A 60,498-nucleotide genomic window follows, 5' to 3' on the forward strand; every position below is an offset into this window, starting at 1 on the left:
TTCTAAGCTTGACTGACAGTTTCACCTTTTTTGAACAAAAACTTTAAAATATAACGAGCTTCGCATTTTCCTTTATCATTATCCATAGTCTAAAGCGTGTACCTTAAGGATTGTGTCAGATTGCGTAACCAAAATCGCTAAATTTTGGTCTATAAAACTATCCTGGATTATTTTGACATTTGACAGTAGAAGTGTTGTTTTATATTGATGAACATAACACAATATGTTGCGGCCATGTGCGATTATGACAAAAATATTAATAATAAAGTGGGATATTATAAAATAACTTAAAATACAATTAAATAATGAAAAAATAATGGTCCCTGTTAATTAGCGTGGCACAACGCTTAAAAACTACCCGTCGTGACCACCCACTAGGTTTCTTAAGGCTGATTTACACGATGTCAGTTGAGATTGCCAGTCACTGGATGCCAGTGACTAGCACCGTGTAAACACGTATGGCTTGTTTACACGGTGATATTCGCGGGCATCCAATGATTGGCAACCTTGACTTGCACGCCGACTGGCATCGTGTCAATCAGCCTTTAACGCCAGCCACTGGAGTAGCCAATGCGCCACTAGCACGCCAGCAGCCGGCACCTCCGGCAGAACAAATATTTTTGTTTTACTGGTACATCAGCTCCCCCCTCCACCACACTACCGTACTGGCGCAAGGTGGGTGGCGCTTTTTCTCAACAATTGTTCTGCCAGTTGCTGGCACAACAATAGTTCTGCCAGTGACCCTCGCAGTCAACTCACAGCTGGCATGCCAACAACTGGCAGCGTGTAAATCAATCTTTAAGCTGTTCAAGCCCAAACCTAACATTAATAAATTAACCATCATACCGTTGTATTCGCTTAGGCTAGGCTGAACGGGCGCCACGATGATACACAGGCCTTAGCATATCTCCAACGCTTCCAATCTCTTCAATTTTTTTCACGACATTGCGAATTGTTCACTTAGAATGACAATGAAATTGGCCATGAACTTCCAATAAACTTCGATACACTGTTCATATAGAATTTTAACTTAATCTTTACGCGTTGAGCGGTGGTTAAGCGATCCATTTCGTGAAAGTACTGTTGCAAACCAGCATTTGCCATTTTGAATACGCGTTATTATTGATAGCTGTCTGATTCACAATGCTGCCAACATATAAAACTCGAATTGGATTATACCGTAGGGGTAAATAAAACAAGAACACAAATGAAACTATTAGTAATTAAAAATACATGGCAATATTGTTATTGTAGGTTAATTAAGTGTATCGAACGAATTAAACCAATAAAATACGCTACAATTAAACATAATCGATTTCTTGCACTTAGCTATATATAAATAGTAAAGCAACTCATAGACCTCACAACATAGTAATACAAATGTTTTAGACAAAAATACTTGTTTATTGTAGAAGCGCCATTATTCGAATACATGCTTGGCTAATAGCCAAGCACATACGCACGGATCTGCCTGTCGGACATACGGTGGATTTGTTCGGGCTTCGCCACAGACCCAAAATGTCTGAGCTTAGACATTTGTCTGTCTGAACACGGACAAATTCTTATCTATTACGTGTTTTTAGGCAGTTCTGCATTTCAACTAAACAAGCCCTATCCCTACAGTACTAGAAGAATTACCAATAGCGATTAGCGTCAAAACAATAACCAATTACACGGTCTGCAATTATTTTTAACACACGAATTTAGTTTACAATATATGATGTCTCACTGTCTTTGATAAACGGCGCCAGTCGACCACACGCTGGAGTTCACCGATAACAGTGTGTAGCCCCTCTTGAGGTTAAATCCAAAATCCTTGAGGGGAAGTAAGCTCTCCGTCTGGCCACCAGAGGTAGCGCCCACGCTACCTATAACGAGCAAAGCATTGCAGTTCGACGCAGGCATACCAAAGGGCTGGGCCCTTAGGGAACCGAGAGTCAATAAATTTCCTTTAAGATCAGGGGGATGGCGTTGTACAAGAATGAAGCGAAACGAAATGCTAATGCACGCAATGCAATGCAATGCTTGTTTAGTTGAAATGCAGAATCACCTAAAAACACGTATATCTGATGTCCGATAAGAATTTGTCTGAGCTCAGACAGACATACGTATGTCCAAGCTCAGACATTTTTCGTGTGTGGCGGACCCGGATAGATCTGCCGAATGTCCGTCGGACAGTTCCGTGCGTATGTGGGCAGACCGATATTTAATAGAAATAGCGCGCTAACTTAAAAAATAAAATTTTAATCTATAAACAATAAATTAGACCTATTTTAACATATGTCTGTTTTTACCATACCATTTTAACATATGTGTGGAGTAATACCGATAATACTTTTTTTTCTGAATTGCAAGTCATTCAAAATAAAGCTGTAAAAATAATACATAATACACTTTTGTACACTAATCCTAAAAAAAATGAATATTATCCTTCAAATACCAACAATTAAATAATACTGTCATTTTCATACGACAAAATATTATAAAAATATTTTGCGAAAACACACTAGCCCACTAATCTCGTGCATCGGTGACTACGATAAAAACAAGATTAAGTTTAAATACAAGCACATAATGCCAAAGCACATATTACTTAAGATACTAAAGACAACATATCAATGGTTCCTGATATTCAATGAAATGTAATCAAATTATCACTTAATTTATTGGGCTTTTTAATTTCCAATATTTTTATCTTTATTTTGCTTCTATTATAAGAGATTTTTTAGTTTTTTTCTTTAAATTATAGCCACCCACGTTTTATTTTATATTCTTATTCTTATCAAATTGTAGCTAATAATAAATTGTAAACATAAAATGGTTTCAAACCAGTAACATAGATAGCATATATAATTGAAATATTATTGAAATAAACGTATTATCCTATTATATCCGCAGGAATTAAATGTTTGACTAGCCCTGTTATAAAGTATATACATATATAAATACCATTATTAGTTCTACAATATATATATCTATGGACATATGATGGAAATCAACAAGAATAAAAAAATCAGCTACTAACTAAAAAAGTTTCAATGTTTACACTTCGCTATATATATGAATATTCCACATAACTTTGTCAGTCTCACTGTGCCTTCCGGGGAGTGTGATTGTACGTATTCGTATTAAATAAACATACATTTATTATTATTTAAACATATGCTAATATAATCAAAGTTTAGAATTACAATTTAAAAAATAGCATTAAACAACTATCATTAGAATAACTGATATTTTTATCAAAATATTTTAATTTATTAACATTTAATTCAGGTTATTGATAACGATATTGCGATTATTTTATTTTTGTGGTCAAGTCAATATTGTTAGTATATAGTTAATTAACATATTTGTCCGCGGTTTTTCAACAGTAACCTTGATTTTTGAGGAAGAAAAAATAATAAATTGGAACTTATTATTACGGTACCGAATGGAGGGAGAAACACGAGTTTCCACTTTGCCACAGCTTCTTCAAATTTCGCGTTAGTTATTTATTAAAAATTGTTAGAAAACCAGTTTTTGTGCTGATATAAGATAAACACGACCAAATGACCGCAATAAGTGCATATATGTATAAAAATGCGAATAAATGTTTTGCTTTAATATATAATACATAAAATATCTGCATTGTTTAATAATCACACTTAGCACACTTCCTGAGCTATATCATTGTTTACCGATCACATACATATGTGCATACATAGCTTTAATCACACGACGGTACGCCGTTCCGGTTCGGCACATGTTTATTTCACGCTTCACACTCATTATTCATCTTATTATCTCCTCTTTTTCTGTCAGGGTGGCCAACATAAGCAATCAACGACTCGACCCCCCGATTTTCAACAACTATTTTTCTGTAGCAGTTCATCGAACGAAATGTTTCAAAGTGTATGTATTTGATTTGTGATCAAGGTCGATCGTTTAAATCATAACATGAACAACTTGCTTGTATTTTTTGTTGAGTTCATATTTCTTGCTACTTACTTGATAAATGCACGCCATTTTCTTCCACTGACATGATCTCACAAGAGTGCCATTTAATATATTTAGTGTAGTAACGGTCTTACATTTTTTCTGTTGGAGTTTTGTTCCATTTACAAATCATCTGAAATATCTTTATTAATTGTTCGTCTAGTATTTTACAGACAAATCAATTTCTCCTTTATCTAAAAAATAATTAGATTCTGGATCAGCTATAATTTTGGCAAAGTAGCGACAAAAATTGTAAAACAGTGAATCCGTTTCCGAAAATATATTTATTTTAAATTATTAACTTCCTTCCGTAAAATAATTTTAAAAATGGCCGTTTCGTGTTGTTTTCTTAGATTTGAAAGTGAACTAATTAGGGATGAATTCAAAACCTTCTAAAAACAGAAACGTGACGTGCTATGTTATTCGACTGTATTGTAAGTGGCAAAGTGGATTCCTGCTCTAATATTACACTTTTACGATAGCAGTTAAGCGTAGATAAACGAAATCCTAACATTGCAGTACAACAAATATTTCGTTCTAATTTCCCGCTTTTAACCGATAATCGACGCGAAACGAAAATTCTCGTTTTCGCATACGAAATATTATTATAATTATAAAAATTAAATTAACTTAATTCCAAAGTATTTAAAATAGTCAGATATGGATTTCTTTGGCACTTCATATAAAATAGAACCTCGATAGAATCTAGACTAACTAGGAACGAATGTAGTCCAGATAATTGGATAGATGAGAGGGAAAAATATATCTATCATGAATATTTTTTATTGTAGTTCTTCCTTGACAATATTCTACTTGTTTTCCTGGACTTATTCATCTAAAGATATGTCAGATACGTTATTAATTACTTCCTCATTCATATTTGGCTGACATTTTCTTTAATGTGTTAAATTTTTTTTTTTCGAATATAATTTTTTTGTCCTTAAAACCTATTAACACATTGTATAATAGTATTTTCCCCATAAATAAGACATTAAAGTAAATTCAATAGAAATACCACGTCTTTTTGACTCTCCTATAATTTAAAAAATAATTAATTCAATAAATATCTTATTTAAATTCTTTATTCAATCTGATCCGCCATCTTGTTTTAAAATAGTGACTATTCAAAATATTTAAAAATAATATACCTCCATTAATAAAAATGGAAGCAAAAATGCTATATAATATAAATTAAAACTGAATAAAAAATTTAATATAATGTTCAATTATTAGTATTGTTATATTAGTCATATATTGGATACAACTATTTTTGCGACCACTATAACCGTCACTTTAACCGTCTTTTAGTTTTACCCAAAGCTACCATTAAAAAAAAGCTTTGTAAATTTTTCGGTTAAATTCTTTATCCAGTCTGATCCGTCATTTTGTTTGTGAACACGATAGCTGTCGTAGTTTTAATCAGATTTTAGCAAAACTATTCTAAAAAAATATTTTCCCAGTCCGATTCGCAATTTTGTTTTAAAATGGCAGCTATTTAGAACATAAAAAATCATGAATCTTAGAGAGAAAACAAACTGAAGCAGTTTTTTTAACAATAACATAAAATAAAATATTTAACTATTAATGTTTTGGTCATATATTGGATAAAATCGTTTTATATTTTAACGTTACGTTTTTTTACGTTTAATCGTAAAACCGAAGTAACTCACTACATTCTTCGCCCCTGGCCAATCTTGGCCAATAAAAAATGTGCAAAACAGTATTCAAGTTCGAACAGGTCAGTTCAGTTTAAGAACCACATTACACGAACGAACCTTTCATCGCGAAGATGCCGCCCCCAAGCAAGTGCCGCCCGGTGCAGTTATGCATCTGCCATCATGATTCACAATGACGACTATTTAAAACGCTTAAAAATCATAGCTCTGGTAAAAAATCTTAGAGAAAAAAATTAAGAAGTCAAAAATGTTTGATGTTATATTTATTACTTTCAATAAATTAGATACATTTAAATGTTTAAAAAATAAAATATTTTACACGTGTTTATACACAGTAATCTATCTCATTCTTTTGGCCTTTGCTATGAGGATAATTTTAAATAAAGCCGATTTTCTTCTTAAATTTGTTTTTGTATTAAAAATTATTTCGTTGTCTACATAATCACCGCTAATTAATTGTCCGATTGTATTTTCAGATAATGGCTAAATTTAAATATAATAGGACGGCTGAAGGTGTTTGTTTGTGGTACGCTATAATTTGCGGTCTGCACTTTGCTGCGTCTGCATCCGTTCGCGAGGCAGGAAATTTTTCGCCTAAAAACCTATGGCAGGAAGCTGGTTTTACCTATGGTACCCTGGAACCAAAACCAAGATATCCGAGGCAAGAAGGCGAAAGTGACATTGTGTTCAGCGAGGAGAACGAACAAGTCTTCAGAGGAGATCCGTTCAACGATGCTCATTTCAGCGAGAAGGAATTGGATTGCTTCGCCGCGAGGAAGTTTCTCTACAACAACGAATGTCACGTTTTATCAAAAACAGGACCTTGCGCTTCCGACGAATGGTTGATATTGGAGAAGGAGAGTGTTTTGAGGCATTCGTATCTGAGAGCAGTCTGCAAGAAGAAACCCTGCACCGGAAAAGAAGAGGTTAGATCACATTGCTAAAAAACTGGTTTCGACCTTATACCGTTCTCGTCTTGCACATGCAGCTACATTGCAAATCCTGTTTTGGACCGTTAGATCATTCATAATATAACATATTCTGTAAGGCAATCATTCCAAATATTTTTTTAGAACTATGGTACGCGACCTAATACCGGTCTGGTCCTCGGGGGAAAATACCGGTCCTCAGAAATCATTAGAATAATTAAATCGTTAGCCACTAATTCGAACTCAACTTTTTTAGAGTGTGTGTAATATGAAAATTATATTACATTGTGGCAGCACATTGAATTTCGGCATATTTACTTAATTATGCATATGAGCATTTTTCGTGACATTGTGAATTGAGATTTATATCAAAAGAAACCTTTTAATAAATAATAGATACAGTTTTATTGTTTTGTAAAATATTTACATAAAATCCACAATTTGGTATAAAAATCAGTTTATTAAAATAATCTTTAATGTTAACAGTAATACAAAGAACTAAAGTAAAATTTATTAAACAAAAAACCCAATAATTTTTTAACAAACTTATAACTGCAACAAAAATAAAGTAAAGATTAAAAAGATTCTCATAAACGCAATATAAGTAAATAAAATTGTATTTCCTATAAAATATACTAATGTACATACTAGAGATTGAATAGTCTTTCATGGTCATAATAAGTATAAAATAAGAACTTGACTTATACAGAAAAAATAATATTCAATGGTACAATACGAGTACAATTCTAACGATCGTTTCGCGGAAATTGAGCAAATTATGAACCACAAAACACACACTAAAAAATAAGTGACAAATAATCACAAAGAGCAAAGATCGTTTCGACAACGAATAATAATTTGCAAAACCAAATCAGTCATCTGAAAGGAGATATGTGATGGAATTTCCAGCTATAATCGTTAACCCAGTAAACGTCCGTTAGCAAGTTGCTGTATTTTTGCGTCTGATTATACATAACAATCTTTGTGGTATTGATATTGATTTCATACATTGGTTATTTCAGGTTTGGTGGCCAAAAAGCAACAAGTGCGAACTGAAGTCCACTATTCAGAATGAAGAATGCCAGAAGAAAGGAATGAAGGTGCAGGTGGATGCGTATGGAGACGGAATTTGTGCTTGCACGGAAAACTTTGGAGAGGTTGTCGTAAGTATTTGCATTTTTTTATTTACTTTTCAAGTAATGGTATGTCAACGAATAAAAAAAAGATTAAACAGTTATGCAAACCTACTATTCGCACGCTAATAACATAAGTAAACTTGACGTGCCTATATTAATTTTGAACAATCATATTTATAAATGACACTAACATGACTTATAATTTAATATTCTGCATTAAAACTCAAAAAGTTACGTTAGATTTTAGTAAGAAGACGTTTTTATCCAGTAGTAGAAAATTAATCATTTCTATCGTTGAATAGTATTTATATGTTTCGCACAATTGTGGTAGAAAATATAATGCTACGTTATTATTTCATTGATGTATTTTTACGTATAGCTTTTCATGAATCAAAATGTCCGTAGATCAATATTGATATTCAGATATCACTCCAATTCTTTAAATTTATAGCATGTATTATCACTTACAGTCTTCAAGTTTTAGTTTCAAATTTCCCATTTGAACTTGAAATTAAAATAATTTGTACCATCTACATCAGATTTTTATGAATCAGTAACGCTTATAGATCGTATAGATTATACGGAATTTCTATAATCAAAGCAGGTATTGAAAAATCTAGATCAATTACCCCAAACATATATATATATATATATATAAGAGCTTTTTATAAGTTTTAGAAATTTGTCGTTTGTCCTCATCGAACAAAATTTCAGAAATAGCCTTTTTATTATTAGTGTCCTCTGATATTTTCAAAATTTTATATAAGAATATAAGGGTATCGTAGACGTCCTTTGTTTCTAACGCCAATTTTCACTTCTGCCATTACGCGTTTTGTATAAATAATATTTCCAAATGTATAATTTCTTAGGATCTTTTACACAGGCAATTTTTCACATCTAGTAAATTTTGTAGTGCTTGAAGGCTTTGGTCAGTATGTACTACGTTGTCTAATTATATTATTCGCAGTTTAATAAACTGATAATTTAATACATTGTATAAACAGTATTTAATATTTGTAATTTACAAAACAGCTTATTTTTATTTAAAATTTTAGGGGAAAAATAAGTGCTACGAATACTATCAACAAGGTCCATGCGCCACGAACCAAGTCGTCACTTTCGAACCTTCAACTGGAAACGCCATCTGTTCCATCGACAAATGCATGAACGAAAACCGGAGGCTGAAAACCAGAGATGTCCATCGGGTGGGTCACTACGGAGACACCAGCTTTGATGAAATGTCTGAACAAAGCAGACGTAAGCGTGCATCTCCTAAGGCAGCTCCCAAGGCACCTCTAAAGATAAAAGAATATGCCCCTTTCGACGGAGTAGGCAAATGCCTGAAACTAGGCTTGGCCGACCCTTGCATTAAGACGCACATTCAGTCTAGGTATGTGATAGACAAGCATATACACGTGCCCAGGTGCAGCATCCCAGATATCCAACTACACGTGGTAGACGCACCAGTCTTGTGCAGAACAAATGACAAGAATGAGTGCAGAGATAATATTAACATAAAGCAAGAGGATAGATCGGCATACTTAGGCGATCTGAAGAACCAGTTTAAGAAGAAGAATGGGTAATTGAATGAATACGAAAAGTTTCAATGTTGTATTACATATTATAATATAACACACGCATTTATTCCTTAATTATTATGTAATATGGTTTATTTAGAACATGTATGAATAATGTGCATTTATCTTTCTATTAAAAAAATGTAATTTATGCTATTATGTAATAATATATTTTTAAAACGATGTGTTAATTTATTAAATAAAATATTAAATTATAGAAAGACTTATAAATAAAAACTTCAAGGCAAGAATATGTTAACTGACATAGCTAAACGTAGTTGTGAAATATGAAATATAGATTTGCGAATTGTTCTGTAATTTACATAGAATATAATGAAATAAAATTACAACTGAATCATTATTTAATATATTACGGTCAGTTGTAATATTTTCTTGTATTAAAAGGGTCACATTTTTATTAGAAATAGCTAATGATACTTTTTTAGTACATTCATTACATACTCTCAAACATTTTAAGATATTCTCTTGGTAAAAAAAAATATTAGGAAAAATACAAATTACCTAATTTTTTTTTCACTTCTCCTAAAACATTTTTATTAAATAAAACACTTTTGATTAAATAAAGTAAAAACACGGACCAACTTACGGAACCAAATGCTAAAATTATTTTATGTGCAAGAACCATAATTATGTAGTTCAATGAAGTATATTATTATTATTAATTTGATTAAAATTTTAACCGCAAAATTGTTAATCTAAAAAATACTAGTAGAAATTTTGCTAGTTTATTTTAAAGACAAACATTATTTTAAAAATAATATAAGAATATAAAATTAGCTTCAAACATAAAATATAGTCTCATTTTATAAATTGTTGTAATGTGTTTTTTATGGAATAAATTCTCAGTGCACAGCTTGTGCAATACAGTTATAAAATATCAATCAAATATATTTTTAATAAGAAAAAATTGATCATAAGTTTTATTCAGTCACGAAGTGAGAATATTTTTCTTAAATTTAAAATAATGCCATCGTGTTATAATCTTTCGCTGTAACCTGGCAGGCGTAAGCCCAATGCGTTACAAGTTATAGCGGGGTAAATCAGTACCACTAGGTTAGTCAATCAGACAGTGAGAGGGGGCAAAATTTGGCCAGTCAGTGATCGTTTTTTTTTTAATATATTTTGACTTCATGAAAAGCAATATTATTTGGTCAGAAAAATGCATTCATTATATGAAATGCATTTTTCTGACCAAATTCAAAGGGGGACAAATGACGTCCCGTCATAAATCTGCTACAGCTGCTGTACATTTTTTTTTAAATGATCTTCCTATTTCATTCTTGTCAGGAAGGTCAATTTAAAAAAGGATGCTATATAGCAAAAATGTTTAGTTTGTACTTTGGGCTCACGTACTTAGCCTGAAGATATTGATGGATTTTGCAAATATATTCTCGAAAAGACAACCTAAAAAAACAGTGCGTTTGATATATCCTCTGAATTCTATTCCCATTTTTTCAAGAGAACGTGAACGAGTATTTTCGCTAATAAATATAATTACTACTCCAAGAAGAGTTTCATTGTAGACCAATACAGTTTCGGCACTTTTCTTCATCAAACTAATCGGACCACCTTTGCCACTTTTCTATCCTTCAAAATACGTTTAAATTGTAATTTCTCAGATTTCATTCGGTCATAGAACCAACACTAAAAAAAATCGAGACGATTTATCAAACAAGAATTGGACAAAACTTTGGAAATCACTATAGATTTTTAATCAAGTATATGATGTTATTACTATTTTATTTTACATTTAATCTTCAGTTATATGTTTAAATTTGTTCGTTTATAAAATTTGACATGTTTAAAGTAAAGAAAAAAATATGTTAAATTTTGTTTAATTTTTTATGCGCTTCGTGGTAGCTGCTTTAAATTTAATTTATATGATATTTGAGTATACTTTTCTTTAGTAAAAAGCTTGACAAGAAGCGAGTTCCGGCACCTTTTTGTTTAAAAAAAGCCTTGTTAAGTATATATGTTTTACATATGTTCTTAAAACGTCACTAATCGCGCTACTAACCGCATACAAAAATGACCCAGAAAATTCCAATCCGCTGTGTATGTATGTACATCTAAAAAGAAAAATTTGCATAAGCCAAAACCTATCCAGTTCATATGATTCAACTCAAAGAGAAGATCAATATTTTATGTACAGATATTGCACAATTTACGCTCGGGTTTTGTGACCGTAGCTCTTTTTTATGAACTCGTTGAACTCCTCTGATCGGGCACATGCGAGATGTTGGAGAAAGAAGAAAGTTGGAATATAACTTGCGCGCGATGCTAGCACACTTCAGTACCGGTCCGAGTTCGCCATGGCCAGCAAACTTCCTCTTTCCGCACTCGTCTGTCTCGCGTTCATAGTCTTCGGTATTGGATTTATTTAAGAAAACGCCACTATCTTGTTAACTGTCAAATCTTCAAAGAAGTTTCGAAGATAGCTTCGAAACTAAATCAAAAACCAGACTCTCGGATAAACTTTCACTGATTTCACGACGAACTAAACTTGTCGCGTGTCAACGCTTAGTTAACTGTTACACATGGAATTTTTTTTCTAAATGAGCTTGAGTGATCTTTTTATACCAATTCAGAGACGTTTCCATTAAAATCGTATCGTTTTTAGGCACACAATGCAGAAATCTGACGAAGAGGAGCGTCCGTAATCAAGTCAAGTGCTTGGAAGATGGCAGATTTTACAGGTTCACATTTGCATTAATTACTTATTAATATAGTACTGGTGTGACACTTTTTTATTTATTTAATCTAAATATGAAATTGTTTGGAAAGTATGGACCGTTTAGAATTTAATCAATTTGAGAGAACATTTGCATAAATGCTGTAATAAAGTTAACCACAGAACCATTATATTTATTGTATTGTGTAGGCAACGTTTTTTTAGATATACTACTACTGAACCTATCATTAACGTAAATAGCAGTTTTCCAGGCAAGAGTGAAGCGAATATTGTGTAAAAAAATTGCACAATCCTTAATTTTATCTCCCTTGAGAAACGCTGCTCTAGAATAATGGTTTTATTTTGATAGTGCCATTCAATATTAAACCCCTAGTTAATGTGAACCATATAGATTATTCTCTAAATTTAGAGAATAATCAATATGGCAGTTTTCAGTTCTTCAGTTTTTTTAGACGTATATCGTGCAAGAAATGCAAGAATATGGAAGAGTAACTAGAGGAAGATCTCTTCTCAGATTAACGAACAAAATAAATATGTCCATGGATCTACCATTAGGCTGAATGAATATGAGAAACAAGAAATCAATATGGCACAAATAACTTTTATAGTAATGTCTAGAGAGAAACTAAGACTTAAGAAGTTCAGTGCTGAAGAAGAATGATCGATTATAAAACAATTGGATCGCTACATGTACAAGGATAACTCTTTAGGTTTTTAGACGTATATATATATATCAATTAAAAAAAGCAAGAAAACGTAAGATTTATTAGAATAAAATCTTCACTTAGATCAAGGATCAGCATTTTTTTTGTAAAGGGTCAGATCGTAAATATTTTATATATTTATATCCAAAATTAAAATGAACTTCATTTCTTCCAAATTTTCAAACGCAGTGTAAGTTCCAGAAATGAGCAGTTTTTCCTAAGGACTAGAGAAAGACTAAGACTTGAGAAATTTAGTAATGAAGAAGGATGCTTAATTATAAAGGAATTGGATCTACAATGATACAAAGATATTTCTCTAGTTCTTCAGACGTTTATAGTAAAATAAGAGCGAGATCATGGAAGATAAGCAACATAAATATCTCTACTACAGCGCTCAGAGAATTAGAGAATCAAGAAATCTAAATATACTGTAATTTTGCCAATTCCACAATGAGGTAACACAGAGACAGAATATTTTATAAATGTTGGAATTTTCTCATAGAAATATCTATGAGCAATTAAAACTTTCAAAATCTTAAATATGTCGATAAAGAAATTTTTCTCAACTTGTTACTTATTGATCATCGCTTTTTTAAAAACTTAATTAACTAAACGCAAACGTAGAAGAATCTTTGGATTCCAGTTGTTGCTCAAATATAACTATTATTTTATTTATAAGTATGTGTACAAATACGTATATCCTAATTACGATTAAATTTAATTTTAACAGTCAGTCTTGATTTTCCAAACAACTTAGTAAATCATACCATAAACTTTACAACTAGGTGAAATCGATAAGTGATCTTGATTACGCGCAGTTTATTACAGTAATATTTGACCGAGTTTAACGACTCTGCCAAGACAGGGTTCGTCAATCGTTAAATTAATCTATATCTTTATTTTACCCGCAGAAACCCCAACAGACCGCAGCACAAAATCTGGACTAACAACGAGTGCTCGAAATACTATCTCTGCTTGGACGGAGAAGTGTTCGAGTTCAAGTGTTCCGTGGGATTGCTATTCGACGTCAACAGGCAGATATGCGATTTCAAAGTTAACGTGGAGAACTGTGACATCACTGCTGGTGAGAAAAAAGAGAAACATCTTTGAAGACAGTAGCGGATTCGACACGGTCTCACACTTTTCTAGTAAAATCTCAGAGTCGTTTGGAAACGTCAATCAAATCGCGACATGTCGCCAGATTTGACCAATGAAACGAAAAAGAAAGTGTGACAAAAACTTTACCTTTGTTGTGTAGCATTTTTACTGTCACGCATTAAAAATAACACTTTGTTGACAACATTAAAGGCAAAGAGGGGAGTGAGTGCGTATGTTAGATTGGCACGCCTGGTTCTTATAAAAAAATATGAAGTGAATTATTCATATTAATCTTTAAACAATTTCGAAAATCTGTTTTACGTATGACTTTTTAATATTTATAACCTATATATAATTCTTGATATTTGCTTTTAGTATTTTCCTGCTTTAAATGCAAAGCCCGTTAACTTTAGTCAGTGGAAAATAACATTATTTAACATTAACATTAACATTAACATTATTTAACATTATTTTAATATTCGCCTTGTGATTAGTTGTTCGCTAAGAGAGATGCAATGGTGCGTGTAAGGACACAGAGCAGTAATAGTTTTTGTTCTCAGAGTTCGATTGTTAGGATTATTATTTTATCGCCCCTTTAACTTCATTTTTAAAAACAAGAATAAAACTTGTTAATATTGATCTTCTAGAAAATAATATAGTGCTCCAGTATTAAAAGTATTGATGTTTCAGAACCAAAAATACCAAAACCATTACTATCAGATGCCAACTGTTATGATCCCTCGCATCTTGGATGTGGAGATGGAACGTGTTTTCCAAACGAATATTTCTGCGATGGCTCCATAGACTGTCCCGATTCATCAGATGAAGTAAGTGTTTTTTTACATATCTGTTAAAGCAAAATAATCACAAATTTATTATTAATAAGGGATGGTGCGATGCAAATCATGATCCTAACGCTGCCGAACCATGCAACCTGCAAACGTGCGTTTTACCAGATTGCTTCTGTTCAAAAGACAGTACTTTGATACCAGGTGGACTAGAACCTAATCAGGTATTATACATCATTTAATAAGCATTCAAGGTACAGCATTAAAATAATTTGTATTTAAAGGTTCCTCAAATGATAACGCTGACTTTCGACGATGCCATCAATTTTGAAAACTGGGACTTGTACACTAAAGAGTTGTTCACGAATGATAGGAAAAATCCTAATGGATGTCCTATCAAGGCTACGTTTTATGTTTCTCATCAGTATACCAATTATATGCAATTGCAAAAGATGTGGAATAGTGGACATGAGATAGCAGTTCATTCAATAACGTAAATATATTAAATTATATATTTATTTAATCAATAAGTGTACAAGTTTATATTTTTCTATTTTAGGCACAGGGGACCAGAAGAATGGTGGTCTAAGAACGCAACTATTGAAGATTGGTTCGACGAGATGGTAGGCATGGCTAACATCGTCAACAAATTTGGAAATGTACGCATGGAAGACTTACGGTGAGACTAATGTATGGCATTTTATCTTCACATTAATACAATAAGATGTAATAAAAAAATAGTGATTTGTTATATTTTTAGTGGAATGAGAGTGCCATTTTTGAGAGTCGGGTGGAACAGACAATTTTTGATGATGAAAGAGTTTGGATTCGTATACGATTCATCAATGACAGCTCCGTTTTCAAACCCACCTTTATGGCCCTATACTTTAGATCATAAAATGCCACACACGTGTACAGGTTATAAAAAATGAAATAAATATAAAATAAATGGTTACTATAACACATTTTTGTAGGTAATAACCAGAATTGTCCCTCAAGGAGCTATCCAGGCATTTGGGAGATGGTTATGAACCAATTAACAGTCAGCGAATACACGTGCGCTATGGTAGACTCTTGTCCTCCAAATCTTTCAGGCGAAGACGTATATAAAATGTTTATATCAAACTTCAAAAGACATTATTTGACTAATAGAGCTCCTTTAGGTCTCTATTTCCATACAACTTGGTTCAAAAGACCCGAATATTTAAGCGCGTTTAAGGTAAATTAAGATTAATTTAATACAAATCCTGTTCTTTTTGTTGTGGTGTGCCAATCAAAACGCATTTCAAGCCTTTAACATAACATAAATAACTATTATGGTGAGATAATTGGGGGGCGTTATAGTGGCAACGATTCTCTGAGTGGCGTTTGCACTACGGAGCAATCCCTTTAGAGACATTGTCTCTGTGGTGCTGCTCTAAGAACTGCAGTCCAAGTTTTGTGGACGTCCGACAGGGCAAGGGCGGAGCCGCGTGTTCTGAGTGCAGGTCTTCAATCCAACTACTATGTTCATCTTTTTAGTGGGATTTCGGAACATAATTTAGAGATTTGTAAGGCTCATCAGAATTTTCATTTGATAATACACTTAGTTATTATATAATCACACAGTTATTTAGCGAGCATTATTTCTAAACATGATATTTGCCATTATTCCATTTTCCCAATTAACACTAGAACCACCAAAAAATTGATGTACATACCCATTTCTACCAACTCTATAATAATATATTTATATTATAATATATAATAAAAAATAAATACAAAAATAAGTTTTAAAAAACCACAAAAATAATAACTTTTTTCTATTTTCAATAAATCTATCCCACATTGTTGACATCAAAGCAAATTTATCTGTTTGTAAGTCTTGACTTTTCTCTTTTTTTTTATCAAAATGAACTAATTGTATAATATCCGTAAACTAACTAATTTCTAATCATGGTTGTTGAAAAAAATTTGGAACCCATTTCTTACTCCATAAATATAAATGTTTCAAGTTGTTTTGCTTTGTATGCCTCACGTACTTACAGTATTTCCAAGAAAGATTTAAATTTTTTCCTTCCTAAGAGTCCATTTTTTCCCCAAAACTGGAAAAGTTATTGTTTGCTCTATAATACGATTGTCGATTATCGATAAAAATGCGCTATTTACTACACCTATTAAATTTATTTTTGCAAATCCTGTCGTACCCGGTGCGTCTTTGAAAATATTTTGAAGCGGTGATCTGTCAGGAGTAAAACCTTATAATTTTCTTAAAAAGTTCCATCTGCATAAGTTGCAGTTTGATGATATTAAATTTCATTATTACCTTCAGAATTAATGACAATCGCACTCATATTCTTTTACTGTTTAAATTCTAAGTACTTTCACTTTCTACGAATTTGTGCGGAGAACGGCTATCTTTTTGACCCACTACCGCAAAATATATTTATTTACATCGAGGTTACTCCGTTGATTTGAATGGCAGAAAACCATATATTACTTTAATTCGAAAAATTTAATAAATCTATTTATACAGAGAATACAATTATAAATATAAGATAAATGCAATAAAATGCGTTGTAGTGCTATGCTTATATTGCAAGTATGTATGTGAATTACTAACATGTACATATTTAGTGTTATTAGATAAAAAAAAAGCATGGTGTTAAATAAAAACGCAATAACTTCGACAAATATCAACCAATTTGAATGATTATTTTGCAATTAAACAAGTAAAGAATTATATTTTATGATTCTAATAAAATAATCACACATTTACAAGTATAAAAAATAAAATAAAAATATAAAATCATGTCGCTTCATAATCGTGTTTTCGCATTCACAATCGAGCGCATATAAGGTTGGATCGCCTTATCTCATTTTTTTGCTGCATACCATACACTGGCGTAAATTGCGCCCGGGCAATTTTTCTATAGAATTTTTTTTATTGGATGAAGCTGGTTGAATCGGTTCACCGTTTTTGCGATCCGTCCATTCTTTTTCGATATCATCTACAAATTTAAAATTTAGTGTTAAAATATATAATATGTATTATTGAATAATATAAAAGTATTTAGGAGTGTGTATCTCTATTGGAGGTGAGTGTGCGTTTTTGATTGTATTTGTTAGTGGTTGAGAGAAATCTGTTTGTTACATTGTGCAAATATCAAACAAAATGTCAAAGTTGCATGGTTGAGTATTGACCGTAAAGTGTTAAAAATTATTTAAATACATTTTTATTTTCTTGGTATGTGATTCACAGTTTTATCATAACTGATTTAATTATTGCGAAAAATTGATATATGGAATATATTTATAGAAAAAATTGTAAATACTGCCTTGAAACGAAATTATTTTTTACCGGAGTTTTGAGCCTCTGTAATTTTGGATTTTTTTTAAATTATTTTAGTTAATATAATATTAGCAACATTTTTGGCTAGAGCACTAAATGAATACGTTAAGGTAAATACGCAGTTTAACATACGATTTTGTCATATGAAGCTGAAATGCGGAAAAGCACAAATTTATGCACACGGTATTTAATGTGTTAAATAACTAAATAATTGTTTATTTTTTAAGTATTTTTTTTATCAATGATACGATCTTGAAAATAATGATAATACTAGAGAATTATTTTATGGATATGAATGATTAAATTTTGTAATGGTGGATAATTTAATTAAATAATTCCAGAAATTCGTTGATGAAATGCTCAAATTGCCAGACGTATACTTTGTGACGAACTATCAGGCTATTCAATGGATGCGTCATCCGAAGCCGAGCAACCAAATGAACCAATTTGAGCCATGGCAATGCTCTAAAAAGGCATTCGAACCATCGGAGATAGCTTGCAACCTCCCTAACACTTGCAAGCTTCACTCCCGAGTATTACAACAAGATAGATATTTGACGACTTGTAACGAATGTCCTCCACAATATCCGTGGATAAGAAACGAATTTGGACTCGACTGATGTATAAGAAAATGTACTATTATTAAGTCTGTATATACAATTGTAAATATGTGTCGATATAATTTTATAAAGTGATTAAGTGCAATATGTAATTTAGGATCAATAATAAAATCGTAATTATTTTAAATATTTATTTCTATAAAAATAAACAGAGAGTATAGATACACAAGTTGTGGAATTTGTGAATTGAAATGTTTTTTCACACGTTAATAAATATTTACACAAATTCAATGTGTGAAATTCGACATTTGACTGTAAATTGAGAGATTAATATTAACCAATTAACCTCATAAACAACAATCAGATACAAACCTCGTATGTTTACAATATAAAATTAAGATTTGAGTAAGTATGTAACAGTTATTACGTGTCTTGCGCAATAAATGGATTTTGTATAGCTTCCATCCCATCAACGGGACATATGAGAACTACCGACGTTCCTCTACATACTACCAAACCGAGCGGTCTGGTGTCTTCCACCAATTTATAGGGATCATCCGGATCTGTGAAATAAAAAATATGAATAAACATAAACTCCAATATTGTATACTGGACTTCAGAAATTAATATTACCTCTTAAAAATTCAGTTGTGCTGTCTAAAACCAAATTTAACAACGGATCGTATCCTTTAAGTACTCCCGCTGCCTCTCTGCCTCCAGCAAACTTTACCCTGATCCTTTTTTCTAAATATTTACTAAGGTCTAAGATCGACTCTTTCTTTCTCTTCTCCTTTCCATCTCCCTGGGGCTAAATCACAAAAAAGTATCAAATGATGTTTATATATTAAAATGAGCATTTTTTCATTACCTTTGAGCGTTCACCATCTTTAGCGCTCATACCGGCGACATAAACAGGTTATGTTTGAGAGACGCACTTCGACGTTTTGTTTTGGTCATAACAAGTAACTAGGTGGCCATACAATTAGCGTTAAAATAAAAATAAATATATTAAAAATGTAAAACTGTATTAACTGTCGAGAGACCAAAATATTTTTAATCGAGCGTAAAACGAGATGCCTATGCCTTTTTGTCATTGCTTATGCACGCACACAAATGCATTTCCTAATCAGATCCGATGACGTTAAACACACGCGGCTTCTTAAACGTTCGCAATAAAATAATATATTTTTTTACAATTCACAATACATTTTTTTACATAAATAAATAACATATTTATAAAAATTCAACCTAAATTACTTAAAATAAAGCTTACATCTATAAACATATAACACACGAAAATAATGAATTAAAACTATTCTAAATGCCTAAATGCAGGCATTTTATTACTTTCTGCATTTGAGATACAGCTCTGTGACAAACAAAACACGATATACGCGTAATTTTATTACCAGAACAAAAGCTACACGTACGTCTTCGTTCAATATTACGAGTACTACTGGACCAAGACGATGTAGGAAGATCTTCGGGGGCAAAAGTCTTTAATTATTGTACTTTTGCGGTTTATGCAAATAAACATTCTCCTGTCGTTCAATTGTAGTTTTTTTCTTAAATCTACCAATAGAAGGTGTATGAAATATTTTCGACGATATCGATCGATGATTTGCCACTCAGAATATTTATGGATCCATATCTTATAGGCATTGAAAGCCATAATATCAATGAGCTTCATAAATATTCTGAATGACCACCGCTTTATCGCCCGTATGCAAAAATATTCTCGAGTCATTTTGTCTCCTAGATCAACTCCGTCTTTTGTTCTGTTATAAAAATTGATTACCAGTGGTCGTTTATTTTTGCTACCTACACTATATGTGTTAAAAACTTTTGTACCAAGCAATAGAACCGTGTGAAATTTTTTTGAAACAAAACGCCAAGTACATTTAATCAACAAAACCAAACATACTACTATAGTGTAGTAGCTGAAAGAACTGTATAGTAACTATACAGTTCTTTCAACTTATCCCTTAAGAACTCTTTCATTATATCGGGTTTGTTGGCCCTCAAAGTACCGGTAAGAAATAAATCGTTTTGTAATAGATATTAAGCTAAAGGAATAGATGAGAAAAAATTGACTGTAATAATATTTCTCTTGGTATCTATATATTGTGCTGTCATGTCCTTGGCGACTCTCGTCCATTGCCATCTCTTTTATTATTGCTAAAATAATAAAATCATTATACTTGTGAAAAAAGTATCGCCATCTAGTAGCTTCAAATCTAAAGGTGTTGTTAAAGGTGGCAAAAATTTGTTAATTACGCTACATAGAAGGTGATAATTTAATAATATTGATTTATTACGTTGATATTTATCTATGAGATTTAAGTTGATTCATTAGAGTAACAAAAAAAATAAAAACCGTGGGCTTATGTGAAATTTCAACCCGAGAACTTAATTAGAAAAGTAAGCGCTCTCATTCCTGCTCTACGAAATGCTTTTCTCTGATTGGCTACATATTTAGTGATCCTACTGCGCCAAACGCAAGATACATTAAAAAAGTTTTATTTTTATTTACAAATAATTTAAAGTGATGCTCTTATCACCGTGCTTTACGCAAAATAAAAAATATGGGTGAATGTCAAAATTTTAATACGTTTGTAGTCAACATTTATTTCAAAATGTCAAAATATAAGCAGCCAGAATAAATATTAGATCGTCAGAATATTAACTGCTCGGAATTTATTTTAAATCGCTAGAACTTAAATTAGACAGGTCAGAATTTATTTTAAATGATAAAAATTATTTTGACAGATGGTCATAATCATTTTTTTCAGTTGCCATTAGTGTTACCGGATGGTGTTGATTTTGCTGTAACTCTGAAAATTGATACATTTATAAAGAACAGCTAGTATTTATATTAGATTGTGGTGGCGTTTCGACAGTTCCCAGTGCTGCCACACCACCGCTCAACTTGTGAAGCGGTGGTTTTTTAACAACTGGTAATATATACATTCTTCCCCTCTCTCGCTTTGACTACGATCTAACACCCCGCATCCCCGCCACCTCTTCAAAAAGGTCGTTTTAATTACGTAGCCCTCAAAAACCACATGCGCTACAAGATGATCTGAATTTTAGCCTCTAGGTCAATTTTATGTTGACAGATGGTCAGTATATTTTTAAAGATATTTCTAAAATAAATAATTTATTGCCGATTAATATTAATAAACGTCAAAATACGTTTTTAATTCACATGCTCGTCTTATATTTTTATTCTAATAATTTAATATTTATAATGAGACCGAATAATTTAATTATAACTCTTATTATCCTAATTCTGGTCGTTCTATTTTTTTATTCTAACCGTCTTATATTTATTCAGACCCTGAATAATATAATTATGATCAGGTTGTTAATAAAATTCTGACCTAAAGATAATTTAAATTCTGATTATTTAATTTGTTGCCAAAAATATTACTACAATGAAGAAAGAAACAATTTTAACTTTATTAACAAGAAAGTAATATAATACGTAGATGCAAGAGATGTATAATTTAAAACTTTAATGTTTTATAAACGTACGTTTTAAATGTTTATTTGGTACTATATTTTTCATTAGAAAATAATAAATAAAACGGAATTCAGATAAATTAAATTTATAAATAACGATGTTATATAATATTACATAATGTATGTTGAACCAGTATATCCATAGATTTATATTATTTTCCTCTGGTTGATTCTATAAATCAAATGCAAATGCACTGTAAAGATTTAATTTAGTATAGAAATTTAGTTTTAGTTTTTAATTTATTGCATTAAAATTGTATGAAGTGAAAAATGGGATTTTTTTAATGTTTTTCTGAATTTTTTATTTTAATGCTTTTCCTCTTTTTTACATTTATAGTCACATACATTTCTATGCGTCTGTATATGTTGCAAAAAAATTATAGTATAAAACTTCACTTTTGTAACATATGAAACGCTCTAAATTTTAGATCGTTTCGCCCATGTCCGGCAGCCCGGTTTCGCACACACGTACAATGCTCATTGCGCGCGCACGGCTAGGCGTCGGTGCTGCCCCCAAGTGTCGATCGAGTGTATTGTCTTATTCTTAACGGTCGTTGCAAACGACTAAGATGGAAAAAGTTTCTAAACGTTTTAACTACTACGAGGTTGAGGTGTAAGTACAATTAATGTAATAATATAGATAACGGTTGGTATATAGATAATTATTGTTGCATTAGGAGAGTGAGCATACAACTAACAGGAAATCGAAACTTGCACGTGCGTATTTTCAAACGTTCCGTAAAGTTTCGAAGACTGAGGCGGGTATTCTAATCCGGGCGAGCTGGAATTTGGCTGAGATCTTTCCATGGTGACTGAGATTCGTCCGACACCACCTGGAAGCGAATCGCCGAAAGCTAAGTGAAGTTATTGCGATATTTACATTTTTTGAACGGAACGGCGTTTTTATTCAACTTGACGCTTAAATATGTGTAGGAAGATCTGAACGTATGGGAATTTAAATCGTCGCGATCAATTTCAGAATTATGTTAACAAAACGGACGATCGCCCGGAAGCCCGCGTAAAAAACACCCACTTTCCGCCAACTGCGTCAATTTTGAGCCCCAATCGAAGCCGGAGACTCCTGTGCATCCCGATACAAATTTCATTCCGGTCCGCCGACATTTGGGCTGGAAAACATAATTTAAAAAAGGGATTTTTGCAACATTACTATGTGCGACGTCGAAACCCGCACGCCGTACCCCGCACCCCGCGTCAACGCCGCGTTCGCTAATCCTCGAGTGCTCGCGCAACAATACAAAATCAAAATCGCAACAATAATATAATGTTGGTATTTTAAACAAAAGAAAAATTTATAACTTTCTAAATAAACTTAAAAATAATAAAATCATTTTAATAACATAAATTTTAACAATTTCTGAGCCGCGCGCTGGGAGCTGCATAGTTTTCGCGAAATTCCCAAAATATGATCGTTGGGAGAATCGGCACGACTTTAATTTTAATTAATGAGTTTATGTATGTGGTTTTTTTAATTACGTTAAATATATTTAGGGGCACCAGTGATTCTCAAACTATCGTATAAATTTTATTTTTATATGTATTTCCTATAGAAACTTACATCTTTTTCTTTTACGTTTTTCTTGACATTTGATCAAATATATAACCAGGAATGATCATAGAATAAATATACAAAGCAAAAATAAATATTGAAAAACAAATAAAGTAAAGTCGGTAATAAAACATTCCAAGTTTTAAAAATCTTGGATTATAAGCTATAGAAGTTAAATTCAAATTTTGTAAAGGGACTAAATCAGTTACAATTTAAAAAAAAAATTTGCTGCGGATTTATTTTTTTATTAAATTAAATAAATTTTACAGATGTACATCATAAAACCTACTACAAATTACAGTTATAGGCCGGTTTCACACGTGCCGGATGGATTCGCCCGGCACCGGCCCGACGCTGCCCATACAAAACCACCCCCCACTACGCGACGCTGGCCCAGTGCCGTGCAAATCCATCCGGCAAGTGTGAAACCGGCCTTAGACTTATTTTTACAATACAATAATAATAAATGAAAACATATTTTTCTACTTGCGATGGATATAAAACAAAACAATTTTTATGTTTTGTATTTTAAATGCACCTTATATTTGTCACAATAAAAATGTGTATTTTTGTTGCATCTTTTCCCCTCTTTGTTATTGGCAAGGAAAGGCGTGTGGTCTGTTATATCATATCATATTTCTGATATAGTTCTTATTTCTTGATTTAATTTTAAACGTTTCACTAATGGTGTTGGATAATTTGTAGGCTAAATGTGGAGGTATTATCGTGATATTAACACTGGGTTTACGGGAATTTTTTGATACCTATTTCAACGGAAACCCGTCAAAATGACGGATAAACAAAAGTATATTTAAATTTATATGATTTATTTAACTTAATCGAGACTAAAATATGCAGATTATAAAAAAAATATTACTACAAATAAAATAATAATCGGGGTGACAATAAAAATAATATATAAACTAATCAGAACATTTTCTACAGACATATTCAATTTTTTAGTACACTTTCCACACACAATTTTTTTACATTTTTCACATGCGACATTGCTTCTGTTTTTTTTACAATAGCCTATTTGACAACTCTTGCGTATTTTAGAGGTGGTGTTACGCGACTGACGTGAATTACATGGTGTCTGATGCTGTTCATTATCCTCCTTGGCTAGTTCCTCGGCCAATTGAAATAAGAAGTCCTTTCTTGATATAATGATTCCTTTGTATTCTTTATAAAGTATCCATGCATTTATTGCTCCCATATCCAAGATGTTGAAGAAAACATGAAGGGGCCATCTAACACTGCCTGATTTAAGGAGTATTTTCTAGCCATTTGATCAACAACATCTACACAGCACTTGGTCTTGTAATATGCAATGGTGTCTGGTAAACGCTTATCGCTGTTTTTTAATTTTACACATGTATGCTTTGTGCTCAGAAGAAGGACGTTTATTATTGGTTTACTTTTATAAACAGTTAGTATACAGTTATCAGATTTATATAGTTGCGAGGAAAATAATTGCATTTTATCTCTTTTCTCTTTTACTATTTTTGGAAGTTCTCTTTTGTTAGATCGAATAGTTCCAATCAATGAGGTTTTTTCTAATAGCAATTTCTTAGCCAGTGGAATACTAGTAAAAAAATTATCAGTGGTAATATTCCTCCCCTCCCGTAAATACGGTTCTGCTAATTTCATAACAACGTGTTCCCCTAGAGGTGTTGATAATCGGGTTTCATCTTTTCCCAAATAAGGGAAACCATTTAAAGCGAATTTCGATTTCAAATCAACCGCCAACCAAAATTTTATACCAAATTTATACGGTTTATTTGGCATATATTGGGTGAATCGGCATCTAGCTTTTGTTGGGAACAATTGTTCGTCAATAGAAATGTTTTCGTGTGGCCTATAACAGGACTGGGAGTTTTTTATAAATCTATTCCAGGTTTCAGACACTAGAGCAAATTTATCTGTACGCAACCTTTCAGATCGTTGTTTTTTTGTCGAACCGTATGAACCGAAGTATTTCCATGAACTGATCTCTGGGCATTGTATTTGAAAAGAAAGGAGGGCCCCACTTTTTGGACCACAAATAAGAAGCTTTTAGCGATTTCGCTTCATATGCTCCCCTGGCATATAAAATCGCTATAAAAATATTTAATTGCTCAATTGAAATTGTCCAATCCTTTTTTAGTACACGACGCGCTTCTGTTTCCGTGCACCCTTTGATGTGTTCTAAGATCAATTATTAGTCCAAAAGCACTTCGCACATGGCCCGACATCACATTTCTTTTGGAATATCCAGTAGGTCCAGCGACACCTTTGAATATTGCGTGAATGGGTTGTCTACCGCTGGACCCGCCTGCTGCAAATCTCACCCACTGTGTTCCATCGACTGCAGTTTCTGTTGCATTGCCTTTGTAGTTGGAGATGGTGAGAGTTGAAGATGCGCCCGGAACTTCATCGGAACTCGCACTTGAAAAAATACGCATCATTTTTCTGCCATGATTTGGAAGATTTTCATCTTCTGATGACTCTTCTGTATCTTCGCTTTCAGTGGATTTAGGAAACCCGTATACACAATCACTTTCACTTGGTTCAAATTCATTTTCCTCAGAGTATTACCAGAATATTCTTCATTGATGATGGAAATTTTTTTCGATAATTCCAAATATTTCCTAAATTTGCTCATTGTAGCTAAAGGTGGGTCAAGTAAAAATAAATATTATTGATAAAGTAATTATAAGAAAATAATATTATTTGAAATATTCTTACAATAAGCAAAGTTTTCCTTTTCAAATACTTATATAGTAACTGATAAATATTCGTTGCACGCTGGCGTTCAAAGACAAACAGTCGCTTGCTGGTTCATGACTGATGACCTATCTTGCTTCTCATGAACTTTTTATACTTTTCGGCCAGGACTATTATTGCGATTACTCAATTACACGCGCCGATATAGCGCGTGCCACGCGGCTCGGAATTGGAGCTTGTCATGAACTTTTTATATTTTTCAGCCTAGACTATTATTGCGATTACTCAATTACACGCGCTGATATAGTACGTGCCACGCTACTTAAAATTGGAGCTTCTCATGAAATTTTTATATTTTTCGGCCAAGACTATTATTGCAATTACTAATTACACGTGCCGATATAGCGCGTGCCACGCTGCTCAGAATTGGAGCGAGAAGGTAAAAAAAGGGTTCACAGTACTGTCGCCCGTCAAATTGACGGGCGACAGTAGAGAAAGGTATACAGTGACAAGATTTTCAAAAATTAAATGTTTCCGAAAATAAAAGAAATAGAAAATATATTTGCCTTGTTTAGTTATACAAAGTCGTGAAAAAAAATTTGAAAAAAACAGTGCTTATTTTGTAAAATTTTCAAAATAAATCGGAAACCCGTCAATTTGACGGGTGTAGTAAACCTAGTGTTAATACACAATCAGTTTTAGAGGTCCAACTGTTTTACTATCAGAACTTATATTTTTCTCATTTGTACGCTCATAATTAAACATAATTAAACATTGGCCTGTTTATATTTAAATACATTTCTTTATGTTGTTGCAATGTATTTAAGTTGATAGTAGTAGTCGTTGCGTTGTTCGTCAGGTTGGCTACTGCTTAGGCTCCGGTCACACGTCCGTCTGAAATGGCGGTTGTCGTTGGATCTCCCACTCGCTAACCCACGATCGCAATGCACGCCCGCCAAGTGTTGCCACTCTGCATTGCGGATTAGGGGGTTTAACAATCGGCCATCCTGAAACAATTAATGTACTCATTAACAGAATTCGCCAAGCCGTCATTTTTGTTTTCAGTGAAGTTAGTAACGTATTTCATGCGTTTGAGGGATCTTCGAGTTACCAGATTACCCACTAACTAAATCTGTCCATAGATCAATAAAACTCACCCGCCTAATTAATAGATCCTAATTCCAGATTACTAGAGATACGTGTTTTTAGCATCTATTTTCGAAAAAAATAGCATTTTGATGTTACAATTTAGCGTTTTGGAGCAAATAAAGTAACAATTTTTAGCATCTATTTAGCGTTTATTATTTTAATTAATTTATTTTAAACATAATTTAATATAAAATATGCAATTCAGTAGTAGAAAACATTAAAAAATAAGTAAATAGATGAGAATTTCTTTATTAATATAAAAGACATTAAAATTTATTAAAATATAGCATAGAACATGTCTCAATGGATGATTCCTTAAGTCTAGTACGACGATCAGTGACAACTAAATTATAAGTGCTAAAGTAGCGTTCTGCATCTACACTGTTTGCAGGACACCAAATTGATTGTATGGCCGCATTACCAAATTCCACATGTTTTATTTTTGTGGCAAGTAAGAGTTGGAGTGTGTCTGTTTTTACTCCACTTTTAATACTAGATACTAAATTATTAAAAAAATGTGAATAACCCTCTAAACATTGGATCGTTGTTAATATCGAAAATAGAGGTAAATTCCTAAATAATAATAGTACTTCGTCGCTTTGGAAATTGCATTTACTTCCAGCTACAGATGGATTGAACAGTTGGTTTAATGATTCATAAAAAAGATTAGTCTCATTTATAGATAAATGAGACTCGAGTTTCAATAGAGCTTTACCGGAAGCTTCCTTGAGCATATTTATTAAATCTTTTTTTGTATTTTCATTACTTTCAAGAAGTAAGTTTTGTGTTTCGATAGGAAAAATGCCACCCATATTGTAATTTAAGGAATCTTTTATCCCCATAATTTCTTCCCACAATAAATGAGAAAAGGGGTACAAAGATCCTTCCAGTTTGTTCATTAAATTGGTAAATTTATCGCATATTTCGCTAACATATTTACATTCAATTTTTAATCTAATTGTATCGGACTCATATAATTCAATGATTTTTTCTTTTGTAACATTTCTTAATTCCGAGCTTTTAAAAAAATTAATTAAGGCATCAAAATAAGTGTCCAAATATCTAACTGATTTGAACCATGATTTCCAGCGAGTTATGACTGGACTTGGAAATAGCACCGCTGGAAGATCTGGGTATGATATTTGCAAAAATGCAATATAATTTGATTTCATTTTTCTGGAATGCAAAAATGCTATTTTTAGTTTACTAATGTATTCATTCAGCAATTTCAACTCTTTCATGAATGTATTTCCCACCAAACTAATTTTGTGAGCCCAGCATTGAAAATGAAGCATTTTATTGCCAATTAAAACATTGAGGCTTTTATAACAAGCTGTCATATATGGCGCTGAATCTGATACAAATCCTACAATATCAGAATACGAAATTTCATACTCTTTAAGAGTATCTACTATTGTTTGCGAGCACGTCGTAGCATTAGCTGTATCTAAAAAATTACATGATGCTAAATACACATTTTGTTCACTTGCAGGTAACACTGTTTTAAATAAAACTGCAAACACACATCGTCCCATTTTATCAGAAGTTTCATCCACTATTATTACAAGAGGTTTGTTTTTTATTTCTTCTAATATTTCTTTCTTCATATCTGCTCCACATATTGGAACATATGTTCTCCGTAAATGATCTGCACACGGTAATTCACCAGATCCCTGGACATATTGACTAAAATATTGTCGCACTGCAGGATGGTCTAACTTTGCTAGCGGTATGTTAGCTTTAAGACACATGCTAACGGTATTTTTTATAAATGCAGATTTTTCTTGCCTTTTGACTACAATGTTTGGAATTGTTGATTGACGAGTATGACTTGTGGAAGGTTTTGAAACTCTTTTTTATGGCTATTTGATTGTAAATGTTTGGTTAAATTATCTTTCTTTTTCCAATCTAACTGACAATTACAATGCCGGCACATCAAATTATTGTCATCATTTATATAAAAACCATCTTTTTTGTATGCTGCAGCTCTTTCTTTAATATCAACATTTGCTCGACCCATATTGTTGAAACTGAAAAAATACATATAATATTAATATTTAATAAACGTTGTAATAAGTAAAATAAAATAATCTTTGACATGTAAACTCACCAAGAGATTGTGACGAATAATTTATTAATTTGTGGAAGAAAACAGTTCTGAACGTATGCTCGCGTGCATATGTCAACAACACATAACCTCAAAAGATGCGAATGTCAATGTAGCGTCATAGACCACAGACAATAAGTTAAGCAGCTTAACTTATTGTCTGTGGTCTATGACTAGAGTTCGGGCAGACTGACCATAGACATTGAGAATCGATATTTGGAATAATTATTTTGCGATTTTAATTTTTTCACGTCTATTCACATATTTCAACAATTTCGCATATATCACGTTTATCGCTTTTATTTCGCATTTATCGCAAAACGCGATAATCACGTATCTCTACAGATTACCCACCAACTAAATCTATCTATAGATCAACAATTTTAACCCATCTAATTGATAAATCTTTAATTATCTGATTTGTCACCTCCTAAACCCGCCATGAGAAATAAAACGAATTGACCACTGCTCATTAAATATGCAACACTCGGCGTCTAGTTTCCATTTCTTTGATATCGTTATATTGTGACGCTATAATTTAATGAATTTCAATCGAAATTCAATCTCTCCCCGTGTGTTCAGGGGAAATTTTGGTTGGTATGAGCGGCAGTTATGTGGCATCCTGCTCTACATTTTAAGATCATGCTGCCGCTCAATTTGCCCCCTTGCCAACCGAACTTTCGTTAAGAGGGTATACATAGTCCCTCCCAGTCATTTTGTCCGATCCGGCTGCTATCCAGTTGGTTGAGGAGGGAGTGTAGTCGATTCAGAGGTACCTTAGCTTATGGACGGCGTCAGTTTGGGGTATTTGGCCATTGTTTAGCTTGAAAAGCTTTTAAGCCTCAGCTTTTGATATTCTTATTCCATCCATCCGGCACCATCGAAACCGCCTGCGACTTACCCGGATGAAGCGCAAGGCTCATCTTGTTTAAGGCGTGCTCGACTCTCTCCAACAGTTCGGCCATTCCTTCTTGGGTACTACTTATTAGTACTAAGTTGTCGGCCAAAGCCAATGCATTTACTTTTTCCCCAAGAAGGTTGTATCCCACGTTGTCAATGAGATTTTCGAGCACGTTGTCCATTACTAGGTTAAACAAGACGGGAGATAAGGGGTCCTCTTGGCGGATGCCTCTCTTTATCTTTATCGTCTCACTCTCCTCCTTTACCTACCTTTAAGTAGGTTGTCGAGTTAGCATAGAGAAGGGTAAGGTATTTAATGAATTCCTTGGGAAATCCAGCGTTTCCATGAGCGCGTTGTGGCTAACGGTGTCCAAAGCCTTCGCTATGTCAAGGGTCACCACGTGCACTTCTTTTAGTGCGCTTCTAGTGTCCCAAAGAACCGCACCAAGGATGCAGACATTCTCTGAGACTCCGTCCGTGGTGATAAATCCTTGCTGCCTTTTGTCGATCAATCTCAAGGCGCTCACCCTCAAGGCCATTACTCGATTGAATTCTCAGAGGATCACAGAACCGATCAAGATCGGCCTGTAATCACCCGGGAGCTCTCATTCTTAGGGATCAAAACCGTTTTTGTAGCTGTCCACTGAGAAGGAATGGTTTAGCACATTAGATTTATATTATAAATTACAGCCTTTAGTGGTCCCGGGACTTATCTACACCTAGATGAAGTGATTCTTTATCAGGTCCCGGTGCAGACTGTAACTTAATTTGTGCGCTCTCGATCTCCCTTGGCGAGATCGGTGCCGTGAGACCTTCCCTGTTACTTTCGGGTCTCGTGGTCCTAATCTTGTCGCAGGATTTAGAAACGGCTTCGAAGAGACTTTTCCAGAAGGGAAGCAGTTTCCCTCCTTCAAGTATCGACTTGGCCGTCCTGGATCGAGCATTTCTCCACAGCAGTTGTGTCTTGGCTCTTTCTGCTCGTCGTGCTTTCCTCCTGCCCGACTTCTCGCTCTCTTTCTTCCCTTTTCTATCTTTACGCCGCTCCCTCCTAGTTCTTTTAACAGAGTCAAGTAGAGTAGAAGGAGCGGCTCTGGTTGGGAAAGTACCGGCTTGCCCAGGTTTCGAGTACAACATGTATCGATTTTTGGTCGATACATATTCTCCCTGGACAAGCCTCTCAGCGAGTCGCCAGACAAAGTCGACATTTGGATCTTCCGCAAGTACTTTGGCATCTCGAATCAGCGAGGCTAAATAGGGAACAATGCCCCCATCTTCGTCCGCTGACCGGAAATCTCCATTTTCCTCACTTGGAAGACTAGCATAGGAGCCTGCTTCACTCGGCTCGTCACGTCCTCGATCTAAATCCATCTTCTCAAGCGCGACTAGGACCTTGCCGCAGTATACCTCCGTGCGTCGAACCCGCTTTATGGCCTCTAGGGTTCGACCTTTCGTGTGTTTTTCGAGATACAAATTTATAAACCGCTCTTTCTTTCTGGTAGCCACGGCTTCTTTCTCGGCCAGAAGAATTTCTTCTTGTGACCATCGCTTATTTATTCTGGCTATATCGATATCTTTTGCGGTCTCGACTTTATGGGCACGGGATTTGTGGCAAAGCATACCTCGCTGCGATGCGAAGGTCCTAGCGCACACTGGGCAAATTGAATCGTTCGCGCTGCTAGTGTTTGTCTGACCTGCCCTTTGTAAGGGCGAGTTCGAGGATCCATCCGTTATTATTGTATCAGCAGGGCCCACGGGCTGCGGCCTCGTAGACTTCTGCTTATTGTTATTTTTATTTTTGCTAACTTTATTTGCTGATACAGCCGTATGGGTTGTTAGCCCATATGGCTCCTAAGCCTCCTCCATTGAGTACTCCGCTCCCCACAGGGGGAGGTAACGACGGGTTCCCGGGTGCTCCCACCCGCATCCTCAGGTTGTGTATAAGCCCTTACCTATCGGCTCTTTTGCAACCCTAGCACTGAGCACAACTGCTTCACATCGAGCTCATTGGTCAGTTGCGGGGCTGCTGGCCCGGGTTTCGATAACTGCGTTTCCTCGAAAAGTTCCTCGAGTTTTACGAGGAACTCTTCGAGGTCCTCCAGGACCTTCGCGAAGCGCTCCTTGATAGAGGCCTCCGCGCTCTAGGGCGGTTGTTGGCGGGGCGGGGGGAGATTTAGTCTCCTCCGCGTTCTTCTTGTTGGCCGGGAGAGCTGGGAAATCCTCCCTTGCGGCCCTCTTCCTCTGGGTTGGGGCTCTCACTGGGAGTTTCCTCTTCTGGGCCCCGGGTCCGTCCTGCTCGGCTGGGACTCCCTGCTTATTCATTTTTTCCGCCTCGATGGAGAAGGACGAGCTCGACGAGGGGCTGCGCGTCGCTGGAGGCGTGCTGGGGCGGGTAGGCGGCGATTTGTTACGCGGTTTTTTCGCCTTTGCGACGACGATTTCCTCCGTGCTTGCTGAGGTAGACGGGATCACATCCGATACCCGCTTCGTCTTTTTCGCTGTGGCCCCCTTTTTGGGGGCCGGGGTGGCGCTCATGTTGTGGCTTTTGTTCATGTCTCCCGTGGGCGTGAGAACCACAGCCGTGGAGATTGCCGACTGCGTCAGGCGGGGGGCCTGAGGGGCCTCTCCCCTGAGCTCGTTCACGATGCTAGCCATTGTAGGCGTTAATTGCATAATTACATTGAAACTACCGCTACATTGAAACCGGCATCCGGAAGAGGGATTCTCACCCCACCAACCGTGGCCGGACGACCCCTCTGAAGGTGGAAGGTCGCAGCCCTACGCTGCGCCACCAGGTCCACTGGCTCCACACCCGCGAGCACCAAAAGGGCGTCCGAAGGCGCCGTGGAGTATGCTGCAGTGAGGGTCTTTAAGGGGACCCTCTGCGACTTGTTTAACGCTAACTGCAGCATGCCACGAGACGCCCTCTCCGCAAACACGCTTGACGCGTACGTGACTATAGGAATGTATATAGTCTTATACATCACAAGCTTCGCCCGGAAGTGCAACCCCCACTGGTTGCCACTTAACCTCTTTTGGGCCGCATATCGGATGTGGGCGGCGGGATTGAATCCGCGGGAGACCTGATAACCCAGGTAGCGGGCGACAGGCTCAAATTTGACCCTGTGGCCGTTGAATAAAATTTTAGGGAGCCGCTCGGAATCCAGCGAGCCCCTAAGCATAACCGCACAGGTTTTGTTATGTGCAAAGGATAACTTGTTATCTTTGCACCAAGAATCTAAGGATATAAGGGCCGTCGTGGCCCGAGATTCGAGTTCCTTTCTGCTGTTGGCGTGAACCAACAGCAGGAGGTCGTCGGCATAGGCAATCAGGTCACAGTGCAGAGGAAGGGGCTCCCTGAGGACATCGTCAAACATGACGTTCCATAACAGGGGGCCCAGGACCGAGCCTTGAGGACAGCCCCTTGCCAGGGTCCTCCACACCAACGACTCACCTGCGTCCATCACCACGCTTCGACCTTCGAAGTACGACCTGATTAAACTTATCAGGTCTCGTGGGACCAATCTCGACTTCAGGGAGTCGATGATGCGAGGCCACCAGGCGCTATCGAAGGCCCCCGAAATATCGAGGAACACTCCGACGCAATACCTGTCTGGTAACGCGTCAACTCGTAATATAAGGTCTCGCATCGCATCCTCCGTGCCGAGACCCGGCCTAAAACCGAATTGACGCTCCGATAAGGGAGCGCAATTCCGACAATGGTTCTCAATTCGGGCCACTAGGACCTTCTCCAATAGTTTTCCCAGTGCGGGAAGGAGAGTAATGGGGCGATATGCCTTGGGACTCGCTGGATCCGAGGCCCCCGGCTTTCTTAGAATGATCATCTTCCCGGACTTCCAAATGTCCGGGAAGGAGCCTGCCGCTCTACAGTTTTCGAAGACTGTCGCGATGATTGGTGCCGCGACCTTCCACGATCTCCGAATGAGATCGCCGGTCACGCAGTCAATGCCCGGAGAGGCCCTCACACGCAAGCGTCCGAGAGCACTCTCCACCTCAGACTCGGTGATGGGCGCTGATGGAGGAGTCCTCGCATCCTCGCAATACCGAGCTCTTATTAAGGCCTGAGACGGGGAGTCAGCAGAAGCTGGATCACCCGGCATCAGGGCCTCCAGAATGTTGGTCGCGGCCTGGCAGGAGTCGATGGCGCACACGCCGTGACTGTCAACAATACCCGACAGCGACGCCATCGCGCGATCGGGCATCATGACGCCCCGGTAGTGGCGGCCCCAGACATTTTTAACGCTCTCATTTTTAAAGCCAACGTCCACCACTCCGGTCTATTTCGAGATGGCGGTTTCGAATCAAAACGCGGGATCGACCCATCAGCCGCCGACAGGATCGCGGTCTGGAGGGCTTCCGCCTGGACATTTGGATCTGGGTCTATGTTATTATGGGTATTTAATTTATTAGTGAGTAGTTGTTCAAATTTCTCCCAGTTCGCCTTATTTAAACGGAACCGCTTGGGAAGCAAACTCCGTCCAGAAGACGACTGAGAGAAGAGGATGTTATCACTACAAGGAGAGACCGCGGTCAAGTCGAAGGTGATGAGTCGATGATCAGAGAGACACTCCTGGGTGTGCACTCTCCAATTTCTTAAATTTAAAGGCCGAGCTAGGGAATAGAGCGTCGCATCCGGGGTGGACTCACCAGTAGCCGAGACGTAAGTCGGCACCGGCTCCTCCATGCCGCACGCGACGCTCAATCCGCTGCTCAGCACAAAGCTGACCACTGCGGAGTTCCCCACAGGATCCCTGTTACGGCGAGCCTGCGAGGTGTCACCCCACAGTGGGTCATGGGCGTTAAGATCTGCGCCGACCACGACACTGCGTCCGGCGAGAGCGTCTAAAGCGGTTGAGAGGCCCTCAATGTGAGCCTCACGTGGGTCGCCATACTGAAAGTATGCCGATACCACATGAAGACTCACACCAGGGCGTGACAAATGAACGACTGCGCGCCACTGATCAGAGAGGTGTCTCAGAAAAGTGACGCACAGTTCGCTATTGTACACCACAATAGAGGCGCCCGCCGGCTGGATCTCGTAGATCCTAGCGTCGCAGCCGGCGCCTGTAGTCTTACCGGAGCGGGTGTAGGGCTCCTGAAGGAGCGCCACATCCACTCCAAGAGATAGGGCCCTAGAGCAGAACTCCGCAGTGGCCGCTCTAGACCTGCGGAGATTCTGCTGGGCGAATCTTAGATTATAACCACAGTCAGGGCTAGCCATTGATGGTGGCCATCTCCCTAGCTATGGCCGCCCTATAGACGGGGCAGCACTGATCTCCGGCCCTGTGAGCCGGAGATAAATTCTGCCTCTTGAGACGACAGCATGACGCACAAGCCACCGTCTTGTCCTTGTTAGGGCAAGAGGCGCTCTCATGCGACTGCTGTCCGCACCAATTGCAGGATGCTTGAGGCGCCCTGCAATTCTTCGCGGAATGACCGTAGAGATGGCACTTAAAGCATCTCATAACACGAACGTGATCACGTATTCTGTGTGCCTGCAGCCCTATGTAAACAATTGATTCCTTGGTAAGAAAGGAGTGACAAATTGGGAGAGTCGAGATGACTATATGACGAGAATTTGGAGTTCTCGATTGAAGGCGCACAATAACTTTTGACTTATTAATAAAATCATTTTTGGAGATGTCCACTGTTCCCTCTATATTTTGTTCGTATATTGAAATCAAGAGTTCATTATCGCTAATGGGGTCGTTGGGGACATTTAAAATAATTGCCCTTGGGTCTTTTAACCCATGGAGAGAGGCCTTCAAACCAGCCTTCTCCAGGGTTGGGTTAAGCGCAACAATTCGCTGAGCCTCAGCGCGATTTGCGGCTAGTATATTCATCGAGTTTTTTCCCACTACGGGAAGCACTTTTTTTATTTGCAGCTTTTCCGTTGATGGATTTACTGCTTTCTTGAAGGCAGCCACAGTCTCTGCTGAGGTTTTAATATTTCCATCAAGCGGAGTTAGATGCACAATAGATGTGAACATTTGGGTTTTGGGCTTAGTCGGAGGATTTCCCCTTATCTCGTTTACTATACTGGCTAGAGTTGGCTTAGGGGGGGCCATCATTTGCTCGATTCGAGCAACTGAGACCTCCAGCCTCCTGATTGCCTCTATCTGATGGGAGTCTGTAGAGACGGAAGTTACTGACTGTACGCTGTTGGTGAGACGAGCTACCATCAGGTGAAGCTCACGTCTCTGGGCAGCGGACAGTCTGTCAAGAGAGTCGATGTAAACATCGAGCTCCTTGGAAATAGCGCTGGTGGAGTCATTTTCACTCCGGGGCACATTGCCAAGAGGAGGGAAATCCTCTTTCGCACGTTTTGGAGCTGTTTGAGGGGACACGGAGATCGCTCTCTTTCCAGGAGCCTCTGCTGTTGTGGCAGCAGTGGGTACCTGGGTCTCTAGGGGTGTCCCAGAGGGTTGTCCCAGTTGCTTGGCGGTTCCCGCCGTAGCTCTCGGATCACCCGATCTGGTGACAGGACCCTTTCTCAATTCAGGAATTGAAGCACTACCAGAGGGCGGGTCATTCTCCCCGTCGCCTCCTGTTTTAGTTCGGGCCCCTTTTTGGGGGCCGGCTGTTTAGACATACTTTAAGAATTAAATTTAAATAATTAAAAACGACTTATAAAAATGAAACAAAAAAAATAAAAATGAAAATGAGCTCGTGACGCTTTCTGACACTTGCAAGATCAGCAAAACGCCACGAGTAAAGACTTATGAAAATTAAATAAAAATTCGCTCGTGACGCTCTCGCACTACTCTAAAAAAATTTTTTCTTTCTAAGTGCACGAAAGCATCACGAGTGGTCTAATATACAAAAGCAAAAATTAAAAATAAAAGCTATCACTCGTAACGCCTCAAGTGAAAGCGTCACGAGCGATTTTAATTAAATAAAAAAAGAGAACCGTCTGCGGCGCTCCGAATAAAAGCACCACAAACGATTCTCAAGTTTATAGATTACCACCACCAAAAAATTAAATATAAAATAAAAGTATTTTTTAAAATTAAAAGAGTTGGCAAACCCTGGCCACAGTGGTTGAGGTGCCCTGCCTCTGGCTCCGCCCTCAGGCGTGTACGCCCAAATGGGCGTCACCCGAGTGTATTGTTACCACTAACAAGAGATTATTGTCACACACTGTAGTGTATTATTGTCACAATGTCACTTTAGCAATCTGTCGGGCACGAAAATACCAGAAATCCTGGAGCGATCCCCTCAACACAGGTGTCGTTGAAACCGCAACAAGATTCTGACCGCGCCAGACAATTTTCAGCTTTGTAAGAGCCCTGGGGACGCTTCGGGAGCTGATCCGGATGGAGCACGCAACGCACACGTCCACCCGCAACGGCTACTAGAGCGCGACGGGGGCGTCCGAAGGCGCCGTGGCGTATGCCGCAGTGAGGGTCTTTAAAGGGACCCTCTGTGACTTGTTCAGTGCGTACTGCAGCATGCCACGTGACGCCCTCTCCGCAAATACGCTTGACACGTACGTAACTATAGATATGTATATAGCTTTGTACATAACAAGCTTCGCCCGGAAGTTCAACCCCCCCTGGTTGCCACTTAACCGGACAAGCTTGCCGTACGTATCGCGACTCTTTTGGACCGCGTGTCTAATGTAGGCGGCGGGATTGAATCCGCGGGAGACCAGTAGGCCCAGATAACGGGCGACAGGCTCAAATTTGACTCTATGGTCGTTAAATGGTCTCTAATTTCGATTTTTCGATTGATTGTTTCGGTGTCGCGGGTGCTGTTATCTGTGTCGTGGGGGTTGTTTTCTTTACTACGGGTGTTGCAGTCTTCGGTCTCGGGACCAAGGCCTTGGCAGCCCCCTTTTTATGGGGGGCCGATGCTTGCTCATTATGAGCTTTTATATTTAAAGAGAAAAAAAAGAAATAAAAAAATATGTATGAAAGAATTCCTGCAGTTAGATGTTCGCTGGAGCGCGAAGGAGATGATCGTTTGCGCGCGGGAGTGCGCAAACGGCCTGGTGGCCTCGCATCGATGATGCGAGGCCACCAGGCGCTATCGAAGGCCCCCGAAATATCGAGGAACACTCCGACGCAATACCTGTCTGGTAACGCGTCAACTCTTAATATGAGGTCTCGCATCGCGTCCTCCGTGCCGAGACCCGGCCTAAAACCGAATTGGCGCTCCGATAAGGGAGCGCAATTCCGACAGTGGTTCTCAATTCGGGCCACTAGGACCTTCTCCAATAGTTTCCCCAGTGCGGGAAGGAGAGTAATGGGACGGTATGCCTTGGGGCTCGCTGGATCCGAGGCCCCCGGCTTCTTAAGAATGATCATCTTTCCGGACTTCCAAATGTCCGGGAAGGAGCCTGCCGCTCTACAGTTTTCAAAAACTGTCGCGATTTTTGGAGCCGCGACCTTCCACGATCTCCGAATGAGATCGCCGGTCACGCAGTCAATGCCCGGAGAGGCCCTCACACGCAAGCGTCCGAGAGCACTCTCCACCTCAGACTCGGTAATGGGCGCTGATGGAGGAGTCCTCGCATCCTCGCGATACCGGGCTCTTATTAAGGCCTGAGACGGGGAGTCAGCAGAGGCTGGATCACCCGGCATCAGGACCTCCAGAATGTTGGTCGCAGCCTGACAGGAGTCAATGGCACACACACCGTGACTGTCAACGATACCCGACAGCGACGCCATCGCGCGATCGGGCATCATGACGCCCCGGTAGTGGCGGCCCCAGACGTTTTTGACGCTCTCTCTCTCAACAAAGTCCCTCCAGTGACGCCTTTTTGCAGTCCTGATGAGGGATTTATACTTGTTGCGAGAAGACCTAAACACTCCTCTGATTCCAACTAAGGGATCTTCAGAAGGAGCGGAGCCATCAAGAGTTGACCTACTAAGCCGTTTTACTTCGGCATAATAGGCCCTCTGAGCCCGGTTGGCCGCGCATCGAGCCTCCGTCAAGGCCATCGTCCACCATTCCGGTCTATTACGAGATGGCGGTTTCGTTTCATAACGCGGAATCGACCCATCAGCCGCCGACAAGATCGCGGTCTGGAGGGCTTCCGCCTGGACATTTGGGTTTGGGTCTATATTGTTAAAAAGAGTATTTAGTTGATTAATGAGAAGGTGTTCAAATTTCTCCCAGTTCGCCTTACCTAAGCGAAACCACTTTGGAAGCAGACTCCGCTCAGGAGACGGCTGGGAGAAGGGGATGTTATCTCTACTGGGAGAGACCGCGGTCAAGTCGAAGGTGATGAGTCGATGATCGGAGAGGCACTCCTGAGTGTGCACTCTCCAATTTGTTAAAATTAGTGGCTGAGCTAGGGAATAGAGCGTCGCATCCGGGGTGGACTCGCCAGTAGCCGAGACGTAACGACGGGTTCCCGGGTGCTCCCACCCGCATCCTCAGGTTGTGTATAAGCCCTTACCTATCGGCTCTTTAGCAACCCTAGCACTGAGCACAACCGCTTTCCATCGAACAAGCCGATGGTCCGCTTCCACGTCTCGGCCGGAGTCGTCCCGATGGACGGCTGCGACCGGTGTCCCGGACCGGAGCTACTGATGGTCACCCGGCATCACTATTTTTTGTTGGAGACGGAGGAAGGAAAGTTATGGGTGTGGGAAAAGGCAGCGGGGTGGTCGTGCTCCGCTGTCTTTGTCTCTCTTGGTAGAGATGTGTGTTTGAGACGACGCGGAGTCGCGTCCTTGTGTATGGAATGTTTGCTGCTGAGGGCAGACTTTGCAAATTTTTTTGTGTCGGGGAGGGCGCGTTCTTTTCAGCGCGAGCCCCCCCCTGTCGTCGTTCTGTGTGGCGAGGTGCAACCGTCATGATCTGATGGGTCGTCGTGATTAGTCAACTAGTGACGCGTGTTTTTGTGTGGAGTATAAGACTCTGTGGCTGAAAAAAGGGCGACAAGGGTTAATTTAGTGGATCGTCAGCACGTCCGGTTGTTCCTGAAACATACTTTGGGTTATGATATGATTAGTGTAGAAATAAATGGTGTGAGAATAATGAAAGTGAAAATGAAAATTGGAAATTGAAATCTGAAATTGAAAATTGAAATTGAAGATTCAAAATTGAATGATTTGATTATGTTAAGAGTTGTAAATTATGATATTGCGGCGAGCGTCGCGCGTCGGTTGTTGCGTCGCGCGAGCTGAACTAGATGTACCTGTTATTACGGGATGAATTTCTTTAAATATGGCGAACGTCCGTCCTACGGAGGGCGGACGTCCTCGCAGTCGGCGTATGCCTTACAAAATTTACTGAACGCTCTGAAGTTTCTCTTTGTGGTGACCATGTCTTCGTGGTTCGGAGGGCTTTCCTCTTCGATCTCGAGGGCCGCGAATAAAACGGCTCTTTCTGCCTCGAGCTTCGGGCACTCCCATAAGACATGCTCGGAGTCCTGCACTTCTGCGCCGCACGGGCATCCTTTTTCCGCGCTAAATCCAAAGCGGTTTTGGTATGCGCGGAACGCTCCGTGTCCGGTCATGAATTGCGTAGTGTAGAAGTCCGGTGTCAGCCAGTGTTTCTTTAGCCGTTCGGCAATTTCTGGCAGGAATCTATATGTTAGCCTGCCGGTGTCGGCAAGCCTCCATCTTTCCTGCCATGCGTCGAGCACCACCGCCCTCCCGAGTTTCTTGATCAGGGCCAACCTTGCTGCGGGGGTGTGCTCTCCGCCTGGAGGAGTCAACTTACTCCCGTCGATCACGGCATCTCTGCCTTGCTTAAGGTGGAACACGGCGGCCCTGCACTGCGCCGTAAGGTCGATGGGCTCGACCCCGGCGAGCGCGAGGAGCGCCGCGTTCGGAGCTGTCTTATATGCTTTGGTGGTAAAATGCAACGGGGCGGTCTGAGTCCTCAGCAGCAATCTCTGAGGGAGACCTTTTGCCGCTTTTGCGGCCCATACGCTCGCGGCGTACGTGACGATGGGGACGTAGATGGCCTTGTACATGACCACCCGCGCCCTGAAGTTGAGGCCCCAGCTGAGGCCTCCCAACCTCGCGATCTTGCCTAAGGCGTCGCGGCTTTTCTGTGCGACGTGCCGAATGTGCACGTCGGGATTGAAATTTTGGCGGATTTGCACGCCCAAGTAGCGTGCAGATTGAACAATTTTAATTTTGTGGCCGTCCATGTGGACACGAGGTGTGCTCGTCAGGTTCCCCTTGAGGAAAACTGCTTCAGTTTTGTGCGGGGCGAAGGAGAGTTTGTTCTCCGCGCCCCACGTGTGGACGGCGGCGAGAGCGAAATTCGCTTTCTCCGCCATTTCTCTCCCGGAGTCGGCTCGGATGAGGAGCAGCAAATCGTCGGCGTATGCGATCAGTTCGCACTGCGACGGAAGTGCGACGTTGAGGACGTCGTCAAAGAGTATGTTCCATAGGAATGGCCCCAGGACGGAGCCCTGAGGGCATCCTCTTTCCAGATTCTTCCACACGAGCGACGCGCCGGCGTCTATTACAACGCGGCGGTCGGACAGGTATGACCTTATGACCTTGAGGAGGTCAGAGGGTATCCTCTTATTGCGAAGCTTGTCCACTATGCCTGGCCACCAAGCGTTGTCGAAGGCCCCCGAAATATCGAGGAGCACTCCGACGACGTAACGCTCCGAGGACTGCTCTGTGGCACTTTTGGCGTAGTTAATCGCGTCCTCGGTGCCCCTGCCGGGGCGGAACCCATATTGTCTGGAGGACAGGGCGAAAGCACCTTTTTTAAGATGCTCTTCGAGTCTATTGCAAATGACCTTCTCGAAGAGCTTGCCTATGGTCGGGAGGAGCGTGATCGGCCTGTACGCCTTCGGATCGGATCGGTCCCTGTTCCCGGGTTTAGTGAGGATCACCATCTTTCCGGGCTTCCAACAGCCCGGAAAGACTCCCTCGGAACGACACTCCTCAAAGACTATCTCCAGGATCGGTCCCGCTATCTCCCAACATTTTTTTAAAATGGTGACGGTGATGCAGTCCAATCCCGGGGCGGTCCCCTCTCGCATGCGAGAGAGGGCCTCTCCGATCTCGGACCGCCTCACCGGTTCCGACTGCTCGGTGTTGACCTCCTCGTTTATTCGTGCTCTGATCGCACTCTGCGTGACTGAGTCCATCTCGGTCGGGTCTCTCGGAAGCAGTGCCTCAAGGACGTTCTCCGCCGCTTGTGTCGAGTCGATTGCGCAAACACCGTGCCGGTTTTTGACGTCCGCTAGCGAGGTCGCCGCTCGGCTGCTCATCTTTACGCATCTGTAAGGGCCGCCCCACACGTTCTCGTCCGACTCTCTCTTGACGAATTCTCTCCAGTGATTTCGTTTGGCGGTGCGAATGAGGGACTTGTATTTATTGATGTGTCCTCTCCATTCTCGTCTTATCGCCCTGAAGGGGTCGTCGCTCGGGGTTTCGCTGGTCACCATTTTCGACCCTCTGGCTTTCACCGCCTTCGCAAAAAGGCGTTGAGCTCGGTTGGCCGTTTTACGGGCCTCCGTGAGGGCCGGGGACCACCATTTGGGTTTAGCTTTGCGCGGGGGCGGCGGCTTACTGCGTGGCAGATTCCTCTCGGCTGCGGCTATTAAGGCCATTTGAAGCGCCTCTGCTTTGGCTTCGGGGCCGGGTCTGAGCGTTCTCGCGGCTTCGTCGAGTTCTATTCCTAGATCTCTCCCCAGTTCGGTCCAATTCGCTTTCGCGATTTTGAATCTTCCGGGGAGGATCGTGCGCGTCGTTTGGCGTGCGGTGCTTGCGTTTTTCTCTTCTTCGCGCCTGCGGTGAATCCGCATCGTTATAAGTCTGTGGTCCGAGAGGCACGCTTCGGTGTGGATCCTCCAGTCCGCCAATCCTAGCCGCGATTCGAGGTTATAGAAGGTGGCGTCCGGCGTCGATTCGCCCGTTGGGCCGTAGTAACTGGATTCGGAGGGGCCCTCGCTCGTCGCGACCGATAAGCCGCTGGCGATAACGAAGTCCTCCATTTGTCTATTGACTACCGAGTTTCTATTGTATTTTTTCTCATCTGGATCGCCCCAGATGGTCGAGTGGGCGTTAAAATCGCCTCCTATGATGACGTTCTTTCCCCTGAGGGCGTTTAGAGTCGTCGTAAGGCCGTCGATGTGGGTGCCTATGTAATCCCCGAATTTGAAGTAGGCCGATACCACGTAGATATCGACCTCTTCCGCTGATAAATGGACGACCGCTCGGCACTCGTTTGACATTTGCGTCAAAAGAGTGGCGCGCAGTTTTGGATTAAGAACGGCGATCGCGGCTCCCGCGGGCTGAATCTCGAAGATTTTCGCTCGCGCGCCTATTCCTGCTGTTTTTCCCATGATGGTGTAGGGCTCCTGGATGAGGGCCACGTCTATTCTGTTTTCTAAAAAGTTTGTCTCGAATTCCGCCATTGCATCCCTGCAGTGGTGGAGGTTCTGCTGGGCGATCCTGATGTCTCTAATTATGTTGGTGGGGGACCTAGCCATTTGTGTTGGCTAGCTCCCTCGCTAATGCCGCCTTGTAGGCCGGGCATGATCTGTCCCCGGCCCTGTGAGCTGGGGACTCGTGTTGCCTTCTCAGGCGGCAGCACGTGGCGCAGTTCGCCGGCTTGTCCCTGTTGGGGCAGTCGCCGTTTTCGTGTGCGGCGCCTCCGCACCAGGTGCAGGAGAGTTTCTCCGCTCTACACCTGGTCATTGTATACTGTCCCTCTTGCCCACGTATACTGTCCCTCTTGCGACAAGCGCCCTGTGGACGCTCGGAGGGAGCGACAAGACCGCGTGGGTCCTGTCTTTCGCCCTTGTGTTGAGGTGGGTCACTATCGAGCAGTGTTGAAGGAAATCCTCCTTTTTCATCTCCGGGAGCGCCTCCTCCACGTTCTGGTGGAAGAGTGCCTCCAGGAGGTCCTCATTATTGATCCCCGAGGGGATATCATGAGCGATGGCGCGCGGGTTTCGGAGTCCGCGTAGAGATGCTTTAAGTCCCACCTTAGCAAGTTTTTCGTTGAGGGCGACCAGCTTCTCGGCCTCCTCTCTGTCCTTGATGAGGACTGTTGCCGTGTTGCCGGCTCCCGGGAATACTCTCCTGACGTGCAGTTTCACCGCTGCCGGATTCACTGCCTTTTTGAAGGACTCTATCGTGTCCTTTGGGCTTTTGTTGGCGTCTCCAATCGGTGTGAGGACCACGGCCGTGGAGATTGCTGATTGGGCAGGGCGGGGGGCCTGAGGGGCCTCTCCCCTTAGCTCGTTTACGATGTTAGCCATCGTAGGCGGGGGGGAAGACGGTTCTCGATCGCCCTGAGGCGCCGATCGAGATCGTTGGTTATTTGCGGGGCTGATGGCCCGGGTTTCGAAGTTTGTGCTTCGTCGAACAGTTCCTCAATTTTGATGAGGAACGATTGGAGCTTTTTTTTTCCGGCTCTCGGGAGCCGGTCTTGAGCCTCTATTGCCCCTGCGAGGTCTTCGAGGATCTTCGCGAGGCGCTCCTTGGTGGAGGCCTCCGCTTTTCTGCGGGGCTCTTGGGCGGCTGCTGGTGGGGCGGGGGGAGATTTCTTCTCCTCCGAGTTATTATTGATCGTGGGTAGAGCGGGGAAGTCTTCCCTTGCTGTTCTCTTTTTTTCCGGTTGACTCCTCTCTGGGAGTTTCCTTTTTTCTTCGAGGCTTTGCTTTCTCATTCTTTCCGCCTCGAGCGAAAAAGATAAGTCGGCACCGGCTCCTCCATGCCGCACGCGACGCTCAATCCGCTGCTCAGCACAAAGCTGACCACTGCGGAGTTCCCCACAGGATCCCTGTTACGGCGAGCCTGCGAGGTGTCACCCCACAGTGGGTCATGGGCGTTAAGATCGGCGCCGACCACAACGCTGCGTCCAGCGAGAGCATCTAAAGCGGATGATAGTCCCTCAATGTGAACCTCACGGGGGTCGCCGTACTGAAAGTAAGCCGACACCACATGAAGACTCACATTAGGGGATGACAAGTGAACAACTGCACGCCACTGATCCGAGAGGTGCCTCAGAAAAGTGACGCACAGATCGTTGTTGTACACCACAATAGAGGCGCCCGCTGGCTGGATCTCGTAGATCCTAGCGTCGCAGCCGGCGCCTGTAGTCTTACCGGAGTGGGTGTAGGGCTCCTGCAGGAGCGCCACATCCACTCCATGAGAATGAGCCCTAGAGCAGAACTCCGCAGTGGCCGCTCTAGACCTGCGGAGATTCTGCTGGGCGAACTTAATATAGCAGTCAGGGTGGACAGCCATTGATGTTGGCGACCTCCCTGGCTATTGCGGCTTTGTAGGCCGGACAATTCTGGTCCCCAGCTCTATGAGCCGGGGATAGGTGTTGTCTTTTCAGGCGGCAACAGGTCGCACAAGCTGCCTGCTTGTCTTTGTTAGGACAAGCATTACTCTCATGAGACTGGCCTCCGCACCAATTGCAAGAAGCCGTAGCGGCTCTACAACTCTGTGCGGAGTGGCCGTACAAGTGACACTTGTAACAACGCATTACTCTAATATGATCCCTAATACGATGGGCTTGCATACCCATGTAGATTAAGTTTTGTTTAATTAAGAAAGCATGACAAGTTGGCGAAAGAGAGACTACTATATGTTGGTGGTTGTTAAGTTTTGATTTAAGCCTAATTATTATCTTGGAGGTCTTAATAAAGTCCTCTTTGGTGGAGTTCATGGACCCTTCAATATTCTGCTCGAATAGTGTTTCTAATATATCGCTGTCAGTTTGCTCGTCCGTCGGGACATTTATAATTATAGCTCTGGGATTTTTCAGTCCCGGAAGGGAGACTTTCAGGCCAGCCTTTTCCAGAATAGGGTTAAATTCTACTATTCTCTGAGCCTCAACACGGTTGGCAGCTAATAAATTGGTGACGTTTTTCCCAGAAGATGGGAAAACTTTCTTAATTTGCAGCTTTATTGCTGCTGGGTTAACTACCTTGGTGAAAGCGGCTACGACTTCCGCCGAAGTTTTGATTTCATCCCCAATTGGGATAAGGCGCACTACAGAAGTCTGCTCAGGAGCTTTAAAAGAGCTTGGGGCAATCCCCTTCAACTCTCTTACAATGCTAGCTGTAGTGATTTTAGGAGGCTGAAGGTACTTCTCAATTCGCGCGACCGTGAGCTCCAGTCTCCTGATTGCCTCACTTTGAGGTGTCTCAGAAACGACCGGAGCCGCCGATCGCACGCTTAAAACAAGACGGGCCACCAGTAGGTGGAGCTCCCGTCTCTGGACACTTGAAATTCTCTCCAAGGAATCGACATAGTCGTCGAGTTCCTTGGAGATGGCGGCTGGGGAGGAATTGTCCTCCTCAACAGGTTTGGATTTCGTAAGAGGAGGGAACTCCTCTCTTGCACGTTTGGGTGCGGCCTGGATGGTTTAGGGCGATACCGAAATAGCCCTTTTTCCAGGAGCTTCCACCTGGGTCTCAGGGACTGTCCCCGAGGCCGGTGGCTTGGCAGGTCCTGCCGCAACTCTCTGATCACCCGATCTGGTGACCGGGCCCTTTCTAGAGTCGAGAAGAGAAATGGCAGAGGGGGGGTCTATATCCCCATCGGCTCCTGCTTTGAAGCGGGCCCCCTTTTTGGGGGCCGGCTGTTTAGACATACTTAAAAAATTAAAATTTTATAACTACAAAAAGACTTATAAAAATGAAGCAAAAAATATAAATAAATAAAATAAAAATGAGCTCGTGACGCTTTCTGACACTTATAAAGATCAGCAAAACGCCACGAGTAAAGACTTAAATATAATAAATAAAAATTCACTCGTGACGCTTTCGCACTACTCTAGATTATATAAGTGCACGAAAGCATCACGAGTGGTGCGAATATACAACTAAACAAACTAAAAAAAAAAAAAATTAAAGCTATCCCCCGTAACGCCTCAAGTGAAAGCGTCACGAGCGATTTTGGATTAATAAAAAAGAGAACCGTCTGCGATGCTTCAAACGTAAGCACCACAAACGATTCTCGAATAAGCAAAATTCCCACCACCCAAAAACTTATATATAAAATATAATATTAATAAATAGAAATTAAAAAGGAAATAATAGTTTACAAACCCTGGCCTGGCCTTACAAAGTGGTTGAGGACCCCTGCCTCTGGCTCCGCCCAAATGGGCGTCACCCGTGTGTATTGTTACACACTTAGTATTGTCACAAGTATTGCACTACAAAACTGTCGGGCACGAAAACTCCGAAAGTTTTGGAGCGATTCCCCCAACTCAAAAGTCGTCAGAACCGCCGCCAGTCGGAGTACCCGCAGGACAAATTCCAGATCACTGGAAGCAACAGGAACGCTTCTGGAGCCGATTGTGTGGGAGCGCACTACGTACACGTCCGCACACGATGGCTACCGGAGCGCGACTGAGTAGATAGGGACAACGTAACTCTCTCAAATCACCGTCCATTGCGTGCACCACTGACAATTATTGGTACTAGAGCCCTACGAGTCCGACCTCAACGGGCGAGCCCCGCGGAGAAGCCGCGGTAGCGGTTGCTCACCCCCCGTAGTACTGGTGTAGCGTTTGACCAGTTGCCGCCAAGAGGTCCACACCTCTGTCGCACTGTGGGTACGAATGAGGGCGTGCGGTGCACCAACATTCGGGGAGGTTGGAGGGTGGTCTAGGAAAAGGGTAGAGGATTGGGGGTAGCGGGCGTTGGGAGAGTCGCGCTCCGTTATGAAAAATGAGAGTCTCAGAAGGAGACCCTGTAAATTGTAGGATAAAAGAAAAGAAAAGAAACTAGTTGAGTCGACTCTAGTCCGGTGAATACATTTATAAAATTACACTAAATAAAATGGAAGCAAGTGAAATAATTAATAAAACATACATAAACCTTACAAACTACACAAACAACAAGATTAAAGACTAAGGACTAAATGCTAAGACTAAAGACTTAAGACTAGTGAGCGGCACACATTAAACAAAGAACAGAGAAACAAAGAATGTGCGCCCTACGGAGGACACACATCATCGCGCGCAAGATACGCCTCACAGAAGCGCTGGAAGGCCTTATAATTGGCCTTAGAAGCTGTCAGATCTAAGTGAGAGGGAGAACCCTCTCTTACTAGGGTTAAGGCGGAGTGAAGCTCCGCCCTTTCACTTTGCAATAGTACGCAGTCCCACAGGATGTGCTCCGAAGTCTGATCCGCATGGCCACAGGGGCAGCTTGCGCTTTCCCTGCGTTGGATTCCATGTAGATAAAACCCGAAAGCGCCATGCCTAGTGAAGAACTGCGTCGTTGCATTATTGCAATAAAACCAGCGCTTCTTGAGGCGTTCCCTGACACACGGGAAAAATCGTTGGGTTAGAAGACCCTTGTTCGACGAGGAGGGTCTTGTCCCAGCATCCGGAGGAGGAATTCTCACCCCACCAACCGTGGCCAGACGACCCCTCCGAAGGTGGAAGGTAGCAGCCCTACGCTGCGCCACTAGATCCACTAGCTCCACGCCCGCGAGCACCAAAAGGGCGTCCGAAGGCGCCGTGGAGTATACTGCAGTGAGGGTCTTTAAAGGGACCCTCTGCGACTTGTTTAACGCGTACTGCAGCATGCCACGTGACGCCCTCTTCGCAAATACGCTTGACGCGTACGTGGCTATAGGAATGTATATAGCCTTATACATTACAAGCTTCGCCCGGAAGTGCAACCCCCACTGGTTGCCACTTAACCGGACGAGCTTACCGTACGCGTCGCGACTCTTTTGGGCCCCATGTCGAATATGGGCGGCAGGATTGAATTCGCGGGAGACCAGTAGGCCCAGGTAGCGAGCGACAGGCTCAAATTTGCCCCTATGGCCGTTAAATAGAACTTTGGGGAGTCGCTCGGAGTCCAGCGAGCCCCTAAGCATAACCGCGCAGGTTTTGTTATGGGCGAAGGAAAGTTTGTTATTTTGGCACCAGGAATCTAAGGATAACAGGGCCGTCGTGGCCCGAGATTCGATTTCCTTTCTGCTATTGGCGTGAACCAACAGCAGGAGGTCGTCGGCATAGGCTATTAGGTCACAATGCAACGGTAAGGGCTCCCTGAGGACATCGTCAAACATGACGTTCCATAGCAGGGGGCCCAGGACCGAGCCTTGAGGACAGCCTCTTTCCAGGGTCCTCCACACCAAGGACTCACCTGCGTCCATCACCACGCTTCGATCTTCGAAGTAAGACCTGATTAAACGTATCAGGTCTCGTGGGACCAACCTCGACTTCAGGGAGTCAATGATGCGAGGCCACCAAGCGCTATCGAAGGCCCCCGAAATATCGAGGAACACTCCGACGCAATACTTGTCTGGTAACGCGTCAACTCTGATCAATAGATCTCGCATCGCATCCTCCGTGCAGAGACCAGGCCTAAAACCGAATTGACGCTCCGATAAGGGAGCGCAATTCCGACACATTTATTTAGGCAATTTGCACTGCCATCTTTATGATTTCTCGCGCTCGCCTCTGGAACATTAACTTGATATATTTATATTTCGCTGCTTTTTTCGCGGTCAACGAACCAATAACAAAGAAGAAACGGCTGATTTTTTTGTTATATTTTTATTAATCTACATACAAAAATACATATACATTAATATTTTAAATTTCTAGGTTTTGATCTCTCCAAAAAGCCAACCATGAGAAAGTGTCGAATTTTGTATACGTAACTTGTTGGGCAAACTTGAAGGTATAGGTCCTCTTTTCTATGGCCGCTCTAGCCATCGGCGCGTTACAGAACATGTGCATTGGATAATTAGAGCAGGTGTACAATCTGCAGTCGGTTACGTTGTGCCGCTCTCTGTACTTTACGTCGGTGGCCATCGGTTGGCCCGCCGCCAAGAGCTTCCACTGCTCGAACTGCTCATTGACGAGTTTGCACTCGTCCATGAGGCAGGCGTTGGTGTTTATCAATCCTGCGAAGTTGAATAAACTATTCGGCGCCAGCCCCGTCAGTCGCGAAAAGTTAAACTGTACCGCCACGAGAGACTCCATGATCATAGACTTGCCGGTCGACGGCGGCTCAGTGAAGACTAAGTTGTTTTTCTTCCCGCTGCGCCCCGTCGCGTGGTCGAAAGTGCATTTTGCGAATTGACCGACGTCTATTCCGTTGATGTTTATTATCTCGTAGAGCACCAGTCTGTTCAGGCTTCCCTCCTCTTCGGCGTTTCCGAATTCCATCACGTCTTAGCCGCCAGTATCGCGATCTGTAGTGCTTCGGCTTTAGCTTCCACATCTGGACCCAGATTTCTAGCTGCTTTGTCAAGTTCCTTCTGAAGGTCCACTTCAAAGCTCTTCCAGTCGGCTTTTCCAAATTCGAAGCGTCGAGGTAGCAGCGACACTGGAGTAATGCGATCCTCTGGGGCCCGATCCCGATAGGTAGGCTGTATATTAAAACTAATTAATCTGTGGTCAGAGAGACACATTTCGGAATGAACTCTCCAATTTTTAATTGCTAGCGGATCTACGAGAGAGTGCAGGGTCGCATCCGGCGACGATTCTCCATTCGGGGAGGCAAAGGTTGGGACTGAGGGACACAAAATGACGATGGTTAGACACTCTTGATTGAAGGCGCACGATTAATTTTGATTTAAGTATAAAATCCTCCTTAGTAATACTTAAAGAACCCTCTATGTTCTGTTCATAGATTGATGTTAAGAAATCTAAATCATTATCATTTTCATTAGGAACATTAAGGATTATTACCCTTGGGTCTTTGGTGCCTTGGATGGTGGCTCTTAGCCCAGCTTTCTCCAAGGTCGGATTCAGGGCAACAATCCTTTGGGCTTCGGCTCTATTAGCCGCTAAAAGTCCAGTCAAATTTTTACCCATAGTGGGTAGAACCTTTTTTATCTGAAGCTTTTCTGTTTTAGGATTTATGACCTTGGTGAAGGCAGCAACAGCCTCCGCCGAGGTTTTAATCTTATCGTCCAGGGAAGTCAGACGCACCATCGATGAAAGTGTTTGAGGTCTAGGAGTGATTGGGGATTTACCCCTCAATTCGCTGACAATACTAGCCGTTGTTGGCTTAGGGGGCGACACCAGACGCTCAATTCGGGCAACGGTAAGCTCCAGTCTCCTGAATGCCTCAGTTTGAGGCGTTTCAGAAGCGACTGGAGCCGCTGATATCGCGCTAGAAGTAAGACGGGCCACAAGCAAATGCAGTTCTCGTCTTTGAGAGCTAGAGATTCTCTCCAAGGAGTCGACATAATCGTCAAGCTCCTTGGAGATGGCAACCACAGAACATGAAGTGGAATTGGAACTGTCCTCTTGGGACCTAATTAGAGGTGGAAAGTCCTCTCTTGGGCGTTTGGGGGCCGCCTGCACCGTTTGCGGCGACACCGATATGGCTCGCTTACCCGGGGCGTCCGTCTGAGCAGCATTTGGATCCTCAGAGGAGGTAGGTTTGGCCGCCGTAACTCGTGGATCCCCCGACCTAGTAGTTGGACCCCTTCTTGGTGCCTCAGCCACTGAGAATTACCTCACTGTTGAGGGCGAGCTCTAGTTGTATCGCCGCAAGTGACGCTTCAGCTCTTTTTAAGGTTGGAGCGGTGTTTCAGGGAGCGAACTCCTCCGTGACTAGACTGAGTCATCTCTGTAGCGGCTATGAGAATCTGTCTAGCCGAGACCGTTAGATGGTCTGCGGAGCTGATGAGCTCCAAAATTTTATTGAAACCGTCTTTTAGACGGGAAATTGAGTCAAACGCCGTAGCGTCGTTTTTTGTGCTGCTAGTGGCTGCTAGCTAAATTCTTCTCCGACTCTTTTTTTTGGTGCCAGGGTAGATGGTTAGGCTTTGAGGCCTTTTGCGGGAGACCACATCGGAGGTGGTGTCCATGTGCTCCTGAGTGGAGTCTAAGGACAAGCTGCTGCTGTGGCTGGGGCGGCGTTTTGTGATCCCAACTTTTTTAGTTGGGATCTTTGTCGGTTGTTTGGCCGACTGTTTTGCGGCTCCCTTTTTAGGCGGAGCCGTAGATTTGTTCATGTTGATTTGAAAGCGTCACGACGCTTTTCGTTAAAAAACGAAAAAAAAAAATTAAATTAAATTAATTAATTAATTAAATGAATCTTTGGTGTCACTGATCGCGGTCCGATCGGATCGAAACCGATGTCAATTTTCACTGTTTTTGTGCAGAGCACGCGTAAGCGTGGCGCTCCGTAAGCGTAAGCTGCGTTAAGTTCATTATCAATTTCTATATTTTCTTAATTAATATTTCCAAATTTTTCAGACGTTAACGTTAATGGCAATAAATTTTGGATTTTAATTTTGGATTCAACTTCAAACACTTGTCTTATTGTAATTAAATATTGAGAACCTGCCATCGTCCTATATTTACCAAAATGGGCTTCAAGATTAACTGTCTGAATTTTGCCTGGAAGCAAATACTTATAATTTAATTCTGCCTTGCAATATTCACTTAATTGTAAAAGCCCGTGCATCGTGTGGGAATTTGCATTGTGCGTTTCTCTGGTTAGTTTATTACATTTTACATTTAATCCTTTCCAAAAATTTAGCCATATTAGAAATTTTTCTAAAAAATTTTTATTTTCTTCGGCAGGTGTGAGAGGATTTTGAAGAGGATTTCTAAATCTATCACCCTTGTGCATTGTTTTTACATTTACTATTTCCCACCAAGTTTTTATTAACCTAATAAATTCAGCAGTAGATCGGTGGTTAGATAAATTATGCTGCTGACCTATTTCTAACAGTCCCTGTATAACATTGTCGTTAAATATATTTAATACTAATTTTACATTTTGTTTTTCAAAGCAACTAGGCGAGAGAGATTTTAAATTTAATGTGTGAGCATATTTGACAAGTTGATTATTTTCCATTTGATACAATTTTTTCACATTTAAAAAGGAAGCTACTTGAGCCCTGAGGACAGCCTCTCTCCAGGGTCCTCCACACCAAGGACTCACCTGCGTCCATCACCACGCTTCGATCTTCGAAGTAAGACCTGATTAAACTTATCAGGTCTCGTGAGATCAACCTCGACTTCAGGGAGTCAATGATGCGAGGCCACCAAGCGCTATCGAAGGCCCCCGAAATATCGAGGAACACTCTGACGCAATACTTGTCTGGTAACGCGTCTACTCTGATCAATAGATCCTGCATCGCATCCTCCGTGCAGAGACCAGGCCTAAAACCGAATTGACGCTCCGATAAGGGAGCGCAATTCCGACAATGGTCCTCGATTCGGGCCACTAGGACCTTCTCAAATAGTTTTCCCAATGCGAGAAGGAGAGTAATAGGACGGTATGCCTTGGGACACGCTGGGTCCGAGGCCCCCGGCTTCCTGATAATGATCATCTTCCCGGACTTTCAGATGTCCAGGAAGGAGCCTACCGTTTTCGAAAACTGCCGCGATTATTGGAGCCGCAACCTTCCACTATCTCCGAATGAGATCGCCGGTCACGCAATCTATGCCCGGAGAGGCTCTCACACGCAAGCGTTTGAGAGCATTCTCCACCTCTGACTCGGTAATGGGCGTTGATGGAGGAGTCCTCACATCCTCGCAATACCGAGCTCTTATTATGGCCTGAGACGGGGAGTCAGCAGAAGCTGGATCACCCGGCTCCTGTAGGAGCGCCACATCCACCCCAAGAGAAGGGCCCTGGAGCAGAACTCCGCAGTGGCCGCTCTAGACCTGCGGAGATTCTGCTGGGCGAACTTTTAATTGCGACCACAGACCGGGCTAGCCATTGATAGTGGCCACCTCCCTTGCTACTGCAGCCCTATAAACTGGGCAGCTCTGATCTCCGGCTTTATGAGCCGGAGACAAGTGCTGCCTTTTAAGACGACAGCAGGACGCACAAGCCACCTGCTTGTCCCTGTTCGGGCAAGAGGAGCTCTCATGCGTCAAGAGTCCGCACCAATTACAGGAGGCTTGAGGAGCCCTGCAATTCTGCGCAGAGTGTCCGTAGAGGTGACACTTGTAACACCTCATGACGCGCACATGATCACAAATTCTGTGCGTCTGTAAACCAGTGTATATTAATGCTTCCTTAGTGAGGAAAGAGTGGCAAATTGGGGGAATAGAGATAACGATGTGTCGAGAGTTTGCAACTCTCGACTGTAGGCGCACAATTATTTTTGACTTTTTAACAAAATCATCTTTAGAGATGATTCACCGAGCCTTCGATGTTTTGTTCAAAGATAGACATCATAAAGTCGGTATTATTATGGGCATCACTAGGGACGTTTAATATATTCGCCCTGGGATCTTTCATCCTCTTTTAATTTGTAGCCTTTCGTTGATGGGTTAATGGCTTTCGTGAAGGCCGATACTGCCTCTGCCGAAGTCTTAATATTTTCATTTATTGGAGTTAAGTGTACTACGGAGGAAAACACTTGAGGTTTTGGTCTTATTAGGGGAATTTCCCCTCATCTCATTCACTATGCTAGCTAATGTTGGTTTTGGAGGGGCTATCATTTGCTCAATGCGCGCAACCGTCAGCTCCAGTCTCTTGATGGCCTCAGATTGAGGAACATCAGAAATGACCGAAGCCGCGGACTGCACGCTGGTGGTAAGGCGAGCCACCAACAAGTGGAGTTCGCGCCTCTGGACCTGGAGCAGAGAACTCCGCAGTGGCCGCTCTAGACCTGCGGAGATTCTGCTGGGCGAACTTGAGATTGCGGCCATAGACAGGGCTAGCCATTGATAGTGGCCACTTCCCTGGCTATGGCAGCCCTATAAACCTGGCTTTGGTCTCCGGCCCTGTGAGCTGGAGACAAATGCTGCCTCTTGAGGCGACAACAGGACGCACAAGCCCACCTGCTTGTCCTTATTTGGACAAGAGGAGCTCTCGTGCGTCTGTTGTCCGCACTAATTGCAGGATGCTTGAGGCGGCCCTGCAATTCTGCGCAGTGTCCATACAGTTGACACTTATAGCATCTCAATACACGAATATGGTCTCGGATGCGGTGAGCTTGGAGTCCAATATATACATCGTTCTGTTTCGTTAAATAGGAGTGACACGAAGGGGGGGGGGGAGAGAGACTACCACATGTCGAGAGTTAAGATCTCTCGACATCAGCCTCACAACTATTTTAGCTGATTTAAGGAAATTTTCTTTGGAGATTTCCAATGAGTTCTCCAGGTTCTGTTCAAACAAAGAGGACAAGAACTCTACATCTTCCCGAGTGTCGCTAGGGACGTTCAGGATTATTGCCCTAGGGTTTTTTAGCCCCTGAAGGGTGGCTTTTAGTCTAACCTTCTCTAAGGCCGGGTTTAATTAAACTATTCTTTGCGCTTCAGATCTATTGGTGGCTATGAGATTTGTGAAATTTTTCCTCCCAGAGACCGGGAGGACTTTTCTGATTTGCAACTTTTCAATTGCTGGATTTATAGCCTTTGTAAAAGCGGCAACTGTATCTGAGGAAGACCTAATGTCTTCCTTCAGAGGAATAAGATGAACAACCAATGTGGGGGTTTGCGCTTTAGGCTCCGTAGGAGGAGTGCCTCTCATTTCCTTTACGATGTTTGTCAATGTGGGCTTAGGTGATATAATGCGCTCAATTCTGTTTACTGTCTGTTCAATTTTCCTAATTGCTTCTGAATGTGAAGCGACGGTTGCATTGCTTTGCGCACTCTTTGCAAGGCGAGTCAACCAATTGGTGTAATTCCCTCCTCTGAGTGCTTGAAATCCTCTCCAGGGAGTCGATGTAATCATCGAATTCCCTGGAGATAGCAGTAGAGGGATACTTATCATCATTGTTTTGTGATGATTTGGAGAGAGGAGGAAAGTCCTCTCTCACGTGCTTAGCTGCTGTTTGCAGGGCTTGCGGCGACGCTGATATGGCTCTCTATCCAGGGGCTTCAGCCTGTGTGTCAGGATTCGGCCCCGAGGAAGATGAAGATGGTTTAGCAGACCCCGCTGCTGCTCGTGGGTCTCCCGACCTGGTGGTAGGACCCTTTCTAGGGACCTCAGGAAGGGGAGTTGGAACAGAGGGCGAGTCTATCACCCCATCATTATCAGTTTTGGTGCGGGCCCCCTTTTTGGGGGCCGGTTGTTTAGACATAATTAATTAATAAGTAAAGAAATCTTATGCTGTATATAAGAGATTAAAAATTATAAATAATAATAGCTCGTGGCGCTTTCAAACAGGGTTCACTACCTTTTTAAAGGCTGCTACCGTCTCCTCTGAAGATTTAATATTGTCCTCTAGGGGCATTAAGCGAACTATTGAATTAATAGTTGGAGTTTTGGGTCCAGCCAAAGCTGAACCCCTCATCTCATTTACGATACTAGCCATGGCTTGGGGGGAGATATAATACGTTCAATTCGAGCTACGGTTTGCTCCCATCTTTTGAGTGCATCAGAAGGATGCACCTCAGAGGTAACTGGAGCATTAATTTGCACATTTTTTGTAAGGCTGGATTGAGTCCCACTATACGTTGGGCCTTAACTCTGTTGGATGTGATAATATTTGTATAGTTCTTTCAGTTCTGTTGCAGATTAAAAGGGTTCTTCCCGTTACGGGAAGAACCCTTTTAATCTGCAACATCTCGGCGACTGGGTGTACTGCCTTTTTAAATGCAGCAACCGTCTCCTCCGAGGATATAATTTTGTCTTCTATAGGGATGAGACGAACTACCGAAGGAATAGATGAAGATTTGGGACCTGTCAGGGCAGAACCCCTCGTCTCGTTCACTATACTGGCCATGGTTGGCTTTGGGGGAGTTATAATGCACTCAATGCACGCAACGGTTTGCTCCAGTCTCTTAAGTGCATCAGAAGGATGCACATCAGAGGGGACCGGAGCAGCAACCTGCACGCATTTGACAATCGGGCCACCAATTGGTGCAACTCTCGTCTTTGTAAGCTGGAAATTCTATCCAGGGAGTCGATGTAGTAATCAAACTCCCTGGAAGTGGCAGAAAAGGAAGAAATGTCTTCCTGTTGAGCAGGTTTTGAGAGAAGAGGGAAATCCTCTCTCGGGCGCTTAGGTGCCGCCTGTATGGTTTGCGGCGACACTGGTATGGCTCTCTTGCCAGGGGCATCCGCCTGAGTATCAGGAGTTTTTTTTTACTACTATTTCTTCTTACAACCGTTCCCCCACACGCTTGACAGTTGCTTCTCGCGTGTGGGAAGGCTGCTCCAACCCAGAAGATGAGGTGTACCGCGCCTACGGATGGGTCCTAGTCCTCACGCGGTTGGCAGGTCCTTTTCTTGTTGCAGTTGTGTACAAGACTGATGAATGGTTCCAACTTGTCCAGTTCATATGACTGCCTATCAGCACCCTTCGCGTGACGGCATGTAAAGTCGGGGTCCTCACACCTAGTTTTCGCAAACTTCAGTGTGATTCTCCCGACCAGACACCCCGCCACGAAAGGGTAACCGACGAGAATTGCACAGGTGAGTCTACCGGCAAGCCCATGTATATACAGCTACGCACGATTTTATATTTGGAATGTCCCTATAGTATGACAATTTCCTATTGTGCGAGCTGTTAAGCGGTGTTGTACCGGAGACCACCTGAGCATCTAAAGACAGTCACATGACCATCGATGATGGCTACGATGTCGGGTTTCCTCAGCCCGATAGACCTGGAGAGATGGGGCTCTTCAACAACGCGGTAGCCTTTCTACCTCAGGCTCGTAGCTATCACTGTCGCTACTGCGTTGTGCCGTTTTATTCTCCCCCCGTGCGTACGGGTGCATATTTGAATTACGTGAGTGGCAGTTTCGGTGCTTTGACACCCAGCTCTGCAATAGGTGTTTTCCTGTCGCTCAGTTTGCCCCCTGGCCAGCCGGACTCTTGTTGGAAGGGTATTTATGTGTATGTGCACACTCTGCATATAGTCCCTTCCAGTCATTTTGTCAGATCCGGCCGCTATCCATTCGGTTGAGGAAGTTGTCAGCTTCGATTCTCTTAGTTCGTAACCGTCATTCGACGTGTGCAGCGCTTGGCTCAGGAATTCCTGCGCACTCTCCTTCTCTCCCGATCTCTTCTTGTCAACCTTGTGAGCCCACTCCAGCTTCTTTTGTATCCTAGAGGATCTGTACGCCGCTTTTGCGGCTGGGTACTCGGATCTCCCAAGCCTCGTGAGTCTTGCAAGTACCAACTGAGGTACTGATCTCACGAGGGAGGGGATCCCCAGTCCTCCAGTTTTGGACTTAGCATGGAAGTAGGCCACCGGGACGTCCTTCGGGAGGTGAAGCCACTCGCGGACACTGCGTCTGATCAGCTTATCGAGGCTTTCTAACCGACCCGCCGATGTGTTTCCCAAAACTAGACTATGATTGAATTTGGGTAGCAGGTGGTCTCTCAAGATCGTCAGTCTCTGCTGTGGCTTAAGGGGAGCCTTTCGCAGGTTTTCCAAAGCTGTTGACAGATCAACCTCGACCGTGCAAACTCCACTGGGAGTGTAGTCGATTCCGAGATACCTTAGCTTATGGACGGCGTCAGTTTGGGGTATATGGCCGTCGTTTAGCTTGAAAAGCTTTTCGGCCATAACCTTAATTTTCTTGTTCCGTCCATCCGGTACCATCGAAACCGCCTGCGACTTGCCCGGATGAAGAGCGAGGCCCATCTTGTTTACTGCGTGCTCGAATCTCTCCAGCTGTTCGGCCATTCCTTCTTGGGTACTACTTATTAGTACTACGTCATCGGCGAAAGCCAATGCGTTTACATTTTCCCCAAGAAGGTTGTAACCTATGCTGTCATTGAGTGTTTCGAGCACGTTGTCCATTACTAAGTTAAACAAGACGGGGGATAGGGGGTCCCCTTGTCGGACGCCTCTCTTTATCCTAATCAGCTCGCTCTCCTCCTTACCTACCTTTAAGTAGGTTGTGGAATTCGCATAGAGAAGGGTGAGGTATTTAATGAACGCCTTGGGAAATCCACGACAGCGCAGCGTTTCCTTGAGTGCGTGGTGGCTAACTGTATCGAAAGCCTTCGCTACGTCAAGAGTCACCACGTGCACCTCTTTCAGTGCTTTTCGGGCATCCCAAAGAACCGCATCTAGGATGCAGACGTTCTCTGAGACCCCGTCCGTGGTGATGAATCCTCGCTGCCTGCCGTCGTGCAATTTCAAGGCACTCACCCTCAAGGCCATTACTCGATTGAATTCCCGGAGAATCACAGAGCCGATCGAAATCGGTCTGTAATCCCCCGGGAGTTCTGGCCTGCCCTTCTTAGAGATCAGAACCGTTTTAGTAGTTGACCACCGTGGGGGAATGGTTTTACACAAAATCAATATATTGTAAATTACAGCCTTTAGTGGTCCCGGAACCTGTCTCCATCTAGATGGAGTGATTTTATCAGGTCCCGGTGCGGACTGTAACTTTATTTGCGCGCTTTCGATCTCCTTTGGAGAGATCGGTGCCATGAGACCTTCCATTTTCATTTCGGGTCTCGTGGTCCTAATCTTTCCGCAGGATTTAGACTCAGCCTCGAAGATACTTTTCCAGAAGGGAAGTAGCTCGTGCATAGAATGCACGACGCTAGCTTCCCCTCCTTCCAGTACCGCCTTGGCCGTTCTTGATCGAGCATTCCTCCACAGCAACTGCGTCTTGTCTCGCTCCGCGCGTCGTATCATCCTCCTACCTGACTTCCCGCCCCCTTTCCTTCCCTGCCTTTCTTTACGCCGCTCCTTCCTACACCTCTTGACAGAGTCAAGTAGGACAGGAGGAGCAGCTCTCTGGTCAGAGAAGTAACGGCTTGCCCAGGTATCGAGTATTACATGTATCGATTTCTGGTCGATACATTCTCCCTGGACAAGCCTCTCAGCGAGTCGCCAGACAGGGTCGACATTTGGGTCTTCCGCGAGTACTCTGGCATCACGGATCAGCGAGGCTAGATAGGAAACAACGTCCCCATCTCCCCCCGCTGACCGGACACCGCTTTCCTCACTCGAAAGACCTGCAGAGGAGACCGCTTTGCTCGGCTCTTCACGTCCCCGGTCAAAATCTTTCTTCTCTAGCGCGGCCAGGACCTTGCCGCGGTATGCTGTCGTGCGACGGACCCCCTTTATCGCCTCCAGGGTCCGCCCTTTTGTTCGCTCTAACAGGAATTTATTTACATATCGCTCTTTGTTCTGGATGGCCAGGGCTTCTTTATCGGCCAGAAGAAGAATTTCTTCTTCTGACCATCGCTTATTTGCCCTGGCTATATCGATTTCA

The 60,498-nt window shown here is 41.7% G+C and overlaps 5 protein-coding genes and 1 long non-coding RNA gene across 11 annotated transcripts; 3 read left to right on the forward strand and 3 right to left on the reverse strand.

The window, feature by feature from the left end:
- The first annotated feature begins 3,003 nt into the window (after positions 1 to 3,003).
- Positions 3,004 to 9,479, forward strand: LOC148238718 (uncharacterized). 3 transcript variants are annotated; one of them, XM_088197439.1, is made up of 5 exons: positions 3,091 to 3,115; positions 3,805 to 3,894; positions 6,131 to 6,580; positions 7,606 to 7,746; positions 8,775 to 9,479. In XM_088197439.1, the coding sequence occupies exons 2-5, from the start codon at positions 3,883 to 3,885 to the stop codon at positions 9,300 to 9,302; spliced, it is 1,131 nt and encodes a 376-aa protein (XP_088053565.1). In that variant the 5' UTR covers positions 3,091 to 3,115; positions 3,805 to 3,882; the 3' UTR covers positions 9,303 to 9,479. The 3 variants fall into 3 exon arrangements, with proteins under 3 accessions (XP_088053573.1, XP_088053565.1, XP_088053557.1); XM_088197447.1 differs by lacking the exon at positions 3,805 to 3,894 and having other exon boundaries at positions 3,004 to 3,115; XM_088197431.1 differs by lacking the exon at positions 3,091 to 3,115.
- A 2,096-nt stretch (positions 9,480 to 11,575) lies between these two features.
- ChLD3 (Chitin and LDLR binding deacetylase 3) lies at positions 11,576 to 18,677 on the forward strand. 2 transcript variants are annotated; one of them, XM_088201583.1, is made up of 10 exons: positions 11,576 to 11,684; positions 11,938 to 12,013; positions 13,625 to 13,797; positions 14,502 to 14,638; positions 14,698 to 14,823; positions 14,884 to 15,092; positions 15,159 to 15,278; positions 15,360 to 15,517; positions 15,574 to 15,818; positions 18,272 to 18,677. In XM_088201583.1, the coding sequence occupies exons 1-10, from the start codon at positions 11,630 to 11,632 to the stop codon at positions 18,548 to 18,550; spliced, it is 1,578 nt and encodes a 525-aa protein (XP_088057709.1). In that variant the 5' UTR covers positions 11,576 to 11,629; the 3' UTR covers positions 18,551 to 18,677. The 2 variants fall into 2 exon arrangements, 1 of the variants encoding a protein (XP_088057709.1); XR_015811925.1 differs by having other exon boundaries at positions 11,611 to 11,684; positions 15,159 to 15,289; positions 15,341 to 15,517.
- LSm7 (U6 snRNA-associated Sm-like protein LSm7) lies at positions 18,671 to 19,595 on the reverse strand. The gene is made up of 3 exons (XM_088201599.1): positions 19,359 to 19,595; positions 19,124 to 19,298; positions 18,671 to 19,053 (listed from the first exon to the last, which is right to left on the reverse strand). The coding sequence occupies exons 1-3, from the start codon at positions 19,386 to 19,388 to the stop codon at positions 18,914 to 18,916; spliced, it is 345 nt and encodes a 114-aa protein (XP_088057725.1). The 5' UTR covers positions 19,389 to 19,595; the 3' UTR covers positions 18,671 to 18,913.
- Positions 19,596 to 22,475: 2,880 nt separating this feature from the next.
- Positions 22,476 to 23,324, forward strand: LOC148238721 (uncharacterized). The gene is made up of 2 exons (XR_015811757.1): positions 22,476 to 22,628; positions 22,693 to 23,324. It is a non-coding gene; the product is annotated as an uncharacterized LOC148238721 (long non-coding RNA).
- Positions 23,325 to 25,084: 1,760 nt separating this feature from the next.
- LOC148238722 (uncharacterized) lies at positions 25,085 to 47,766 on the reverse strand. Of its 3 annotated transcripts, XM_088200889.1 has the most exons (4): positions 29,548 to 29,673; positions 29,226 to 29,467; positions 26,310 to 27,295; positions 25,085 to 26,231 (listed from the first exon to the last, which is right to left on the reverse strand). In XM_088200889.1, exon 4 carries the CDS (start codon positions 26,027 to 26,029, stop codon positions 25,700 to 25,702), a length of 330 nt encoding a protein of 109 aa, XP_088057015.1. In that variant the 5' UTR covers positions 26,030 to 26,231; positions 26,310 to 27,295; positions 29,226 to 29,467; positions 29,548 to 29,673; the 3' UTR covers positions 25,085 to 25,699. The 3 variants fall into 3 exon arrangements, with proteins under 3 accessions (XP_088057015.1, XP_088057025.1, XP_088057006.1); XM_088200899.1 differs by lacking the exons at positions 29,226 to 29,467; positions 29,548 to 29,673 and adding an exon at positions 47,462 to 47,766; XM_088200880.1 differs by lacking the exons at positions 29,226 to 29,467; positions 29,548 to 29,673 and adding an exon at positions 37,490 to 37,828 and having other exon boundaries at positions 25,085 to 27,295.
- On the reverse strand, positions 35,494 to 39,407 carry LOC148238723 (uncharacterized). The gene is made up of 2 exons (XM_088205561.1): positions 38,450 to 39,407; positions 35,494 to 37,042 (listed from the first exon to the last, which is right to left on the reverse strand). The coding sequence occupies exons 1-2, from the start codon at positions 39,405 to 39,407 to the stop codon at positions 35,676 to 35,678; spliced, it is 2,325 nt and encodes a 774-aa protein (XP_088061687.1). The 3' UTR covers positions 35,494 to 35,675.
- Positions 47,767 to 60,498: the final 12,732 nt, after the last annotated feature.

This window comes from Plectrocnemia conspersa, unplaced genomic scaffold (assembly GCF_051122295.1).
Source record: "Plectrocnemia conspersa isolate PC_06_02 unplaced genomic scaffold, ASM5112229v1 ptg000001l, whole genome shotgun sequence".
NCBI classification, from domain to species: domain Eukaryota; kingdom Metazoa; phylum Arthropoda; class Insecta; order Trichoptera; family Polycentropodidae; genus Plectrocnemia; species Plectrocnemia conspersa.

What these genes read in the sequence shown, in the direction of transcription:
- LOC148238718 (XM_088197439.1), top strand. An exon ending in CCTGCACCGGAAAAGAAGAG is followed by an intron (nt 6,581 to 7,605) that starts GTTAGATCACAT and finishes TGGTTATTTCAG; the next exon opens with GTTTGGTGGCCAAAAAGCAA. An exon ending in AAAACTTTGGAGAGGTTGTC is followed by an intron (nt 7,747 to 8,774) that starts GTAAGTATTTGC and finishes TTAAAATTTTAG; the next exon opens with GGGAAAAATAAGTGCTACGA.
- LSm7 (XM_088201599.1), bottom strand. Translation starts at nt 19,388, where the DNA reads ATGAGCGCTAAAGATGGTGAACGCTCAAAG. An exon ending in AAGATGGTGAACGCTCAAAG is followed by an intron (nt 19,299 to 19,358) that starts GTAATGAAAAAA and finishes TTTGTGATTTAG; the next exon opens with CCCCAGGGAGATGGAAAGGA. An exon ending in CACAACTGAATTTTTAAGAG is followed by an intron (nt 19,054 to 19,123) that starts GTAATATTAATT and finishes TTTATTTCACAG; the next exon opens with ATCCGGATGATCCCTATAAA.
- ChLD3 (XM_088201583.1), top strand. Translation starts at nt 11,630, where the DNA reads ATGGCCAGCAAACTTCCTCTTTCCGCACTCGTCTGTCTCGCGTTCATA. An exon ending in GAAGATGGCAGATTTTACAG is followed by an intron (nt 12,014 to 13,624) that starts GTTCACATTTGC and finishes TTTTACCCGCAG; the next exon opens with AAACCCCAACAGACCGCAGC. An exon ending in AATGCCACACACGTGTACAG is followed by an intron (nt 15,518 to 15,573) that starts GTTATAAAAAAT and finishes ACATTTTTGTAG; the next exon opens with GTAATAACCAGAATTGTCCC.
- LOC148238723 (XM_088205561.1), bottom strand. Translation starts at nt 39,407, where the DNA reads ATGGCCTTGACGGAGGCTCGATGCGCGGCCAACCGGGCTCAGAGGGCC. An exon ending in CGATGCGAGGCCACCAGGCC is followed by an intron (nt 37,043 to 38,449) that starts GTTTGCGCACTC and finishes ATGTCTAAACAG; the next exon opens with CCGGCCCCCAAAAAGGGGCC.
- LOC148238722 (XM_088200899.1), bottom strand. Translation starts at nt 26,029, where the DNA reads ATGATGCGTATTTTTTCAAGTGCGAGTTCCGATGAAGTTCCGGGCGCA.